This window comes from Oncorhynchus keta, chromosome 2 (assembly GCF_023373465.1).
Source record: "Oncorhynchus keta strain PuntledgeMale-10-30-2019 chromosome 2, Oket_V2, whole genome shotgun sequence".
NCBI lineage: Eukaryota > Metazoa > Chordata > Actinopteri > Salmoniformes > Salmonidae > Oncorhynchus > Oncorhynchus keta.
In genome coordinates, this window is record NC_068422.1 from 33,949,640 (window position 1) to 34,021,728 (window position 72,089).

Genomic DNA, 72,089 nt, shown 5'->3' on the forward strand with positions numbered 1-72,089 from the left:
GAGAAGGGAGAGATAGACAAGTCATATTTGGGAAAGAGCTGGTGATGTGGTAAAAAAGGATGATAGTGGTGCCGACTATGTGATGTGTGATGATTTTAAGTCGCTGTACCAGGGTTTTCCAACCCTTTTCCTGGAGAGCTACCATCCTGTAGGTTTTTTAACCACCCTCAGTTGTAACTAACCTGATTGAGCTTATAAACCAGCTAATTATTATAATCAGGTGCGCTAGACTAGGGTTTGTGCAAAAACCTACAGGACAGTACCTCTCAAGGAGACGGGGGAGCCTTGTGCTATACAAATTCGAGAGACACAAGGGGACTTCAAATAACTGTAGCCTATTGTTCATGGGTTAATTGCATTTTCTCCCTGGTCCTTAAACGTATTTTCTCTGCGAAAGAAGCAGAGATGACAAAGAAAACTTGACCTATGTCAACTAGATTGAAGCATTCATTCTATCGATTTATGACATTATTCTGGTGAGCAAGAGTTGATTTCGTCTTCAAGGGAAACATATAATGACAGAAGAGATGCTGCATGTATTTAACTATACACAGATTGACTAACAAATAGCTTAGATTACATTTCAGAAATTATAAGCAGAAACCTATCTAAATCCGTCCAAAAAAAGAATTCAGCCGTCTTTTACTTTAGCTATAATCTACAGCACATTTTCTGTATTAGCAGGTTAGTGTTGGGTGCTGGCCTCAGATTTTCAATTTATCATATATAGTCAGGAGGTTGTGGATGGGTTAGTTAGTCTATAGTGCCACTGAAGCCACACAAACTGAAGCTAAGAAAGGTTTGGAGAACACATTTGTTTTGATATAAAATATGTTATCATATATTACAACATTGCTTTAGATAAAATATCAGTATGTTTGTTGTGTTTGTCTGACATTCCTGTAATTCATTCACTGCAAACATTAGTATGCACAGCAAAACATCAAAATACAACAAAGCCTTTGTTTGCTGTACACTGTTACAAGACTGTGCAGAACTTTGTCTATCATTACTGCCCTGCAGGTCTCCTTGATCATCTTTTTCAAGAAAACCTGCAATTCACATCATCACAAGACCACCACTTTTGAATTGGAGTGTGAATTTGGATTACTTTTTGAATTGACTGGAATTGAAATGGAAGTTATATGTTGGCAAACGGAATGCGCTACTCAATCCAACATTCTCTTTCGTTTCTGGATTTCTGGCTAAACCTTGAAGAGACCTTGAACAGATACAGTAAAGAGTCTTTCTTCAACCAATAATTTGTTTCAGTGTCATTGTCTACAAGTCATGGACATGCGCTCCATGACAAGAATACTATAGGAAATACTACAGTATTATCAGCACAAAAACACTGTAGTAAATATTACAGTAATGTCCGTAAAAACACTAGTGTCTGCAAAAACACTACAATTTTTTAACTATAGTATTACTACAGTATTTAATTTGCATATGGGTGTGACGAGTGGTGGGTGTGGCATGAAGCAATGAGTGGCGTATTTTTTTTTTATTTTAAATTTTTTAATTTTATCTTTATTTTACTAGGCAAGTCAGTTAAGAACAAATTCTTATTTTCAATGACGGCCCAGGAACAGTGGGTTAACTGCCTGTTCAGGGGCAGAACGACAGATTGTGTACCTTGTCAGCTTGGGGATTTGAACTTGCCTTTTGGTTACTAGTCCAATGCTCTAACCACTAGGCTACCCTGCCGCCCCAATTTAAAGGGCAGTGGCCATGCTGACAGCATTCCCCTCTCTGTTTTTCAACTGGTCATTCAGTACAACACCATTTCCGTTTAATTGAATGTTCCAGAATGTAAAAACGTTCTGAACGCAGCCCAGGTTTTCCATCTATTCTGGCCACGCCCCTCCCTTGCTCCTCACCCCACCTGTCTCCACTCTACTCATTAACACCCTTGACTATTTAAGAAGCAGTTTTTACCAACTTCAAACAGCTGCTATCTGAGCAGCTAACCGATCGCTGCAGCTGTACATAGTCCATCGGTAAATAGCCCACCCAATTTACCTACCTCATCCCCATACTGTTTTTATTTATTTACTTTTCTGCTCTTTTGCACACCAATAAAAGTCTCCAACTTCAGCGATTTTTGCAATTCGTTCCAGTCACAGGCAGCAGAGAACTGGAACGAAAGGTGGCAAAATGAGGTGTTGGCATTAGGGATGATCAGTGAAAATACACCTGCTGGAGCGCGTGCTACGGGTGGGTGTTGCCATCGTGACCAGTGAACTGAGATAAGGCGGAGCTTTACCTAGCATGGACTTGTAGATGACCTGGAGCCAGTGGGTCTGGCAACGAATATGTAGTGAGGGCCAGCCGACTAGAGCATACAGGTCGCAGTGGTGGGTGGTATAAGGTGCTTTAGTGACAAAACGGATGGCACTGTGATAAACTGCATCCAGTTTGCTGAGTAGAGTGTTGGAAGCAATTTTGTAGATGACATCGCCGAAGTCGAGGATCGGTAGGATAGTCAGTTTTACTAGGGTAAGTTTGGCGGCTTGAGTGAAGGAGGCTCCGTAGCGGATACAGGCAATGAGGCAGTAATCGCTGAGATCCTGGTTGAAGACAGCGGAGGTGTATTTGGAGGGCCAGTTGGTCAGGATGACGTCTATGAGGGTGCCCTTGTTTACAGATTTAGGGTTGTACCTGATGGGTTCCTTGATGATTTGTGTGAGATTGAGGGCATCTAGCTTAGATTGTAGGACTTCCGGGGTGTTAAGCATATCCCAGTTTAGGTCACCTAACAGAACAAACTCTGAAGCTAGATGGGGGGCGATCAATTCACAAATGGTGTCCAGGGCACAGCTGGGAGCTGAGGGGGGTCGGTAGCAGGAGGCAACAGTGAGAGACTTATTTCTGGAGAGGGTCATTTTTAAAATTAGTAGTTTGAACTGTTTGGGTATGGACCTGGAAAGTATGAAATTACTTTGCAGGCTATCTCTGCAGTAGACTGCAACTCCTCCCCCTTTGGCAGTTCTATCTTGACGGAAAATGTTATAGTTGGGTATGGAAATCTCAACATTTTTGGTGGCCTTCCTGAGCCAGGATTCAGACACGGCAAGGACACGGCAATTAAATAATTATTAAGACCCTTTGCTATGAGACTCCTCGAAATTGAGCTCAGGTGTGTCCTGTTTCCATTGATCATCCTTGAAATGTTTCTACAACTTGATTGGAGACCACCTGTGGTAAATTCAATTGATTTAACATGATTTGGAAAGGCCCACACCTGTCTATATAAGGTCCCACAATTGGCAGTGCATATCAGACCAAAACCAAAGCCATGAGGTCTGACTTGTTGAATCTTGTTATGTTCATACAAATATTTACTATTATGTTAAGTTTGCTGAAAATAAACACAGTTGACAGTTAGAGGACATGTATTTTTTTTCTGAGTTTATTTGTGGATTTAGTGGATATATGGAGGCTTAAATATCCTGACCGAGTGAGATGGAGGAGGCTCATTCAAGCTCGTTGTCTTCTCGCTGGCACCAAAAGTAAAAATATATATATTTTTTTAAAGTGTTGATAGGGGACAGAATACGCTCGGACCATTAAAAGAAATGGCTTATATATTACTCTTACAGTATTTCTACGTGGGCGAGGATATTGGATGGTAAATTGTTTTTAACGAGGACAGAATCATTTATAAAGGACATTAACATAGGTACAGCAGATCTCCTTATTGTATGGGACACTTTTAAATGTGCCTTTAGAGGCCATGCATTTCAGAACTCATCTATAAAACAAAAGCAATTTTGGTCAAAATAGACCATATTAACAAAAGAAATGGAAGGACTAATAGTACAGATAGCAATAAAAAGGGTACCATAAAGGCATAGAATAAGTTCCAAAAATAATTTAAATGCAGGAACTTATTCAAGAAAGAGCAAGTGTATATGTTATTTTTAAAAGTATGCAAACTGGATGGAACATGGGGAAAAATGCACCAAATTATTTTTTTGTCTTAGAAATGCTACCAACAATAATTGACTGAAACTTGTGACAAATGATGGAGTCCCCCATGATTCACCAAACAATATTTTGAAAGAGGATGAAAAGTACTTTAAGCTCATGTTTTCGTTTCAGTCTCCTCCATCTCCACTAACCAAAGATAACTGTGTGGATTTTTTTCTATGAATAATGTCAAATTAACAGCTGTACAGAAAGACTCATGTGAAGGCCAAATTACACAGGAGGAACATTTAAGTCCAGGAAAACTCCAGGGTTGGATGGCATACCAGTGGAGGTATACCAAACCTTTTTTGATGTACTTAGAGGACCGTTATTAGCATGTTTTAACCACTCCTACAAAAATGGTAGATTATCAGATACTCAACAAGAATGTCTGATTTCATTATTTCTGAAACAGTATCCAAGTGGTAAATATAAAGATCCGGTCGATTAAGAAAATTGGAGGCCCCTTACACTTCAGTGTTGTGATGCAAAAATTCAAGCAAAATGCATAGCGCATAGAATTTAAAAGGTATTGATGGATATTATTCATCCTAATCAGACAGGTTTTTTACATGGACGATACATTGGAGAAGACACATACTGGAAACAATAGAACAGTATGAAAAATCTGAGAAACCAGGCCTGGAATTCATAGCTGACTTTGAAAAGGCTTTTGATAAGGTACGACTGGAATTGATAAATGCCTGGAATATTTCAATTTTGTAAAATGGGTTAGTTATGTAAAGTAACCCCAGGTGTAAAAGAGTAAATAATGGCTACTTCTCAGAAAGTATTAGACTGTCAAGAGGAGAAAACAAGGTTGTACACTATTGGCATATCTATTTAATATGGTCATCGAAATGTTAGCTATTAAAATCAGATCCAGCAATAATATCAAGGGGTTAGAAATCAAGGTCTTAAAAACAAAAGTGTTGTTGTACGCTGATGATTCATGTTTTTTTTATCCACAATTTGGATCCCTCCACAGCGTCATAGAGGATCTAGATAATTTTTTAACCTCTCTGGATTACAACCAAATTATTATACATTTACTATATTACCTATTGGATCACAAAAAAAGACAACTTTTAAATTACCGTTTAGTTTACCAATAAAATGGTCAGATGGTGATGTGGACATACTCTGTATACAGTGCCTTGCGAAAGTATTCGGCCCCCTTGAACTTTGCGACCTTTTGCCACATTTCAGGCTTCAAACATAAAAGATATAAAACTGTATTTTTTTGTGAAGAATCAACAACAAGTGGGACACAATCATGAAGTGGAACGACATTTATTGGATATTTCAAACTTTTTTAACAAATCAAAAACTGAAAAATTGGGCGTGCAAAATTATTCAGCCCCCTTAAGTTAATACTTTGTAGCGCCACCTTTTGCTACGATTACAGCTGTAAGTCGCTTGGGGTATGTCTCTATCAGTTTTGCACATCGAGAGACTGACATTCTTTCCCATTCGTCCTTGCAAAACAGCTCGAGCTCAGTGAGGTTGGATGGAGAGCATTTGTGAACAGCAGTTTTCAGTTCTTTCTACAGATTCTCGATTGGATTCAGGTCTGGACTTTGACTTGGCCATTCTAACACCTGGATATGTTTATTTTTGAACCATTCCATTGTAGATTTTGCTTTATGTTTTGGATCATTGTCTTGTTGGAAGACAAATCTCCGTCCCAGTCTCAGGTCTTTTACAGACTCCATCAGGTTTTCTTCCAGAATGGTCCTGTATTTGGCTCCATCCATCTTCCCATCAATTTTAACCATCTTCCCTGTCCCTGCTGAAGAAAAGCAGGCCCAAACCATGATGGTGCCACCACCATGTTTGACAGTGGGGATGGTGTGTTCAGGGTGATGAGCTGTGTTGCTTTTACTCCAAACATAACGTTTTGCATTGTTGCCAAAAAGTTCCATTTTGGTTTCATCTGACCAGAGCACCTTCTTCCACATGTTTGGTGTGTCTCCCAGGTGGCTTGTAGCAAACTTTAAACAACACTTTTTATGGATATCTTTAAGAAATGGCTTTCTTCTTGCCACTCTTCCATAAAGGCCAGAATTGTGCAATATAAGACTGATTGTTGTCCTATGGACAGAGTGTCCCACCTCAGCTGTAGATCTCTGCAGTTCATCCAGAGTGATCATGGGCCTCTTGGCTGCATCTCTGATCAGTCTTCTCCTTGTATGAGCTGAAAGTTTAGAGGGACGGCCAGGTCTTGGTAGATTTGCAGTGGTCTGATACTCCTTCCATTTCAATATTATCGCTTGCACAGTACTCCTTGGGATGTGTAAAGCTTGGGAAATCTTTTTGTATCCAAATCCGGCTTTAAACTTCTTCACAACAGTATCTCGGACCTGCCTGGTGTGTTCCTTGTTCTTCATGATGCTCTCTGTGCTTTTAACGGACCTCTGAGACCATCACAGTGCAGGTGCATTTATACGGAGACTTGATTACACACAGGTGGATTGTATTTATCATCATTAGTCATTTAGGTCAACATTGGATCATTCAGAGATCCTCACTGAACTTCTGGAGAGAGTTTGCTGCACTGAAAGTAAAGGGGCTGAATAATTTTGCACGCCCAATTTTTCTGTTTTTGATTTGTTAAAAAAGTTTGAAATATCCAATAAATGTCATTCCACTTCATGATTGTGTCCCACTTGTTGTTGATTCTTCACAAAAAATACAGTTTTATATCTTTATGTTTGAAGCCTGAAATGTGGCAAAAGGTGGCAAAGTTCAAGGGGGCCGAATACTTTCGCAAGGCACTGTACATGTCCCGAAAAAAGAAATGATCTTACTAAAATACATTTTAATAGAAATAACAAGATATCTACTGTAAAATAGAATTCAAGATGGATGGGAGGGGTTGATGGTAGCTGAAGGATTACAAACGGGTCAAAAACAAACAAGATAACTGTTGTTAGCAGAAAATAATAAATATACAGGCTTCTTTCCTAACTCAGTTGCTGGAGAAGAAGGAAACCACTCAGGGATTTCACCATGAGGCAAATGGTGACTTTAAAACAGTTACAGTTTAAAGGCTGTGATTGGAGAAAACTGAGGATGGATCAACATTGTAGTTACTCCGCAATACTAACTTAATTGACAGAGTGAAAAGAAGGAAACCTGTATAGAAAAAAATATTTCAAAACATACATCCTGTTCGTAACAAGACACTAAAGTAATACTGCAAAAAATGTGGCAAAGCAATTAACTTTATGTCCTGAACCGTAGTGAACGAGGGGAGACAGAGAGCTGGTTTCAAGCGCAGGGCTCGGCTTATGTTTATTGCAAGGACCACAGGAGGAGGCAGGTAGCTGGGTCCATGGGCCGGCAGAAGGTCATACACAGCGGGTCCAAAAGAGCAACAGTACAGGCAGGGAAAAGGCTAGTAACATAGTCCGGGAGATCAGGCAATAAGTACATAGGCTAAAGTACAGGCAGGGAATAGGCAAAATGCGTTGCTAGTGAGGCTTCCAAAAACTATCATACAGGGGAGGAGTACATCACAGGAACCCCAGCGCCCCGAAAGATGTGTCACAAAACAAACAATACCTCACAGTGATGGGGTGCAAAGAACTGAACTAAATAGTGTGTGATAATGACGTACATGTGTGTGAACAGGTGATTAGAATTCAGGTGATTGGGAGCTGGAAAGTGAGCTGCGTTCAGGGGATCTACGTGTTTGAGGGTGTGAGTTGAAAGCAGACATTACAAATACAAAGCGTTATGTTTGGGGAAGATCGAATACAACACATTACTGAGTACCACTCTCCATATTTTCAAGCATAGTGGTGACTGCATCATGTTTTGACTATGCATGTAATCATTAAGGACTGGGGAGTCTTTCAGGGTAAAAAAAAGAAACGGAATGGAGCTAAGCAGAGGAAAAATTCTAGAGGAAAACCTGATTCAGTCTGCTTTCCACAAGACACTGGGAGATGAATTCACCTTTCAGCAAGACAATAACTTAAAGCACAAGGCCAAATCTACACTGGAGTTGCTTACCAAGAAGACAGTGTATGTTCCTGAGTGGCCGAGTTACAGTTTTGACTTACATCTGCTTTCAAATCTAAGATGAAATAACTAATTTGACATAGTTTGAAGAATTTTGAAAATAATAAATGGGCAAATGTTGCGCTATTCAGGTGTGAAAAGCACTTAGTGTCACACCCTGACCTTAGTATTCTTTGTTTTCTTTGTTATTTTGGTTAGGTCAGGGTGTGACATGGGTGATGTATGTGTTTTTGTCTTGTCTAGGGTTTGTTGTATGTTTATGGGGGTGTTTCCCCTATCTAGGTGTTTTTGTACGGCTACGGTTGCCTGGATTGTTTCTCAATTAGAGGCAGCTGTCTATCGTTGTTTCTGATTGGGAACCATATTTAGGCAGCCATATTCTGTGGGTATTTTGTGGGTGATTGTTCCTGTTCCAGTGTTCACGTTACGGGACTGTATCGTCTTCGGTCCTTTTTTTTGTCGGTTTGTTGTTTTGTTCAGTATTTAAGTATTCCTATTAAATATGGATAATCATCACGCTGCATTTTATTTGCATTTTATTATTGGTTGTGTGAAAAGTACATATGCTAATTCTGTTTTTGTTTGATATTAATAGTCCTGTTTTTTTGCATGTTCCCTATGAACTATGGAACTTAAGATATGCACCTACTGTTACGGAAAAATATAAACTATTGGAACCAAGACTTAAAAATAACTGATATTGGCACAAGGTGGAAAGATGGAATATTTTAATAGTCTGCACAATCTTCTGAATTGTTGCATTATTTGCTTGGTTTGTTAAGTAGTTTGTGCTTACTGGCTTGTAGCTACTGTGATATTTATGAAAGCAAAGGCAAGGATTTAATGTGAACTGAAAAGTAAAACTCTATCGCCACGCCGCTCCTCAGACTCCTTCATCTCGTAGTGGGAATAGGGCCCTAGTAGTGTATACAGGTTCTTCCTTAGTTATTCTGGGGGTGGCCACACTGCTAGGGCAGAGGCATGCAAGTAATCACTGCTCTATTTGATGTATGAGGGACAATGGAGCGACTGTAGAGAGAAGAAAGACAGAATCCTGGGTTGAGAGGGGCGTATTGGCATTACTCTCCTGTGTGTGTGTGTGGTGTGTGGATATGTGTTTGTCTGTCTGTCCTAATGATATATGTACTGAAGATGTAAATGAAGGACTTAGAGAGATTGGGGGCATGCATGGCTGTGCTATCGAAGGAATATCTTCATTACTTTTTACACATCATTATATATTAGATCTGAGGAACAAACCGCTATCTCTATAGTGTGAGTTGATTGAGTTGCTGATCCAAACAATAATGCACTTTGAAATGAACATGATAGCTACTGCTTTCAGAGGTGTATAATCAGTCTGTTACTGAGAACAGATTGATAGCTATAGTTATAGAGGAAGATTTAGTGACATAGAGACACAGAGGAAAAAGATGGTACAGGCGGGAGGAGTGCCTTTGTGAGACAATTCACACCATGACTGTAAGCCCATCCTCTTTCTATTCACTAACCCACCTTCCAGTCATCATCACATACATTTCACAGAGACCACACACGGACACACACACACACGCACGCACGCACGCACGCACGCACGCACGCACGCACACACACACACACACACACACACACACACACACACACACACACACACACACACACACACACACACACACACACACACACGCACATGCAGATGCAGATTGCAGTGAGACTTAAAGGCAAGACTGTGGCTCTGGTTGGTATAATCAGTCCAAGTTTGTATTAAAAATGTTTAGTTTGTGTTAACCTGAACAAAATTGGGCACTTGAACAGCTTAGGTGGACTGCAATGATAACCCACTATAGTGCCAGGAGGTACCTCCTGCCATCTGTTGGCAGTGCAACTCACAATCGTCTATTTGTTGTTTGTGGCCACTGGCTACCAGATCACACAAAAAAGCAACACTAGAAAAGACAGACAATATTTCAATTGATAACCACACAGTTGTCTCATGAAGAGAATCTCAATCAAACTATGGATGAGAAAGAGATAGTAGAGCCACAGATACTAAATAAGATGGTACTTTTAAAACTATATATACACATCCACTTATTACTGTAGTCACAAGACTGCTTTATTTCCCAGAGAGCATGCAATCAATTGTGCAAATTTGGAGAGTCAGTGTCACCTCAAACAGATCACAACAGGTTTCCACAATATTTTGTGAGTCTTGTTTGACATAAAGTATTTTCACATATCTCATCTTAATCTTGTGACATTTTCAATTAACACTTTCTGTATGTCTATTCTAAGTGTACACAAGTTCTCACAGACGTGACCCTATCACTACATCCAAAGACGTGAAAAAAATGTGATTATCAGGGTTGGCAATTTTTAAGAACTGCATTTCCTGTGTTATGTTGACATGATTTTGGTTAAGAAAAATAACATTGTCTCAAGAGATTTTTTATTTTCTGGCAACTAATATCAAGGGATAAACTATGGGGAAAATACATAGAAGGTTCTCAATATTATCCTATTCATGCTCATTACCATTAATTTGTTATCCTCAAGTGTATACACCACAGCACAAAGATCTTGTCAATACTATTGCAATTTTGTATCAAGTATTACAGTATTTCCCCAACTTGACAATATAAATAACTATATCCTCCATATAGTCCTTCTAATTAACTGCTTCTCAAAAATAACCATATCATCTGTGATCATTTATTAAACTAATAAAACAAATGTTCAATATTTATATAGTATGGTATGTTCATTCACAGGTATAATTGTGTATGCTGTGTTAAAGTTCAAAAATAGAAATCTGATACAAGTCTAGTGACTACAAATGAACAATAGCAAATATTAGTTCACAATAAAATACACAACCCAAAACATTCCTATGAAGCCTATATTTCGTCTCTATATCGCTTCAGACAAACCATTTTTGTTTACGTGGCAAAGAAGTAAGCCCAGATATAGAGGTGGAGTTTTTCAACCAACTGAGTTCATCAGATTTGTCCTTTGTTTAACCTTAGAAACACTTAAAGACTTTAACCTTCAAAAAAGCTTACAAAGAAAGAACAGACAGAATGCCATCCCTCGGCACAGTAATTCTCCACTGGCTCCATGTCGTTTATCTCTCCATCCCAATTCCTCTCCTCCAACAGAGTCCTATCCTCTTTCTTCTCCTCCTTCTCTACCATTTCAGGAGCCAGGGGCAATGGATCCTTCTCTCCTCCACTATTCCCCTTCTCTTTGAGTTTCATGTGGGAGTCCATGGGGGCCTTGCAGGTGGGGGTCTTCAGCACTTTCTCCCCTTTACACGCGTTGTTCCTCTTCTTCAGCTTGCCCACCAGTTGTTTCCAGTGCTTGACCTGTGCCTTCCTGTCACTGTAGGCTTGGCACAAGTCTGGCTGTCCAGTGTAGCGGCACCAGTAGGTCTGCGCCCCGGAGTTACAGCTGACCAGCAGATTCACCACGCCCTCCCCAGACGTATCCCAAGTACAGTTATGGCCAACCTTTGTGCTGAACCCTCCTGAGCTTGTTACAGAGTTCTTGGGCATCTTGCCTGCCAATGGTGGTGGGAGCTGCAACGTCTTGTCGTCGGAGATCTGGTATTTGGCCTCGGTGTTGGGTAGGACACGAAGGCACAGGAGGAAGAACAGGGGCCACAGGAACCTCATGTTTGGTGGTGATTAGTGCTACTTGAAGGGTTCTTTATTCAAGTGCAGCCAAGCATCAGTAAGACGCCGAAGGGAGTCAAAACGGGATGCTCCGAGATCAAAAGACCTACAGGGAGTGAAAATGGAGAGGGAAAACAAAGTGAAACATAAATGAATTAACTACACCCCATTTCCCTTCTTTTCATAAAAACACATGAGAAGTTTTACAACATTTTATATTCCCTACTTAGAAAAATAACATAATTCATAAGATGTTGTGTATCAATTGTACAGCACATTAGAATGTGTATGATGTTGGTTTTCAGTACACCTATTTCTAAATTAATCGTAATAAAAAAAGATATACTTTGTCACATCACATTAAATCAATATGAGAGGAATGCTTCAGCTCTAAGCTTAAACACTGTAACATAGATCTCATGCCAAGTGAATCCTCTACGGAGCGAAATCAAGAAAAGGGAGAGATGGAAAGGCTGCCACGGCAGCTATTTTAAGGGGGCAGCCAAAACTGCAGCACTACCTGGTACATGGGACTAATCTGTATAAAAATCACCTCAACAAACATTTTGGAGTATGAATACACTCATGCTTTTTACACGGGAGTAATCTGAACATCCTCGGAGTATGTCCTGCCATGTGAAGGAAATCATTTTGGATTGTTCCAAAATAGTGGTACATAACAAAGACATACACCAAAACAAACAGCCCCAAGCCGGCGCAGAATTTCCTGACTTCACTTAGCAATAACAGGGAAAATATACCCATACTTTGCAAACATACAGTACACCTGGTTGCAAAAACAAAATGTACCAATGAAATGATATTCAGTTCCAATATTTGGTATTCGGTATCTATGTAAATGTTGCACTTACCATGTTGGAACCGTAGTGTCTGCTACTATTTGCAAATGCGGGGGCCCAGGACACTTGCATAAAAGGGGCTTATAGAAGAATAAAGGAGAAAGGGGAGGGGTGGAGAGGGGAGGGGTACGGGCTTAAATGGGTCTACCCAGACCTCCCTTAAGCAGTGCCCTTCGTAACAATACTCCTCGCGACCCACAGCCTAAAGACTGTGTGTGGGGGAGGTGAGGTGGTAGGTGGGGTTTGGGTCATGAAGTGTTGACTCACACACCCCTGTACCCAACACACCCCCCTTCACAGCTAAGAAGAAAATGTTCTCTAGAAATGTGATTCTATTTGCTTTTTTCTGTCCTTTCTTTAAGCTTCACTCTGCTGGTGATACTAAGAGAGTCCTTGACGAGGCGGGAGGTTTGAGAAGACCAATCTCCGTTAAATTGTTTGCAATCAATGTGCTGCTAGCTGACTGCATTTAAGATACCATTGACTGTGATTAGACACTGATTGAGGTGCGTAGTGCTGCCCCTGTCCTCACCCCTCAGACCGTAGTGACAGGGGGAATCTAATTGTGAAGCAGAGGAGAAGCACCTTGCTTTGCAGAAAAGTTAGCATAGTGTATGTAAATACAATGAAGATTGCCCTCAGCACAAGCTTCCATGGCAACACCTGGTTATTAGGGCTTAATTTATTTGCATAATGAGGACCACAGACATATTGACTGATGGCCTGGCATTGCTATCATGTCACTCTGTATGGTGTCTGTATGTAGCCTCACTACTTTTATAGCCTCGCAACTGTATATAGCCTCGCTAATGTTATTTTTCACTGTATTTTTACTGTTGTTTTTATATCTTTACTTACCTATTATTCACCTAATATTTTTTTTTGCACTATTGGTTAGAGCCTGTAAGTAAGCATTTCACTGTAAGGTCTACCTACACCTGTTGTATTCGGTGCACGTGACAAATAAACTTTGATTTGATTTGAATCTAGACAAAAGTGCGCTGTTATGGTGCCAATGTCAATCTATTTTAAGATCATAGTGTGTGTGTGTGTGTGTGTGTGTGTGTGTGTGTGTGTGTGTGTGTGTGTGTGTGTGTGTGTGTGTGTGTGTGTGTGTGTGTGTGTGTGTGTGTGTGTGTGTGTGTGTAGGTGGGGTTAGCAAATGAGAGCAACCAGTCTTCTGGCCATATACAATGTTATGAGCATGGGGTTCATCTGGTCTATCAAATACTGTCCACCTGAGTGCTCTGCAGAACAATACATGGGTGAAGGAAAACAGTTTGTTTCTAACTAAGGTCAGAGAACACTGACAGAGGAGTGCATGTTGTGGACTTAAAACTTCTAACTACTCCTCCTTTATTATATTTTTTGGTGGGTTTGTATAGAACTATTAAAAATACACCGGAACGAGGACATAGATTACTACACAATTGTCTTTGTTTTTTTCTGACCCAGCAAAATTCACATTCAGCAATGAAAAAGAGCTTCTCACCTTACTGTGAGCATACAGCCCTGGGGACATTTTTTAATCTCAGGCCCAAAAACTTGGAGAAAAATAAGATTAGAGAAACTTTGGCTTGAACTCGGAACTGGAGTCATCATAAAGATCTCATCATGGAAACTGCAGAAGATACTGTATGTCCCTCAAGTAATGTATTTTCAATTCAGTATGGTGAATTGTCTGTTTACTGTGCCATAAATTCTGATTGATACAAAAATCTAAATCTTTTCATTGTGATGGTTCATTCTGTTTTGCTATTGTGTAACTTTAAGAACTGGACCCACTTGATTCTAAGTAAGTACCAATATATCCCAGTTTGTCTTTCTCACTAGCAAGACAAACACTGTAAGATCATGCAGTACACTCAAACTGTAGGTTAACAATACTCACCCTGGATCGGATTTTTATACCATTACTCCAGATTCTAAAGGTTATTATCAGCGGCAACCCGTCAATATAAAGAAAATATTGTGCCCGTTTTGTACCCAAATCATTGAGTTAATAAAGCTGCATTCAAACATGGTCTGTTTTTTGCTTTCTTGAGCAGGCAGCTCCAAAATGCAGGTGTTTCAGCCTAGCTCAGTGCTTTCTGTGGTGGTGGGGCAGCCAGCAGAAAATAAAGAGCGTAGGGGTTGCTAATGTTCTCTAGTTTGGCCGTGATTGGCTCAGTGTTCTATTACTCATGGGGACACTACATCACCTCAAAATCTATAGGGTGAGATAGAAAATGCATTCCCCTTGGGTGCTGCCATAGATTTACATTAGAAGTGCTCATTCAAGAAGGCTGAAGTCATTGGCCACTTATAAAATTATGTAAAATCACGTTATATCTACCACAGCTTTAATTGGACTGATCATGTCAACATACTTTCAAAATCTTAGCTACCAAGCTAGACAATGAGTCATCATCATGAATCAAGTCAAATATCTACTTGCAAATCCTTTTTAATCCTTGTCATATGAAGATAAAATGTATCAGCGCTCATCAGTCATTGGACATAAAAATTACACAAGTTGTAAATCGCAAATTCAACAATGAGCGGTTTGGAAGGAATCAGTGGCTAACTGCAAGCATTGCAAACCAATCAATAGCCTGCTATTCAGTGGAGAGGGTGTGTGGTCCAAGTCTAGGTTTAAGGGTTTATTTTGGAAAGCTTAAAATGTTAAACATTCACATGCAACACCATGGGCCAGAAAAGGTTGAATACATTGACCATGCTGTCAATCCAGCATGACTTCTGCCTCATTCAAAACAACTGGAAACTCGGAACTGGGAAATATCAGACTTCAGTGAGTTCAAGAGAACTGGGAACTCCAGTCATCCAACTTGCAATTCCAAGATGGGAACTCTGGCCTCTTTCTAGAGCTCCCAGTTGTCTTGAAAGCAACATAAATTCAGAGAATGCCAAACATTGATGACAAACTTTGTTGACAAACTTTGGCACAAGAAGGACTACCTTCCTGTTGAAGTGAGCACAGCACAACAATGTGAGTCAAGCAATGTGTACACTGCATTCAGAAAGTATTCAAACCCCTAGACGTTTTCCACATGTTGTTATGTTACAGCCATATTCTAAAATGGATTAAATAGTTTTTCCCCTCATCAATATACACACAATACCCCATAATGACAAAGCAAAAGCAGGTTACAGACTCAAGTCTTCCTGGGTATGACACTACAAGCTTGGCACACCTGTATTTTGGGAGTTTCCCCTATTCTTCACTGCAAATCCTCTCAAGCTCTGTCAGGATGGATGGGGAGAGTCGCTGCACAGCTATTTTCAGGTCTCTCCAGAGATGTTCGATGAGGTTCAAATCTAAGATCTAGCTGGGCCACTCAAGTACATTCAGAGACTTGTCCCCAAGCCACTCATGCATTGTCTTGGCTGTGTGCTTTGGGTCGTTGTCCTGTCGGAAGATTAACCTTCGCCCCAGTCTGAGGTCCTGAGCGCTCTGGAGCAGGTTTTCGTCAAGGATCTCTCTCTACTTTGCTCCGTACATCTTTCCCTGAATCCTGACTAGTATCTCAGTCCCTGCCTCTGAAAAACATCCCCACAGCATGATTCTGCCAGCAGCATGCTTCACTGTAGGGATGCTGCCATTTTCAAGTTTTGCCATAGATTTTCATGATTTTCATAGATTTTCAAAACTATAACTAGGCCACTAAGGAACATTCAATGTAATCTTGGTAAGCAACTCCAGTGCATATTTGGCCTTGAGTTTTAGGTTATTGTCCTGCTGGAAGGTGAATTTGTCTCCGTGTCTGTAGGAAAGAAGACTGACCCAGGTTTCCTTTAAGGATTTTGCTTGTGCTCAGCTCCATTCTTTTTTTTTATCCCCCAAAAATAACTCCCTTGTCTTTGCTCATAACGAGCATATTAATAACATGATGCAGACAGCATTGTGCTTGAAAATATGAAGAGTGGTGTTCAGTAATGTGCTGGATTTGCCCAAAACGTAATGCATTGTATTCAGGGAAAAATGTGAATTTCTTTGCCCCATTTTTTTTACTTTAGTGCCTTATAGCGAACAGGATGCATGTCTTGGAATATTTGTATTTTGTACAGACTTCTTTCTTTTCAATCTGTCATTTGGGTTAGTATTGTGGAGTAACTACAATGTTGTTGATCAATCCTCAGTTTTCTCCAATCACAACCATTAAACTCTGTAACCGTTTTAAAGTCAACATTAGCCTCATGGAGAAATCCCTCAGTGGTTTCCTTCCTGTCTGGCAACAGAGTTACCTGTTGCCAGTATCTTTGTAGTGACTGGGTGTATTGATACACTATCCAAAGCATAATTAATAACTTCACCATGCTTAAATAAATATTCAGTGTTTTCTTTTTAAAAAATGTACCCATCTATCAATAGATGCCCTTCTTTGTGAGGCAATGGAAAACCTCCCTGGTCTTTGTGGTTGAATCTGGGGTAGAAATTCACTACTCAACTGAGGGAGTTTACAGCCAATTGTATGTGTGGGGTCCACTTTTACATTGTGGGGTAATGTATGTAGATCAGTGTCACACAACCTCAATTTAATTCATTAGTAACACAATAAAATGTGGAAAAAGTCCTCTCAAGAGAATTAACAATGCAGTTACTAATGAAAACTAATGAAAAATTACTTTTTGAAATCTGACACAGTGGTTGCATTAAGGATAAGTTTATCTTTAAATGTATGTTAAACACTTGTATCTTTCATCAATGTTTATGATGAGTATTTCTGTAATTTGATGTGGCTCTATGCACTTTCACCGGATGTTTGTTTGAGACCATGCATTTCTGAACATAACGCACCAATTTAAAATGATGTTTTTGGACATAAAGATTAACTTTATCGAGCAAAATACGCATTTATTGTGTAACATGAAGTCCTTTGAGTGCCATCTGATGAAGATCATCAAAGGTTAGTGACTAATTTAATTGCTATGATGCACAGGGGTGGCAGCATCATGTTGTGGGGGTGCTTTGCTGCAGGAGGGACTGGTGCACTTCACAAAATAGATGGCATCATGAGGCAGGAAAATTATGAAAATGATGTGGATATATTGAAGCAACATCTCAAGACATCAGTCAGAAAGTTAAAGCTTGGTCGCAAATTGGTCATCCAAATGGACAATGACCCCAAGCATACTTCCAAAGTTGTGGCAAAATGGCTTAAGGATAACAACGCCAATGTATTGGAGTGGCCATCACAAAGCCCTGACCTCAATCCTCCAGAACATTTGGGGGCAGAATTGAAAAAGCGTGTGCGAGCAAGGAGGCCTACAAACCTGACTCAGTTACACCAGCTCTGTCAGGAGGAATGGGCCAAAATTCACCCAACTTACTGTGGGAAGCTTGTGAAAGGCTACCTGAAACATTTGACCCAAGTTAAACAATTTAAAGGCAATGCTAACAAATACTAATTGATTGTATGTAAACTTATGACCCACTGGGAATGTGATGGAAGAAATAAAAGCTGAAATAAATCACTCTACTATAATTCTGACATTTCACATTCTTAAAATAAAGTGGTGATCCTAACTGACCTAAAACATGGGATTGTTACTAGGATTAAATGTCAGGAATTGTGAAAAACTGACTTTAACTGTATTTGGTTAAGGTATATGTAAACTTCTGACTTCAACTGTATATCTGTACCTGGGGCAAAGACTTTGTGTTTTCCTGGAGAAAAAGATCAGGATATCACCAGGTTGCTTCCCGAGGCTGTGAGTCAGTCACCGGGGGCTGATACTGTCATGGTTCATGTGTGGTCAAAGGACATTATGAAGGGCAGCTCAGAAGAGCTGAAGATGGATTTAAAATAACTAATTGGGTCATTACTCGACAACAACAAACGCCCTATAATATCTGGTTCTCTGCCCTCCCTACATCATGGCATTGAACAGTTCAGCAGACGTTTAGCCCTCAAGAAACTGGTTACGAGACTTTTTTAAATGTATTTTTATTTCACCTTTATTTAACCAGCTAGGCTAGTTGAGAACAAGTTTTCCTTTACAACTGCGACCTGGCCAAGATAAAGCATAGCAGTGTGAACAGATAACAACACAGAGTTACACATGGAGTAAACAATAAACAAGTCAATAACACATAAAAAGAAAGAGTCTATATACATTGTGTGCAAAATGCATGAGGAGGTAGCGAATCATTACAATTTAGCAGATTAACACTGGAGTGATAAATGATCAGATGGTCATGTGCGGGTAGAGATACTGGTGTGCAAAAGAGCAGAAAAGTAAATAAATAAAAACAGTATGGGGATGAGGTAGGTGAATTGGGTGGGCTATTTACCGATGGACTATGTACAGCTGCAGCGATCGGTTAGCTGCTCAGATAGCAGATGTTTAAAGTTGGTGAGGGAGATAAAAGTCTCCAACTTCAGCGATTTTTGCAATTCGTTCCAGTCATAGGCAGCAGAGAACTGGAAGGAAAGGCGGCCAAATGAGGTGTTGGCTTTAGGGATGATCAGTGAGATACACCTGCTGGAGTGCGTGCTACGGGTGGGTGTTGCCATCGTGACCAGTGAACTGAGATAAGGCGGAGCTTTACCTAGCATGGACTTGTAGATGACCTGGAGCCAGTGGGTCTGGCGATGAATATGTAGCGAGGGCCAGCCAACTAGAGCATACAGGTCGTAGTGGTGGGTGGTATAAGGTGCTTTAGTAACAAAACGGATGGCACTGTGATAAACTACATCCAGTTTGCTGAGTAGAGTATTGGAAGCTATTTTGTAGATGACATTGCCGAAGTCGAGGATCGGTAGGATAGTCAGTTTTACTAGGGTAAGTTTGGCGGCGTAGGTGAAGGATGCTTTGTTGCGGAATAGAAAGCCGACTCTAGATTTGATTTTAGATTGGAGATGTTTGATATGGGTCTGGAAGGAGAGTTTACAGTCTAGTCAGACACCTAGGTACTTATAGATGTCCACGTATTCTAGGTCGGAACCATCCAGGGTGGTGATGCTAGTCGGGCATGCGGGTGCAGGCAGCGAACGGTTGAAAAGATTGCATTTGGTTTTACTAGAGTTTAAGAGCAGTTGGAGGCCACGGAAGTAGTGTTGTATGGCATTGAAGCTCGTTTGGAAGTTAGATAGCACAGTGTCCAAGGAAGGGCCAGAAGTATACAGAATGGTGTTGTCTACGTAGAGGTGGATCAGGGAGTCGCCCGCAGCAAGAGCAACATCATTGATATATACAGAGAAAAGAGTTGGCCCAAGAATTGAACCCTGTGGCACCCCCATAGAGACTGCCAGAGGACCAGACAACATGCCCTCTGATTTGACACACTGAACTCTGTCTGCAAAGTAGTTGGTGAACCAGGCAAGGCAATCATTAGAAAAACCGAGGCTATTGAGTCTGCCGATAAGAATATGATGATTGACAGAGTCGAAAGCTTTGGCCAGGTCGATGAAGATGGCTGCACAGTATTGTCTCTTATCGATGGCAGTTATGCTATCGTTTAGGACCTTGAGCATGGCTGAGGTGCACTCATGACCAGCTCGGAAACCAGATTGCATAGCGAAGAAAGTATGGTGGGATTCGAGATGGTCAGTGATCTGCTCGTAAACTTGGCTTTTGAAAACCTTAGAAAGGCAGGGTAGGATAGATATACTTTCAACAATTTTCCGCTGATAATTTTAGAAAGAGAGGGTCCAGATTGTCTAGCACAGCTGATTTGTAGGGGTCCAGATTTTGCAGCTCTTTCGGAACATCAGCTATCTGGATTTGGGTGAAGGAGAAATGGGAGAGGCTTGGGCAAATTGCTGTAGGGGGTGCAGAGCTGTTGAACGGGGCAGGGGTAGCCAGGTGGAAAGCATGGCTAGCCATAGAAAAATGCTTATTGAAATTCTCAATTATCGCAGATTTATCTGTGGTGACAGTGTTTCCTAGCCTCAGTGCAGTGAGCCTCAGTGCAGTGGGCAGCTGGAAGGAGGTGCTCTTATTATCCATGGACTTTACAGTGTCCCAGAACTTTTTGGAGTTTGTGCTACAGGATGCAAATTTCTATTTTAAAAAGCTAGCCTTTGCTTACTTAACTGCCTGTGTATATTGGTTCCTAACTTCCCTGAGAAGTTGCGTATCGCTGGGGCTATTCGATGCTAGTGCAGTACGCCACAGGATGTTTTGTGCCGGTCAAGGGCAGTCAGGTTTGGAGTGAACCAAGGACTATATCTGTTCCTGGTTCTAAATTTGTTTAATTGGGCATGCTTATTTAAGATGGTGAAGAAAGCACTTTTAAAGAATAACCAGGCATCCTCTACTGACGGAATAAGGTCAATATCCTTCCATGATACCCGTGCCAGGTCGATTAGAAAGGCCTGCTCACTGAAGTGTTTTAGGGAGCAGTTGTTACGGATGCAGGCAAAGTGATCGCTGAGATCCTTGTTGAAGACAGCAGAGGTGTATTTGGAGGACAGGTTTGTTAGGATGATATCTATCAGGGTGCCCGTGTTTACGGATTTGGGGTTGTACCTGGTGGGTTCATTAATAATTTGTGTGAGATTGAGGGCATCAAGCTTAGGTTGTAGGACGGCCGGGGTGTTAAGCATGTCCCAGTTTAGGTCACCTAACAGCACAAGCTCTGAAGATAGATGGGGGAAAATCAATTCACACATGGTGTCCAGGGCACAGCTGTGGGCAGAAGGTGGTCTACAGCAAGCGGCAATGGTGGGAGACTTGTTTCTGGAAAGGTGGATTTTTAAAAATAGTAGCTCAAATTGTTTGGGCACAGACCAGGATAGTAAGACAGAACTCTGAAATCAGAGTAGATAGCCAGAGCGAATTTACAAAAGCACCCGAATATCCATTGAGAACGCACAACGACCATACCATTTAGCTAAGCTAAGAATGACGAGAATAATCAAGTCAATAGACATTGAGTAGTTAGTTAGATAGCCTATAGTTAATATACTGGCAAGTTTGATGTATAAGTAGCCAACTAACATTATGGTAATGATATGCTATGTGGTTCGTAATTGTCAGACAACATTGTCAGCCAACGTGTAAGGTAACTTATTTCAAAAGTCATTACTTTATTATATAGCTCAACATTATCTTAATATTTGTCATAATTAGTTAAAACAATGCATTTGTATCCGCTCTCGTTGTACTTCGGCTGCATATTTTCTGCCATTTTCTTCAAATCTGAAAACGATGAGAAGCCGCGCTATTTCCTGAATAATTAATCATGGGCCCAAAAGAACAGAAATAGCATCCTCTGTGTGCATACTTCATATTTTGGCGAATTTAGTACGACATCTGGGAACTTTTGACATACTAACTTTATCCATACTATGACCAATACTATGTACTATATACTATCTACTCAATTCACGTCACACATTATACTGTGGGTGTGGTTAGTATGAGTATTTGAACACAGCTCTAGGTTCTTGAAATGGGTCACATTTAGCAGCAAATCCGCTGATAGAAACACTTTTTATTTATTTTTTATTTCACCTTTATTTAACCAGGTAGGCTAGTTGAGAACAAGTTCTCATTTGCAACTGCGACCTGGCCAAGATAAAGCATAGCAGTGTGAACAGACAACACAGAGTTACACATGGAGTAAACAATTAGCAAGTCAATAACACAGTAGAAAAAATGGGCAGTCTATATACAATGTGTGCAAAAGGCATGAGGAGGTAGGCGAATAATACAATTTTGCAGATTAACACTGGAGTGATAAATGATCAGATGGGCATGTACAGGTAGAGATATTGGTGTGCAAAAGAGCAGAAAAGTAGATAAATAAAAACAGTATAAAAACAGTATGGGAATGAGGTAGGTGAAAAGGGTGAGCTATTTACCTATAGACTATGTACAGCTGCAGCGATCGGTTAGCTGCTCGGATAGCTGATGTTTGAAGTTGGAGAGGGAGATAAAAGTCTCCAACTTCAGCGATTTTTGCAATTCGTTCCAGTCACAGGCAGCAGAGTACTGGAACGAAAGGCGGCCAAATGAGGTGTTGGCTTTAGGGATGATCAGTGAGATACACCTGCTGGAGCGCGTGCTACGGATGGGTGTTGCCATCGTGACCAGTGAACTGAGATAAGGCGGAGCTTTACCTAGCATGGACTTGTAGATGACCTGGAGCCAGTGGGTCTGGCGACGAATATGTAGTGAGGGCCAGCCGACTAGAGCATACAAGTCGCAGTGGTGGGTGGTATAAGGTGCTTTAGTGACAAAACGGATGGCACTGTGGTAGACTGCATCCAGTTTGCTGAGTAGAGTGTTGGAAGCCATTTTGTAGATGACATCGCCGAAGTCGAGGATCGGTAGGATAGTCAGTTTTACTAGGGTAAGCTTGGCAGCGTGAGTGAAGGAGGCTTTGTTGCGGAATAGAAAGCCGACTCTGGATTTGATTTTTGATTGGAGATGTTTGATGTGAGTCTGGAAGGAGAGTTTGCAGTCTAGCCAGACACCTAGGTACTTATAGATGTCCACATATTCAAGGTTGGAACCATCCAGGGTGGTGATGCTAGTCGGGCATGCGGGTGCAGGCAGCGATCGGTTGAAAAGCATGCATTTGGTTTTACTCGCGTTTAAGAGCAGTTGGAGGCCACGGAAGGAGTGCTGTATGGCATTGAAGCTCGTTTGGAGGTTGGATAGCACAGTGTCCAATGACGGGCCGAAAGTATATAGAATGGTGTCGTCTGCGTAGAGGTGGATCAGGGAATCGCCCGCAGCAAGAGCAACATCATTGATATATACAGAGAAAAGAGTCGGCCCGAGAATTGAACCCTGTGGCACCCCCATAGAGACTGCCAGAGGACCGGACAGCATGCCCTCTGATTTGACACACTGAACTCTGTCTGCAAAGTAATTGGTGAACCAGGCAAGGCAGTCATCCGAAAAACCGAGGCTGTTGAGTCTGCCGATAAGAATTTGGTGATTGACAGAGTCGAAAGCCTTGGCGAGGTCGATGAAGACGGCTGCACAGTACTGTCATATATCGATGGCGGTTATGATATCATTTAGTACCTTGAGTGTGGCTGAGGTGCACCCGTGACCGGCTCGGAAACCAGATTGCACAGCGGAGAAGGTACGGTGGGATTCGAGATGGTCAGTGACCTGTTTGTTGACTTGGCTTTCGAAGACCTTAGATAGGCAGGGCAGGATGGATATAGGTCTATAGCAGTTTGGGTCCAGGGTGTCTCCCCTTTGAAGAGGGGGATGACTGCGGCAGCTTTCAATCCTTGGGGATCTCAGACGATATGAAAGAGAGGTTGAACAGGCTGGTAATAGGGGTTGCGACAATGGCGGCAGATAGTTTCAGAAATAGCGGGTCCAGATTGTCAAGCCCAGCTGATTTGTACGGGTCCAGGTTTTGCAGCTCTTTCAGAACATCTGCTATCTGGATCTGGGTAAAGGAGAACCTGGAGAGGCTTGGGTGAGGAACTACGGGGGGGGCGGAGCTGTTGGCCGAGGTTGGAGTAGCCAGGCGGAAGGCATGGCCAGCCGTTGAGAAGTGCTTATTGAAGTTTTCGATAATCATGGATTTATCGGTGGAGACCGTGTTTCCTAGCCTCAGTGCAGTGGGCAGCTGGGAGGAGGTGCTCTTGTTCTCCATAGACTTCACAGTGTCCCAGAACTTTTTGGAGTTGGAGCTACAGGATGCAAACTTCTGCCTGAAGAAGCTGGCCTTAGCTTTCCTGACTGACTGCGTGTATTGGTTCCTGACTTCCCTGAACAGTTGCATATCACGGGGCTATTCGATGCTATTGCAGTCCGCCACAGGATGTTTTTGTGCTGGTCGAGGGCAGTCAGGTCTGGAGTGAACCAAGGGCTGTATCTGTTCTTGGTTCTGCATTTTTGAACGGAGCATGCTTATCTAAAATGGTGAGGAAGTTACTTTTAAAGAATGACCAGGCATCCTCAACTGACGGGATGAGGTCAATGTCCTTCCAGGATACACGGGCCAGGTCGATTAGAAAGGCCTGCTCACAGAAGTGTTTTAGGGAGCGTTTGACAGTGATGAGGGGTGGTCGTTTGACTGCGGCTCCGTGGCGGATACAGGCGATGAGGCAGTGATCGCTGAGATCCTGGTTGAAGACAGCGGAGGTATATTTGGAGGGCCAGTTGGTCAGGATGACGTCTATGAGGGTGCCCTTGTTTACAGAGTTAGGGTTGTACCTGGTGGGTTCCTTGATGATTTGAGTGAGATTGAGGGCATCTAGCTTAGATTGTAGGACTGCCGGGGTGTTAAGCATATCCCAGTTTAGGTCACCTAACAGAACAAACTCTGAAGCTAGATGGGGGCGATCAATTCACAAATGGTGTCCAGGGCGCAGCTGGGAGCTGACGGGGTCGGTAGGATAGTCAGTTTTACTAGGGTAAGCTTGGCAGCGTGAGTGAAGGAGGCTTTGTTGCGGAATAGAAAGCCGACTCTGGATTTGATTTTTGATTGGAGATGTTTGATGTGAGTCTGGAAGGAGAGTTTGCAGTCTAGCCAGACACCTAGGTACTTATAGATGTCCACATATTCAAGGTTGGAACCATCCAACGGCTCTATCGAACAAGGACAACCATATCTACACGCACAAAAATGTATAGTGTGATCAATAACACATATAGCCTTTGTAAAATGCCACAAAGCAGGACTACATTTACTTTTGAAAGTACCATGCTCAGATTCCTAATGACATCTCAGATTTTATTATTTGCAGAGACAGTTTCGTTGCAAACAAGACACACAATTGGCATAGGGCAATTATGACAAGATGAACACATAGGCCTCTCTCTGTCCATTCTTATCCTGTAATTTGGGTTATTTGTAGGATATTAAAAAAATATTCTGTTAATATGTCAAATTATGCATAATTGCTTTATTCGTTCAAAGGATATTTTTTTCACCCTTACCCTTGTCTACAGTGAGATGCGAACCCACAACCTTCTGGCCCACAGTCCTGTGCGCTATCAAAATTCCTGCCTTTACATGTAATGCTTACAGAACAAAGAACAGTTTCTAAAACTGCATATCGGAAGGCTCTGGTCTGTCCAAGAAGTGATGGTAAACAGCAGACACGTTTTCTGAAATTCACTTTGTTTGAATTATTATGTTGGGTACACGGGAGGGTCAGTTGTTTTTTCAAGCATTCAGGGAGGGTTTAGGTGAAATATAATTTTCTTATTGGAGGGCCATCCATTTTCATTTCAGAAAGGTCCGATTTTCTCCATGTAACCTTTATTATAAATAACGTTCAGTCTATAAGGTAGTTTGCACTCTGAAATAGGTTCTCTTCAAGGATTTGCCTATATTTGGCTCCAATTATTATTCCCTCTATCTTTACCATTCCCTGACACTGAAAAGCATACCCATAGCATGACACTGCCACCAACATGCTTCATGGTAGGGATGATGTTAGACAGGTGATGAGCTGTACCGGGTTTTCTCCAGACATAGCGCTTTGCATTCAGGCCAAATAGTAAAATGTTTGTCTCATCAGACCACAGAATCTTTTGCCATATGCTATCAAAGTCTTTCACGTGCCTTTTTGGAAACTTCAGGCATGCTGTCAAGTCCCTTTTTCTCCGGGGTGGCTTCCACTCTCCCATAAAGCTCAGATTGCTGAAGTTCTGTAGTTCTTCTGGCAGGTTCTCCCATCTCAGCCAAGGAACTCTGTCAAAAGATGTTATCGACCACAGGTGGACTCCAATCAAGTTGTAGTGACATCTTAAGGACGAATTTGGAGTGGCATAGCAAAAGAGTGTGAATACTTATTTTACTGAGATATTTCTGTACTTCATTTTCAATAAATGTTCTAACATTTTTAGAAGCACGTTTTCACTTTGTCATTATGTGGCACTGTCATTATATGGCACACAAAATATGGAATAAGTCAAGTGGTATGAATATTTTCTGAAGGCAGTGTGTGTGTGTGTGTGTGTGTGTGTGTGTGTGTGTGTGTGTGTGTGTGTGTGTGTGTGTGTGTGTGTGTGTGTGTGTGTGTGTGTGTGTGTGTGTGTGTGTGTGTGTGTGTGTGTGTGTGTGTGTGTGTGTGTGTGTGTACACGTTTATTTGTGCTCATGCGTGTGGGTATACAGTGTATGCTCAAGTATACTTGTTTGACCTATGTATTTTCAATATAACTAATTTCCTTTTATGCAGACATTTATCAGAAGCTGGTTCTCTTTTGCCTAAAAGTTCATTTCCCCCATTTTTCAATAGTATTTCAAACAAAAACATTGTATTATTTAAAATGCTATGTTTTGATCAAGTCACTGCATGTATGAGTCCAAGCTCAAATGTTAAACTGCAAAATTGTAAAAAATAATTAAGGTCTTTGAAATGTCTCTTTAAATATCTGCAGCCATTTGAAAAACTAAATGACGGGGAGGTGATGAGGATAATGTCATATCAATATAATGAAATATCATCACTAATAACACAAGATGATAGCATGACATTACATCAGCTGGCTTGTGTATGAAACACACCTGTGTGTCCACTCCACTCCACACACCTGCCATGCGGTTCACCAGGTCACATCTCTCAGTGTCCAGAGACTCCTACTCTGTTTTTCAACCCTCTGTCCATTTGAAGATGAAAGAGGCACTTGAAAAATATGGCTTGGTTGTAGATCCAAAAGGACCATTCAAATAGGCGAAAGCTTAGGTGTTGATATTAGGCCAGTAATAACCACTACAAAATGTCTGTCCAGAACAATGAGGAGTCAGAATGTCCAGGTAAGGGGGTTTAATTGACAGGAAGAATCCCCCCCCCCCACACACACACACAAACATGACATCAATATACTGTAGATAGTGGTTCTAAAAGGGTGGAAGATAAAAGGACATATTATAGTACACAATAATACATAAAAGGGGTAAGGCTATATACAGATACACCTTGACTTAACTGAATGATAATGCAGCACATGAATATGAATGACAATAGCAGGATAAAGCTGCAGTCTTTACTGCTACATAATAAGATCCAAAATGCTCTGACTGTGAAGTATAATGTGGCCCGAGAGTACACATGACCACCGCATGGTGAGAAAACTGTCATTAAACCAAGTAATGGCGAACAGAGTAAGAGGCTCACCAAAACGACTCAACATGCGACACTTGGCTAGTAATCTGCTGCAATAGTGAGCAGGCTGTACAGTACAACAAACTCTGCATAGAATGTACCTACTATAACAAAGCTATTACTATTGTACGTATAAGCATAATGTAACTGAAAGGCTCTGTGTTAATGACACTGTGAAAAGGTAACCAGTGAGCCTGGCTAACTGGCTACTTAGCTAGCAATGACAGTGCACACACATATTTTACAAAATTCTATACAAACACCCAAACTTTATCCCCCGCAAATCAATACCTGGAGGCGGGACTTACAACAAGCAAGTGATAGAGAATGTCTCTGATTGGTAAGAAACATACAAGTGATTGACTGAGGTGCTGTTGGGAATTCTAACTAAAGGGACAAACTAGGAGTGCATAGAATGAGTAACTGCGTGGCCAATTTTACAGCACTGGTGTAATTTGGTGAATTTTTTTAACAGATGTGAAATGTATTTTATTTTGGAATAGTAGACTATATTTTGTATTTAACCTGGAAAGTCAGTTAAGAACAAATTCTTATTTACAATGACCGCCTACCCCGGCCAAACTCAGACGATGCTGGGCCAATTGTGCGCTGTCCTTTGGGACTCCCAATCATGGCCGGATGTGATACAGCCTGGAATTGAAACAGGGACTGTAGTGACACCTCTTGCACTGAGATGCAGTGCCTTAGACCGCTGCGGGACTCGGGAGCCCAATAACAAAATGCCTATAATATATAGCCCTATATCTTAGACACCCTTCCCATTTATTCAAATTTGATTCATGGGGGGAAATGGCTTTGATGGGAGATATTTTAGATGTTGAATATTTAATCATGTTCTAAAGCTGATTCTGAAAACATTTTGGGCTTAGGGATTTTGGGCCAGGGCTAATTTTACTATTTTATATCTGCCAACACCGCAGAGCAGCTTTGGAGAATATAATAATCCTAAAATAAAAATAGATGCAATTATCAGAGGGGAAGATGTGGTTCTGTTACCATGGGTTACATGGTGTTGTCAGGGACTATGCAGAAGACAGTTGCAAACGATTATAGTGAAGCTTTGGCAAGAATCAGTTGTACATATTTTTCTAGCTATATTCATTCACAAATGGTTGAGTATATTTTACATGTTTTAATTTAAATGTTCTTTGTAAAGTGTGTTGAGACATTGTGAAATGCACTTTAAATAAATGATGACTTAACTTGAGTAAGAGGTGGCAAAAGATTACAAGATTTCGACAGCTATTTTCACAAAACAATGCAAAGTTATGGTTCCATTATTATATACTGTATCTGATTAAACATATCAACTTATACCAAAATAATTACATTTTCATTAAGTATTATTTTACCATTATTACTAATAAATGTGAATTGATTTGAAACAGATTACTCCCATGGTGTTTGAGAGCTACTTTGCTACAGAAACACTACCACCATCCTCATTGAATTAGAACAAGTATTTTGGCAAGAGTAAAAAAAAAACACTAACAAAATGTAATGATATCCTCTCATTATGCAATACACATCACATAGCTTATTCGTTCAATTGTGTCTTTTTATGTATATATTTTTTATTCAACCTTTATTTAACTAGTCTCAATTATTTGAAATGTGTGTAGTAGCAAGACTAAAACTAGGCTAACATTTCTACGTGATTTCCTTCCATTTATCAAGACACATGCCTACTTTTCAAAAGAAGCACTGTGTAAATGTATTGATCATGATCAGTGAGATAATAAATAAATTATAACATTGCGCACGGCATTATGCAAAACAACATAAGTGAATGATTTCACAATAAAATATAACTTAAATAAATACAAATAAATCAATACTCCATGAATAAATCATAGCCTACAATTGTGCAAGATTCTAATCGTGGATTTGACCATGGATTGCATCGCACCCCATGGCTCCAGCTGTGGTAAATTACATTTCCCCGTCACACTGGAATTGGACATTGGCTGGCAGAAACATGTTCTTGTGATTGTGGGATGCGATTGAGATAAGAGAAACTTTGTCGAACAGTGGGGTTGTGTCCTCCCCCAAGTTAGGGATTGCGTTTGGATGGTGTGTAGCCATTAAGACTTGTGCGTCTTTTTGGAGCGTTGTGTCGTGGTGATAGGACACCAATTCATTGCTGAAATTAACAGCCTCCAATGTATTGGTTGAACACATTTTATTGCAGCCTAGAATAGTTGTAAAGGCTTTTCTGAAATCTGCGTTAAATGCGTAAATGACGGGGTTTAGCGAAGAGTTGGCCCAACCAAACCAAACGAAAATTGTGAACGTGGTGTCGCTTACACACGGAGGGTCATAGAAAGGTACCATGCAGTTTAGGACAAAAAAGGGCAGCCAGCAAAAAACAAAAACCCCCATGATAATGGAGAGGGTCTTTAAGACCTTTGTTTCCTTTTTAAAAGCAGTTTTCAATGCGTTTTCGTGTGCGCAAACGTTTGGGTGTTGGTTATTTTGCGCTTGCTCCACAGCTCTCTCCAATGAGGATATCCTCCGTATCTGTGTTTGCGCAATACGGAAAATCCTCGTGTAGGTGGCAACCATGATGACAACTGGGATGTAGAAACTGATCAGTGATGTGAAAATAGCATAGGTCTTGTTCAAGTTCGCTATGCAGTTCTCGGAGTGGTTGCTAACGTTTCCCGCTGATGTCTCCTCCTCGGCCACGTGCCAGTTCAGTTGGACAGGTATGAAGGATATGAGAATTGACAGCGTCCACGCCACTGCAATCATGATAAATGCAACTCTGTGGGTCATTTTTCGTTCATATCTAAAAGGACTTGCTATAGCCCAGTATCTGTCCACGCTTATGATACACAGATTAAGAATTGATGCCGTTGAGCACATTATGTCAAAAGCTATCCATATGCCACAAAATCTACCAAACAGCCAGGTCCCAGTCACTTCAGATATTGCCTCCCATGGCATCACGAGGACGGCAACGAAGAGGTCTGACACAGCCAGAGAAATCACGAAAAAGTTGGTTACCTTGGACCGGAGGTGTCTGAATTTAACGACTGCGGCGCACACGAGCGTGTTCCCCAGTAGTGTCGACACAATGAGAACAAACAAAATGCATCCAATTAGCGTCCGCACACCATTCCCACCGGTCTTGGCTTCTGTGGCGTAAGATTCCGACATAACTTGCGTTTCATTTCCAGTGTAGTTTTCCATTTGCACTTTTCTGTCTTTGCGTAAAAACGCCTCAATTTCACATTTAACCAAGTATTTATTCACTGTCTTTATTCTCATGTAGGTTTCTCTGACTGCTTCCAACCCGTAGCAATTCAACTGGTCTCAGTACTCAGTAGGCTACAAAAAAACGTTGCAAACTGTCCGATGATTCTCTCTCGTGACAGGCTATGACTCATAGCAGGTGAGATAATTATGTCTATAGTCTGTCTGGATAGTGAGGGGTTTCATTTCTTAGTGAGAGGTCTAGCCCAATGTCAGCAGCAGTGGTCCACTCATCCAGTTTGTCATAGGCTAGATTATAATCTTCCAAAAAGAGCTTCAGTGATGGGGATGAATAAATAATATAGTAATTAGCCTATTTCTATATGCATGTTGAAATAATAGGCTACCATAAACTATATTTTGAAATTAGTATGCTTGTGACTACAGTATTTTAGCCTATGCTAGACATATGTAAGGATTATGCAAGAAATATAAGTATTTTATGTTTGTAATCAATATTTTAAATAGGGTTACTACACATATGTTTGTGCATGGCCATTCGGTTCCTGTCAAAACATCTTTAATAATCTGGTTTCCAGATTATATCTGTTTACAACTTCTTTGGAACTCTACATGACCCCAAGGCCTAAAGTTAGTATCTGTGTAATTCATACCATCTCAAATTTAAAATCACATTGTTTTCATTAACTGGCTGCTTGGCTCAGGGTCATTTTAACACTGTGTTGCAATTGTCCACAACCCTAGAAACCATGACAATATCTCACGTGCCTAGCAAGAGACAACAACAGTGAAGTCAATAATGTCAATGTTTACCCAAAACATAGGCCTAGTGATGAAATTGATGCTAGTTTAAATTATTGTAGAGTAAGGCTCAGGACAGTAGGCTAGCCTATAAGAGCAATACAGCCAGTGGAAAAAAGTTACTTTCACAAAAAAAAACAAATACAGTATTTACCCATAAAAGGTGTGAATAGTGTAAATTTCAGAAATGCAAAGTTGATCAAATATTGTTTACCCAGTAAACACGCACACCTTTGGCCGACATATCAAAATGCATAGGGTGTATGTAGTTTGGAGAGTGTTTGCAAATTGGGAAAATGTTACTGAGACATCAGAATAGAATGTTTTTGGCTGCCGACATATAAACGATGTACAACTAAATAATTTATTCTAAATAGCCTACAAGACATAATGAGCAAATGACATCTAAACTGCATTTTACCGATTTATCCTGTATACTTTGTGCCTACTTGCGAAGACAAAGCTGTGCTATACTAGCCCATGTTAGCTAGATAGGTAAATTAGGCTAACCAGCTATCTATATCTTGTAGTTACTGTATGTAGCCAGATTACATGCCTGAGGGCTTGACCCCCAGGGGGCTCCCATTCATTTTGTTGAGTCACCAGGGGTCGGACTGGGAACATAAATCGTCCCTGGCTTTTCTAAAGCGAGAAACAGACCTTACGCAAACAGAGCGCAATGGAGTATGTGAATGCAGTTTCACTTCACAAAATGTGTGGCTCCTTGTAGAACATACGCCTGCCTATACTGCGGGGGCAGCGTTGAGTAGTATGAAGTTCTATATTTTACCACCAAACTTGATTTGGTTGAAAATGGAGCAAAGTTAACGCAAAGTTGCTTCACAAAAGAACAAACTCTGCATATACAGTGGGGAGAACAAATATTTGATACACTGCCGATTTTGCAGGTTTTCCTACTTACAAAGCATGTAGAGGTCTGTAATTGTTATCATAGGTACACTTCGACTGTGAGAGACGGAATCTAAAATCTAATCACATTGTATGATTTTTAAGTAATTACTTTGCATTTTATTGTATGATATAAGTATTTGATCACCTACCAACCAGTAAGAATTTTTCTTTAACCTCTTGAACCTATGGGGGCGCTGTGTCATTATTGGATAAAAAGACGTGCCCGTTTTAAGCGCAATATTTTGTCACGAAAAGATGCTCGACTATGCATGGAATTGACAGCCTTGGAAAGACACAACTCTGACGTCTCCAAAACTGCAGAGATATTATCTGTGCGTGCCCCAGAACTAATGCAACAGGCGAAACCAAGATGATGTTTCATACAGGAAATGCCCCGGATTCTGAAGGCGCTGTGTTCCAATGTCTCCTTATATGGCTGTGAATGCGCCAGGAATGAGCCTGCGCTTTCTGTATATTCCCCGAGGTGTCTGCAGCATTGTGACGTGTTTGTAGGCATATCATTGGAAGATTTACCATAAGAGACTACATTTACCTGGTGTCCCACCCGGTGTCCTGTGTGCGTAATCAGTAAGTCCATGCGCGTTCCATTTCTTCAGAATTGAAAGTAAACTGCCACGATGGATTTTATCGTCGATAGATATGTGAAAAACACCTTGAGGATTGATTCTAAACATCGTTTGCCATGTTTCTGTCGATATTATAGAGTTCATTTGGAAAAAAGTTCGCTTTTTAATGACTTATTATTATTTTTTTCCTTACCCAAACGCGATGAACAAAACGGAGCGATTAGTCGACACAAATCATATTTTTTGTAAAAACGGAACATTTGCTATCTAACAGAGTCTCCTCATTGAAAACATCTGAAGTTCTTCAAAGGTAAATTATTTTATTTTAATGCTTTTATAGTTTTTGTGGAAAATGTTACATGCTGAATGCTAACGCTAAATGCTACGCTAAATGCTACGTTAGCCATCAATACTGTTACACAAATGCTTGTTTTGCAATGGTTGAGAAGCATATTTTGAAAATCTGAGATGACAGTGTTGTTAACAAAAGGCGAAGCTTGAGAGCAAATAGATTAATTTCATTTCATTTGCGATTTTCATGAATAGTTAAAGTTGTGTTATGCTAATGAGCTTGCTGATAGATTTACACAATCCTGGATACAGGGTTTTTTTCGTAGCTAAACGTGACGCAGAAAACGGAGCGATTTGTCCTAAACAAATAATCTTTCAGGAAAAACTGAACATTTGCTATCTGAGAGTCTCCTCATTGAAAACATCTGAAGTTCTTCAAAGGTAAATTATTTTATTTGAATGTTATGGTTTTTGTGGAAAATGTTGCATGCTGAATTCTAATGCTAAATGGTACGTTAGCCATCAATACTGTTACACAAATGCTTGTTTTGCAATGGGTGAGAAGCATATTTTGAAAATCTGAGATGACAGTGTTGTTAACAAAAGGCTAAGCTTGAGAGCAAATAGATTAATTTAATTTCATTTGCGATTTTCATGAATAGTTAACGTTGTGTTATGCTAATGAGCTTGCTGATAGATTTACACAATCCTGGATACAGGGTTTTTTTCGTAGCTAAACGTGACGCAGAAAACGGAGCGATTTGTCCTAAAAAAATAATCTTTCAGGAAAAACTGAACATTTGCTATCTGAGTCTCCTCATTGAAAACATCTGAAGTTCTTCAAAGGTAAATGATTGTATTTGAATGCTTTTATGGTTTTTGTGGAAAATGTTGCATGCTGAATGCTAATGCTAAATGCTACGTTAGCCATCAATACTGTTACACAAATGCTTGTTTTGCAATGGTTGAGAAGCATATTTTGAAAATCTGAGATGACAGTGTTGTTAACAAAAGGCTAAGCTTGAGAGCAAATAGATTAATTTCATTTAATTTGCGATTTTCATGAATAGTTAAAGTTGCGTTATGGTAATGAGCTTGAGGCTGTAGTCACGATACCGGATCCGGGATGGCTCGACGCAAGAAGTTAAGAATCCCTCCTGTTCTCCACTCATTACCTGTATTAACTGCACCTGTTTGAACTCGTTACCTCGTCATGTGGTCTGATGAGACAAAAATAGAGCTTTTTGGTCTAAATTCCACTCGCCGTGTTTGGAGGAAGAAGAAGGATGAGTACAACCCCAAGAACACCATCCCAACCGTGAAGCATAGAGATGGAAACATCATTATTTGGGGACGATTTTCTGCAAAGGGGACAGGATGACTGGACCGTATTGAGGGGAGGATGGATGGGGCCATGTATCGCGAGATCTTGGCCAACAATCTCCTTCCCTCAGTAAGAGCATTGAAGATGGGTCGTGGCTGGTTCTTCCAGCATGACAACGACCCGAAACACACAGCCAGGGCAACTAAGGAGTGGCTCCGTAAGAAGCATCTCAAGGTCCTGGAGTGGCCTAGCCAGTCTCCAGACCTGAACCCAATAGAAAATCTTTGGAGGGAGCTGAAAATCCCTATTGCCCAGCGACAGCCCCGAAACCTGAAGGATCTGGAGAAGGTCTGTATGGAGGAGTGGGCCAAAATCCCTGCTGCAGTGTGTGCAAACCTGGTCAAGAACTACAGGAAATGTATGATCTCTGTAATTGCAAACAAAGATTTCTGTACCAAATATTAAGTTTTGCTTTTCTGATGTATCGAATACTTATGTCATGCAATAAAATGCAAATTAATTACTTAAAAATCATACAATGTGATTTTCTGGATTTTTGTTTTAGATTCCGTCTCTCACAGTTGAAGTGTACCTATGCTAAAAATTACAGACCTCTACATGCTTTGTAAGTGGGAAAACCTGCAAAATCGTCAGTGTATCAAATACTTGTTCTCCCCACTGTATCAATTGGGTCATTGTCACCAATCAACTTCAAAATCACTTCAACTTCAAGAATGCTCTGTCTTGGATTAGATTGGCATTAAATAAGTAGCACTATTTTGCATTGATAACCAAATATAATCTCAGCGACTGTTAAAACAATAAACCAAACAACATTGTAGCCTTTTTAACCCCCCAGAGTCGATTGACACGACTTAACATTTAAAAAATCCCCATCAAAATCCATCTGTTTCAGATAGGAGGATATCTCTATGTTGACTTTCCGCATCTGCAATGGAAAGTGGCAAATCTACAGTGCTGTTTGTCAGACCAGGAGACATCCCAAAAATTGGTCTTGTCAAGAATATATCTGAAGCTTCTGAAAAGTTTAGCGTAGAAACTACACTGAACAAAAATATAAATGCAACATGCAACAAGTTCAAAGATGTTACTGAGTTCCAGTTCAGTCAGTCAATTTAAAAATAATTCATTAGTCCCTAATTCATGGATTTCACATGACTGGGATTAATGAGCAGGCAGCATACCGCCCTGCATACCACTGCTGGCTTGCTTCTGAAGCTAAGCAGAGTTGGTCCTGGTCAGTCCCTGGATGGGAGACCAGATGTTGCTGGAAGTGGTGTTAGAGGGTCAGTAGGAGGCACTCTTTCATTTGGTCTAATAAAAAATATCCCGATGCCCCAAGACAGGGTGCCGTCTTTCGGATGGGACGTTAAAATAGGTGTCCTGACTCTCTGAGGTCATTAAAGATCCCATGGCACTTATCGTAGGGGTGTTAACCCCGGTGTCCTGGCTAAATTCCCAATCTGGCCCTCAAACCATCACAGTCACCTAATAATCACCAGATTACAATTGGCTGATTCAACCCCCTCTCCCCTGTAACTATTCCACAGGTCATTGCTGTAAATGAGAATGTGTTCTCAGTCAATTTACCTGGTAAAAGTCACAGAAACCTTTTTAAAAAGTAGGGGTGTGGTTTACATGCAGCAAAACACATCTTCTTTGCATGCTGTTGATTGTGGCCTGTGGAATGTTGTCCCACTTCTCTTTAATAGCTGTGCGAAGTTGCTGGATATTGGCGGGAACTGGAACACATGGTTCAACTGTAGTCTCTTTCATATTGCTAATTATCTTTATGGAGTCAGATAAACATTTTAATAGGCTAATTGCTTAGTTTTATTACGAGTTGCACGTAAGGTATTTATAATATCATACAGTGCCTTGCGAAAGTATTCGGCCCCCTTGAACTTTGCGACCTTTTGCCACATTTCAGGCTTCAAACATAAAGATATAAAACTGTATTTTTTTGTGAAGAATCAACAACAAGTGGGACACAATCATGAAGTGGAACGACATTTATTGAATATTTAAAACCTTTTTAACAATCAAAAACTGAAAAATTGGGCGTGCAAAATGATTCATCCCCTTTACTTTCAGTGCAGCAAACTCTCTCCAGAAGTTCAGTGAGGATCTCTGAATGATCCAATGTTGACCTAAATGACTAATGATGATAAATACAATCCACCTGTGTGTAATCAAGTCTCCGTATAAATGCACCTGCACTGTGATAGTCTCATGAAGAACAAGGAACACACCAGGCAGGTCCGACATACTGTTGTGAAGAAGTTTAAAGCCGGATTTGGATACAAAAAGATTTCCCCGGCTTTAAACATCCCAAGGAGCACAGTGCAAGCGATAATATTGAAATGGAAGGAGTATCAGACCACTGCAAATCTACCAAGACCTGGCCGTCCCTCTAAACTTTCAGCTCATACAAGGAGAAGACTGATCAGAGATGCAGCCAAGAGGCCCATGATCACTCTGGATGAACTGCAGAGATCTACAGCTGAGGTGGGAGACTCTGTCCATAGGACAACAATCAGTCGTATATTGCACAAATCTGGCCTTTATGGAAGAGTGGCAAGAAGAAAGCCATTTCTTAAAGATATCCATAAAAAGTGTTGTTTAAAGTTTGCCACAAGCCACCTGGGAGACACACCAAACATGTGGAAGAAGGTGCTCTGGTCAAATGAAACCAAAATGGAACTTTTTGGCAACAATGCAAAACGTTATGTTTGGAGTAAAAGCAACACAGCTCATCACCCTGAACACACCATCCCCACTGTCAAACATGGTGGTGGCAGCATCATGGTTTGGGCCTGCTTTTCTTCAGCAGGGATGGTTAAAATTGATGGGAAGATGGATTGAGCCAAATACAGGACCATTCTGGAAGAAAACCTGATGGAGTCTGCAAAAGACCTGAGACTGGGACGGAGATTTGTCTTCCAACAAGACAATGATCCAAAACATAAAGCAAAATCTACAATGGAATGGTTAAAAAAATAAACATATCCAGGTGTTAGAATGGCCAAGTCAAAGTCCAGACCTGAATCCACACGAGAATCTGTGGAAAGAACTGAAAACTGCTGTTCACAAATGCTCTCCATCCAACCTCACTGAGCTCGAGCTATTTTGCAAGGAGGAATGGGAAAAAATGTCAGTCTCTCGATGTGCAAAACTGATAGAGACATACCCCAAGCGACTTACAGCTGTAATCGCAGCAAAAGGTGGCGCTACAAAGTATTAACTTAAGGGGGCTGAATAATTTTGCACGCCCAATTTTTCAGTTTTTGATTTGTTAAAAAAGTTTGAAATATCCAATAAATGTCGTTCCACTTCATGATTGTGTCCCACTTGTTGTTGATTCTTCACAAAATGTTTGTGAATGTTTGAAGCCCGAAATGTGGCAAAAGGTCGCAAAGTTCAAGGGGGCCGAATACTTTCGCAAGGCACTGTATATACTGTATATTCACATATTGAATATTTACTACACTACAATGTCACTTTGTATCCAATATCTGACTTTTGGTTTTAGCAGAGGAAGAGGAAGAGAGAGGCCCAACTCTGCGGAAAATATGTCTCCGTCCAGCAGGTGGTGGTGTTTCGCCCAGCAACCAAGGAGTTTTTGTATGTTGGTTAATAAGAGAGTGTAGAATTTGGTTATCAAAAAAACGTATGGCTTATTTGCTACGTGTGGTTTATTTGATTGAATATACGTTTTGTAATGCTTAAGTTGTTACGATATAAGTAGGACACATTACATCCCTGCATCTATGAGGGAAAAAAAACGTAATATCGGGGTTGTCTCGAGATGGCAATGCATATTCATGAAAATAGGCTAGTAGCATAACATCTCTCTCCCTTGAATACAGGCGGTTGATGTTAACAACCTTCATTGAATATTTAAAAAAAGGATTAGAATAATGAGATGTATCCACCAATCCAAAGAAAGTATATGTGGGACCTAGACAGCCTGCGCTGCCGCTTTTTTAAAATTTTAACTTTACCTTTATTTAACCAGGCAAGTCAGTTAAGAACATATTCTTATTTTCAATGACAGCCTGGGAACAGTGGATTAACTGCCTGTCCAGGGGCAGAACGACAGATTTTGACCTTGTCAGCTCGGGGGTTTGAACTCGCAACCTTCCGGTTACTAGTCCAACACTCTAACCACTAGGCTACGCTGCCACCCCACTCAGTGGTGTGTATTCATTAAAAAATGGACCAATAAAACATTTCATAGAATAATTTGTATGTTTCATCTCTCTGTGTTTCATAATTGTCCTCAAATTCGCAAGAGGCTGAATGTAATTCACAGGAGAAAGTATCAGAGCGAGCGAAATAGCGCAACTCTGTCTCTCTACATGTAGGTCATTAATCTGATGCTGTCTGGTCCAAATGTGTATGACATTGTTTCCGCCAGTAGCATTGAAGGCAAGGGAACCCAGCGAGCATTTGGCCTCCCTTGATTAAAAAAATGTATAAAAAATGTACCAATCGGTGTTGAGCTAAACTAAGCGAGCTCAACTGTGAATGGTCCTTGCGCAACAACAAAAGTGTCAAGGGAAGCTAGTTTGGATTTTGGCGTCACTCCTATCAAATCCCATTGAGAGAAAAACTTGAATTGTTGCATCTCATTGTGTTGTCCTCTGGTGATGCAAGCTTGCTAGCTAAAATTTGACCTTTCCTAAATTAGCCATGGCTGGAGATAGGGATTTGGACTTGCGGTTTTACTTAATTATCCGTACTGGCCAATGATTATAAGTGCGACTCTGATCCAACCATTAATTAATTCATTGTTTTGCCCCTGACCTGAGAGGATGGAAGTTCAGTGTGTAGCTAGATGTAGAAGGCTAATGTTATCTAGCTAACATCTAGCGAAAGCATTTTAGCCAGGCAACCTGGCCAAGGACTTGATTGCTCTATCAAGGAAGTAAATGTCACTACAGACTCCCTGGTTCGAATCCAAGCTGTATCATAACCGGCCGTGATTGGGAGTCCCATAGGGCAGTGCACAATTGGCCCGGCGTCGTCCGGATTTGGCTGGTGTAGGCCGTCATTGTAAATAAGAATTTTTTCTTAACTGACTTGCCTAGTTAAATAAAGTTTCAATAAAAAAAAAATTTTTTATAAACACCGAAGCAAAATGCGATTTTTATGCCGTTTCCTCAGAAAGAACCACAAACGGGCCTTTCATCGTGGTGCACGCTTCTAATCCACAGCCCCAAATCATCCAACCATCGCCTGCATCATTTAAGTGCAACAGCTTGTGGTTGAAGCATGCCAGCCCAGTGGAAGCTGTCCCAGTGAACAGTGTAATGGACCCCGATGGTGTCCCCTCAGAATCTAATGCCAAACTCCTGTCTCTCTACCCGCCAATACTTTCTGAAAACATCAGCGACAGTCCAAACACAGAGCCCAGCACGAGAGAAGACTTAAGTGAGTGCAGTCTCCCAGCTAGGCCGCTCAGCCTCAGGACTAACCCAAACATCACAGTCTCGCTCAGCTGCGATGCCACCCCTCTCAGCCAGAAGAATGGGGACATGTTTTTTGGGGATGAGGGGGGCACTGACTCTAGAAACACTTATGAGATCTGTCGTCGTCAAAGTGCCCCAGAGAAACTCCCCGATGGTTCGATAGCTCTGTTCTACTCTTCTAAGAAGTTTGGAATGTCATATTTTTTACCAGGTAATATGAAACGCATAACCATCACTGCACTTGCACACACACACTCTATCACCACCACTACAACCAACCCATTCATGCACGTGTTGGAAACGCTCCTGTGTTGATGCTCCATGCTGAACGTGTGTTGTGGGTTGTAATGGATATTAGTCATGCCCCAGTTATTGCGGGAGGGATATGGTAGGCCTCACTGAACAATTAGGCCTACTTAGTCTATCTCCTCAGCAGTTAGCCTAGACTTCCGAAGGCATCAACAGTGTAATTTATTGTTCATCTTTAAACTGACAGACTACCTCAGTATCAACCAACTACTCTATTCCAGCAGCTGGTTATCTGTAATGACCATCATGTTTTGTAGTGAGTAGGTCCATCATACATGATTACTGAGAGCATCCATTCAAGCACATGCAGGCCTGGTGAATGTCATTATTTATCTGGTGCATCTTTAGTTAGTTACAGTGCACGGCAGCAGACTGGAGAAAGCACTCACGAAGACTACTTATCATCATACTGCTAATGTTGGTTTGACAGGTGGCTGGATGTGTAACTTGTGAAATAAATTAGCCAATGTCATCCAACTTCTACAGATTAGCAGGTTGAAGGACAAGGCAGCTGGTTCATTGTTTTTTTTCCCTTCAGGTCCATTAAAAGAAAAGGCTTAAAAAACAAAGACGCTTTAAACTCAGGAAGCGTTTTAATATCAGCTGGAATAAATCTAATCTGAAACCTAATTGCTGGATAAAAAATCCTGTATTACACAAAGTCTACTTGTAACACTATTCGCCTGTCCCTCCCTGTGTTGAATGAGATTTACTGGCCTCCAGTTTCTCCCACAACCCAGGGTAATGTGGAGAGAATTGCAGGGTTCTCTCAGTTCTTGTCGGGACAAGCCCTGAGACTGCCAAAGAAATGTCCTCGATCTGTCGCTCTCTCTCCCTCTGCTACGCCCCTACCTACCCCACTCTTGCTCCCCTGAAAGTACTGTACAATTGGAGCTGAATCAATTCTCTGCTCATTTCAGAAGTATTGCTGCTTTTGAGTTGCGTGCAATGCCGGTGACACGCACATAGACTTATTCTACAAAGTCAATATTCGGCTAGGCCTATCCCTATAGGATAGGGGCGATTACAACGTTATGGACCTCATATTTGCACGCAAAACACAACTTCAATGTCTCACAGAATCGACTAACAAAATATAAATGAAACTTTTGACGTGCAGTCTATGTCTATAGTTACCGCTTGGGGAGAGAGTTTCCTCAAGAAAGCGGATGTCTAAGTACAGGCATGTTGGAGAAATACAACAAACAAGAAGTGTTATGGATGTTGCTGTTAATGGACAAGCTTTTTGGGGAGACAAACATGTTCGTTTGTAAGTCTTAAGTCTTAGGTCAAAGCATGTATAGCAATTTCAAAGGAAAGGCTTGGCTGAACACAAAAAAATGTAATTATGAAAAGATTGTCATTTTCATTAGGCTTATTACTTTAGAGCAGTAGTTCCCAAACTTTTAATAGTCCCATACCCCTTCAAACATTCAACCTCCAGCTGTGTACCCCCTCTAGTACCAGGGTCAGCGCACTCTCAATTTTTATTTTTTTGCCATCATTGTAAGCCTGCCACACTATATGATACATTTATTAAACATAAGAATGAGTGTGAGTTTTTGTCACAACCCGGCTCGTCGGAAGTGACAAAGAGCTCTTATAGGACCAGGGCACAAATAACACGCACAATTCTTCAGTTTTTGATTTGTTAAAAAAGTTTGAAATATCCAATAAATGTCGTTCAACTTCATGATTGTGTCCCACTTGTTGTTGATTCTTCACAAAAAAATACAGTTTTATATCTTTATGTTTGAAGCCTGCAATGTGGCAAAAGGTCGCAAAGTTCAATGGGGCCCGAATACTTTCGCAAGGCACTGTACACGATCCATATGTCAAGGCTTTAAAATCTTTCTTTAACCTGTCTCCTCCCCCTTCATCTACACTGAAGTGTAATTAACAGGTGACATCAATAATGCCAGGTTGTAGTTGTAAATTATAACTTGTTCTCAACTTGCCTACATGGTTAAATAAAGGTGAAATAAAAAAGGGATCATAGCGTTCACCTGGATTCCCTAGTCATTCGGTCATGAAAACAGCAGGTTTTGTTTTGTACACTCAGTGTAGATGTGCCTATACTGCCAATTCACTTTTATGGACACTAGATGAAGTCGGTATATTTTGGGGGCTTTCATTTGAAGGAAAAAAACAGTACAAGACTATTCACAGATTGTTCTTGCCATAATATGGTATTTTATCAAATAGGGCTATCTTCTGTATACCTACCCTACTTTGTCACAACACAACTGATTGGCTCAAATGCATGAAGAAGGAAGGAAATTGAAGAAGGTACACCTGTTAATCGAAATGCATTCCAGGTGACTACCTCATGAAGCTGGTTGAGAGAATGCCAGGAGTGTGCAAAGCTGTCATCAAGGCAAAGGGTGGCTACTTTGAAGAATCTCAAATATATTTTGATTTTTTTTAACCCTTTTTTGTTTACTAAATGATTCCATCTGTGTTATTTCACAGTTTTGATGTCCACTATTATTCTGCGATGTAGAAAACAGTCAAAGTTAAGAAAAGTCCTGGAATGAGTAGGTGTGTCCAAACTTTTGACTGGTACTGTATATATATCATTTTTACTCACATATTTTAAAAGATAAATTGTTTGGCGTTGGCAGGACCATAAGTAAATATGCAAACTGGGATATAACTAAATAATTAATCAGGGTGATTTTTCTAGGAATAGACAAGAATTTACCTTACCATCTATTTTTGCTAACTTCCTATAAAAATGTGTAGTAAGTTTGTTTATTTCTTTAGGGATATGAAAACTGAGTATGTCCACTTCACCATCAGACCATTGTATTGGTAAACTACACAGTAATGTAAGAGTTGTATTTTTTAGCTTCCCAATACGTAATATGGTAAACCTATCATACTTTGGTTGTAATCCAGAGAGGTTAGAAAAACTATCTAGATCCCCTGAGGGGATCTAGATTGCGGATTTAAGAGGAAACTTGAGTCAACAGCGTACAATGACACCTTTGTTTTTAAGCCCTGGATGTCCAGACCATATACATTGGGTTGGGTCTGATTTTAATAGCAAACATATCCATTGCCATAAGAAATAGATATGCAGACATTGGACAACCTTGTTTTACTCCTCTTGACAGTTTAATGTATTCTGAAAAGTAGCCATTATTTATTATTTTACACATGGGGTTACTATACATAACTTTAACCCATTGCATAAGACATTATCAAAAAAATAAAATAGCCCAGATATTTATATATAAATTCTAGTCGAGATTTTTTGTGGTGTTCTATTGTTTGAAGTCTTATATTATCTCCAATGTATCATCCATGTAAAAAAGACTGACTGATCAATATGAATAATATCTGACAACATCTTCTTAATTCTATTCGCTATGCATTTTGCTAGGATTTTTGCATCACAGCACTGAAGTGTAAGGGGCCTCCAGTTTTTTAGATAGACTGGATCTTTATACTTAACACATATTTCCTGTTTCAGTAATAATGAAATCAGACCTTCTTGCTGAGTACCTGAAAGTTTACTATTTTTATAGGAGTGGTTAAAAATGCTAATAATGTTTCTTTGAGTAAATTATAAAAGGTTTCAAATACCTCAATTGGTGGGTGATTCTTCAACTTCGGGCACTTTGGCCCTGCAAGCTTTCAGAAATTAAAACTTTTTGAAACATAATTTTAACAGTATTATAATTGTCTTTGATTTGTCTAGAAACAATATCTGATAATGGCTGAGATCATATTATTCAGTAATTTAAATATTTGTGTAATTTTTCTCAGACAGTCATAGACAAATATAATTTCCATCAGGTCCATTAAATATCCATTTTAGTTGATAATTAAATATCATACAATTAATTTATAAAACATTTCTTATTAATTTGTATATGAACTTGTATTGAATACTATTTTAAGTGATTTTTAAGGTTTTCCTAATATTAATAATTCAACACAATGTCTGAATGTATAAACTTGCCATTGTGACAGCTGAAAACATTTATTTATCATGATAAATAAGATTTCCAGCCAACCTTTTTGTGGGATTATGATAACAACCATATGATTTCCCTATCTAAAACCAATCAATCGATGTAAATTCTACATAATATACTAATTTACCTCAAACATATGTGTGTGATGGAAATTACAATGTGTTGGAAATTACATCTATCTAAAAAAAAAAAAAGAATGAAAACAATATTTTATTGCCAAAATGTTGAACTACAACCTTTTTTAAACATTTAATTAATATAAGACAAAGTAAGATTCCAAAAGTAGCCGATGGGCAGAGCTAGAAGTAGAACAGTGTTTTTGAGAGACGGACCCAGATTGCTCAAGGAAATAGGACAGTGTTTTTGAGAGATGGACCCAGATTGCAGAGTGGTCATCCGCATAGAAGAGCTCAGTGAGTATCATTTGTGATATATCCAACACAGGTGTGGAGGGTCACCTGCTTGTGAGAATCACCAAAGTGAAGTGCCTGAATTTCACTGGTGTATTTACAAAGGTAGTTCTCTGCAAAGTCAATATGCACAATGTTCCCCTCTTTCCGCAGATTCTCTTTTAACTCTCTCAGTTTGGAGCATTGGTATCGAATGCTGTACACGTGTATCCCCAACTTCTCTTTCAACCCTTTGGAGAAGTCCTCCAGTACAGTGAACTCTGAAAACTTGTGCAGTCCATGAGGAGGAGATGTACTGCAGTACTTAATGCAGCTGGTGGCCACACAAGATACTGACTGTTGCATTTGACTTTGACACCCCCTTTGTTCAGGGACACATTATTCAATTTCTGTTAGTCACATGTCTGTGGAACTTGTTCAGTTTATGTCTCAGTTGTTGAATCTTGTTATGTTCATACAAATATTTACACATGTTAAGTTTGCTGAAACTAAACACAGTTGACAGTGAGAGGACGTTTATTTTTTTGCTGAGTTTATATAGCCTTGCCATAACAAAAGGGTTGTATACTTATTGACTCAAGACATTTCAGCTTTTAATTTTTAATTAATTTCTAAAAATGTCGAAAAACATAATTACACTTTGACATTATGGGTATTGTGTGTAGGCTAGTGACACAATCTCAATTTAATACATTTTAAATGCAAAGGGCGTGAATACTTTCTGAAGGCACTGTAATTTCCTGCAATTCTACCCATTTTGCCATGGGGTGGAGAGAAATGTTTGCAGTTTTAACACAAGAATCGCTGGTTGTTGATGGACCTCCCTTCAAGCTAATGAGCAGTCATTCTGACAGCAACATTATATCAGTGTAATATATTTCATATATGCTATAGCAAAAATAATCATTTGGGTGTGTTTATGAAGGCTTTGGGTAACATTTGTAGTTTATTTGAAATAACATAATAGCATTTTCATTCGTTTTGTTACTGTAGGCTATATGTAAAAACAAAAAAACGCCCAATATTCACCTGCAGTTTTCATTACGTCCACCAACAGCAGTTAGGGACCATCAACATAGGACCATCAACATAGTGACAAATTTCACATTTCAATAGCTCTTTAACCATTGCTCCTAAAACTGGTTGTAGCTAACCCGATAGCATAGATAAACATTGCATATACCTTTTTTTGTAGATTTACACTATTTTAAATGATTTATTTACATTTTTGAATTTCAATAGCTTTTTGGTCATCTGTGCTATTGACTTCAAACAAGGTTTAGAATGTACACTGACTACCCTTCTATATTGCACACCCTTTCGTTTGTCCATTTTCATCTCACTTGATTTTACATAAATTTTTCAAATTTCAATAGCTCCTTGGTAATGTGACCTACTGACATTCTGAAGGTGCAGAATGTCCACTCAAGTGGGCCTACACATTGCACACCCTTTGGTTTGTCCATTTTCATCTCACATGTTTTCACATGAAGTTTTCACAATTTAACATTTCAATAGCTCGTTGGTCATGTGACATACTGACTTCAAACAAGGTGCAGAATGTCCACTCAGTGGGCACTCCTTTTAGTTTGTCTACTTTCATCTCATGCTATTAAATCTCTATGCCTGAGACCCAGTAGGTGTGGACATTGCTGTACAGTGGACACCCACACTCGGAAGTCATTTGGAGAAAAATACATTATCTGACTGACAGAGTAGTTCACAGTGATTACTATTATCTGTCTGACCCCCTTGTACCCTCAATCCCTTCCAGGACATTCTAACAATCCACTATTCTCTGAAATGTCTATGTATTTTAGTTTACGCTTAATTATTTATATAGTATTCTTCACATTCAAAGCATTTGTGGTTTTACTTCCTCTCCTTATACAGACAATCAAATAGTACTTTCAAGCAACCACAAAAAGCTGCGGTCACGGGACAGATTTAAATCATTACTCAGCCCAAGCCATTCTAAATGGAGAAAGAAGTTTAGTGCGAAAGCAAAGTCTGCCCAAGGTACTAATACAATCTGTTATTGGAATTGTAAAGGGTTAACTATTGATTTAAAAAATTGGCTTAGTGGCAAGCATGTGAAATTATTTATTTTAGGTGATCTTCTGGACTACAATGCTGTCATGAGTTTCTTAAATGTGAACCAGAACCACTGGAAGTTCATTGTGAGTCAAATCCTTTTTCCAAAATTGATGTAGGTACATTTTTGTGAAGGGGTATGGGGGTTGTGATATGGGTCATTTAATAGTAAAATTATTTAAGGGATCAATACATTTCTATATTGCTTATCTGCATGAATCATCAGGCCAAGTGTTTTTGGTTGATCCTGCTGGACAGAAAGAGAAGGAGGAATCGGGACACACTGAATTAAAATTCAGGACTTAGTTATTCCATTGTACTAGATATAATACATATGAGCATTTTACATACATTCATAAGTGTAATAATTTTTTATGACATACTGTGAAAAACACTCTTGGCTGCTGGCTCTGTCCCTTTCAGACATGCACAGAGCAGACTGTGAGGGGAAGGGTAGCTCTTGACTTGAACCACAGGGGTTCTCTGTGAAGAGATAGTAATCCAGAAAGCACAGACACACCCCTTGACTTTCAATTGGCAACCTTGACCTGTATGTATTCTCTCCTGATTGGCTCCTAAACACTTTGGATCCTATTCTTGGACAGTTAGAAGACACAACGCGTCAATGCAAAAAAAACATATACTAATTACTCTCCATGAGTAACCTCAACCTTGTGGGTGTTTGGGCTAATAAAGTGCCAACTCAATTCTACCACTGACTAGTCTCTCATGCCCCTATGGACGGGGACACAGGGCAATAGTTTTTTTAATCTAAACCAGGCCTTTTTTACTGACACACAGAAGCAGTTTACCAGATAAGAAGTCAAGAAGATCAAAAAGTAGATTGTTGTAAGGGTGTATTACGTCATGTGCTGCCACATCGTCATATCCATTCTGGATTCTGAGTGGTAAAATCACAGTTGAAAAATGCCTCTATGTATGTGTATACTGTATGTGGGAATGTCATGTCCGTCCTACATTTCATGTTGGTACATGAAATATTCCTCATCTGTATATATCATGAATTGTTATTGCAAATAGAAGTATTATGTTCAAAAACAGACATTTTCAGATATTATTTTGACAAACACCCTTTAACACACTTTGGTGCTTACAATTCATTCTTTATTTAGACTTGATAGGCACTGTCATCTGTGATCTTTGTGATGTTACTTTTTTTAAGCATGTACTGATGAAACTGTCACTTAATATTTTTTTCTTAAAGTCTACAAACGCTCTACATATATTCACTCTGTGATAGGATTGGATCCTATATGCAACTTTTATTATTGTACTGTATTGTCCTGTAAATGGTTCAGTGCCTATAATTTAGGCTGTGTGTAGAATGGGCCAATAAAGTAAATTACCTGCCTCCTGCGCCTGACTCCGCAACCACTTCGCTTAAGTGCATCACAGAAGCCCGCACCCACCAAGAATGGAGTCAGCAGGAGCCGCGGCCACCCCCCTTCCATCGGTGGGGGAACACGTCCTCCACCATACCACCATCCTCCATCGGGTCTGCAATGGACCAGATGATGGAGCGAATGAACCGATGGGAGAGGAGTGGTCTCCCCACCTCATCTCCGGCTCCTCCAATGAGTCAACCTACTCCTCCAGCGGCGTCCGGCTCCAGCGCACTTCGTCTTGCACCCCCGAGTGAGTACTATGGAGCGGCGGCTGGGTGCCAGGGTTTTTTACTCCAGCTCGAGTTGTATCGGGCTACCGTGAGGCAGACTCCCTCAGGGGAGGAGAGTGTGAGCGTCCTCGTCTCCTGCCTGATGGGCCGAGCTCTGGAGTGGGCCAACGCTGTCTGGAATGGCCCAGACTCGGCGAGGGATCACTATCCCGAGTTCACCCGCCGTTTCCGGGCAGTGTTTGAGTGTTTTCTATCCTAATCTGACAATTATATACATATTCTAGTTTCTGGGGCTGAGAAATAGACCGTTTCAAATGGGTATGTTTTTTTAGCCAAAAACTAAAATACTGCCCCCTACATGCAAAAGGTTAAGCTGGGCGGCTCGCATGCTCTTTGTGCGGGCTTATTTTTCCCACTGTGTTTATGTGTGTGGTAGTGTATTGGTAGCGTGTTTCGTTTTGGGGTTTTCCCTCTGGACTGGTTAGGTCCTGGTTATGGGTATCGTGTTTGTTGCGCCAGTGAGTTTTGGTGAATTTCCCCATGCCTAATAAAGCACTACTCAGTACTTTCTGCCTCCTGCGCCTGACTCCGCACCCACTACGCTTAAGTGCGTCACACCAGCAAACCCACTGCAGCCTACCTTACTAGCTCACTCTCCATCCCTGCTTTGGACAATTAATAACATGACTCTCGTACTTTGCCCTTTTCCTTTATGTTTGATATTAACGATGAAAGGAGATATTATCTTGTCTCTCTCCTACTTTGTACCGCTGTTAAATACTGTGGCAAAATAAAAAACAGGGGGAAAATAAAATAATCATGCAAAATCTTGTGAGATGAAAATGGACAAACTAAAGGGTGTGCACTGTGTAGGCCCACTGAGTGGGCATTCTGAACCTTGTTTGAAGTCAGTAGGTCACATGACCAAGGAGCTATTGAAATTCGAAGGTAAAAAAAAGTTTGTACTTTGTTCACGCTCCCTAACTAATTCAACTAGGAATGCTGCTCACATTTCCACGTTTATTAGCTTTGGAAAGCTAATGTCGAAATCGTGAAAATAAGACCTGTGCAATGTTGTGAGCAATTTTTCCAACATCATGACACTTATTTTGAGTCTGTGACTCAAGTGGTTTGAAAGCTAGAACATCTGTTGAATATCCAACTTGAAACTGGCTTTACCTAGGTCAAATTATTGTCAGCTCATGCTTGTGTGCATCTTCAGGCAATGGCATCAATTGGATTTCATTAGCGGTCATCCCTTGTCCTAACAGCTGACACCATTTTTGTAACTTTCACTTGCTTGACACACATTGTCAAACCTTTGTTTTGTTGTAGTGCGTAATAGTGTATATGGTTTTCTCTTGATTGTGTCTGGTTATCTAGTCATACTTCAGCACCGCTATACAACGGCTGTGCAGGTGCCTTATTTTGCGCAGAGGGAAGAACCCCCCTTGTAATTTCCTTAATTTTGTGCCCGGACTTGTTTTCTTGGCAAGCAACTTGTTCGCCAATGACAGTGAAGTGAAACAAATTGTCCATGGTGACATTGCTTCCCTTACCAACATAAGGTTCCACAAGCCTCATCACAACATTCTCCAACACTCGCGCCTGCTGCCCGATGCGGGTGTTTTCCCAGAGTTTGAAAGCCATTCAGCATGTACAATTACACACACGCTCTCTGTGTAGCCTATTCAAAGTAGGCCAGAGTGGACTGATAAGACTGCTTTGATTCAGTAAACTGATATAGGGTACATATCATTTTAAGATTAGGCCTTCCATTGCTCATCAACTCACCCATTCTCCTCGTCATATTTTTCGGTTCAGTTGCGAGGCAATTGTCTGTGGGGATTATCAACTGGGCACTGCACCTTCATATTTTGGAAGAAGGGGCGGAATAGACCCTGCCGTTTGGAGAAGGAGGTGCAAAGGGAGAAAACCATTCAAAAAAAGTACATGCCCTCCTAAAACTGGTTATATCTCCAGTTCTGTTTTTGATATTAAGATTCTAACATCGGCAGTGTGTTATATAGACTTATTTAGGAAAAGTCAATGATGGCGGGGGGCATGGGGAAGTAAATGACAGAGTAATAAAAAAAAGAATAATCATGAGCAATCAAAATGACTGTTTTAGCTGTTCTAGTGTTATTAGCAAATGTCCTGCAATTGTACACTTTTTGTCACGACTTATGCCATGTTAATGACATGAGTGAGACTGAATAACAAAATCAATTGGGGCCCCGGGGAGTTCAGGGCCCCTGTGCACATGCCCTTCGTGGCCGGTCAGTATTCAGACATGATAGCTGGCTAGACTAATTTACCAATATAAAAATGATTTGCTGGCATGGCTAATTGAATGACTGTCAGTGACTGACATAGCAAGAGAGAAACTGCTGATGCACAACCAAATTTAGAAATGGCACCTTGCGTATTGTAGCTCTCAGCAGTATGTTGAGACCCCTACTGAGTTCCTTGTCTCGCTTTTGCCTGGAGCCAGCCATGTATGGATGTAACATTCATTGTCTGTCCAAGTCATGCCCCTGTCTTTACAAGACCGTAGAACACACAAACAAAATTCAAGACAATTCAATTTGTTTGTATTACTTCATTAGCATCTAATCACCACAACTAATATTGGGGGAGAGCTGTGAGTGGAAAAACAAGCTCCGTGAACCCTTTCTAAAAGCCATGAAATATGATTGACTGATAAGCCTGTTTTGAGACTTGGCCAACTACTCTCTAATGGTCAAAATCCATGCAATTTACTACTTAAATGTTTCAAATAAAGCCTGGACTCCAACATATACACTCAGTGTACAAAACGTTGGGAAAACCTTCAAAATATTGAGTTTCAACCCTTTTGCCCTCAGAACATCCTGAATTCGTCTAGGCATGGACTCGACAAGGTGTCGAAAGCGTTCCACAGGAATGTTGGCCCATGTTACGCCAATGCTTCCCACAGTTGTGTCAAGGTGGCTGGATGTCCTTTGGGTGATGGACCATTCTTGATACACACGGGAAATAGGCTTGGGTGGTATACCGTATATATGTACCATATACAGGGGCATTTGGAAAAAGTCACAGGATGGTTTTTCAATACCGTCCAAAAAAATATTTTACGTTTTTCAATACATTTGAATATATTTCTACATACTTATTATGTTATTACCTGCAGTCAACTTGTGGAGATAAAGCAGATTGTGTTCATAATTTCACCTGTCACATTATTTGAAATTATGAAGTTTACCGTGGTTCCCCAGAACAGTTGAGTCAGTCACGTGTTTGTTTGTAAATGGCACAACGGGAAAAAGCGAGCAGGTGAGTCCATAGCGTTCTATATCTATCGGTGAGTCTCTGTTGTGCAGCGAACATGAGGTGATGAAGTTACACTTGTATGCAATTCACTACTAAATGTTTGCCATCAGATATCTTATAATGGCTTCTGCCAGAAGTCAAAGAGCTCTAGATGAGTTATCTTTACAGCTGCCATTTGTTCCCCATGCGTTTTCTTTTCTTATCTGCTCTTCTCCCATATGCTCCCTGTGCACATGCTGCTCTTCCTTCAGAAAAGCATGCATCACAACTCTGTTCATTTGCACAATTTTCTCATTCGCTTTAGCTTGTAAATGTCCACACTTACCGAAAATGACATTCGGTAGCTACTAAATCAAAGTGTATTTGTCACGTGAGCCGAATACAACAGGTGTACACCATACAGGGAAATGCTTACTTACAGGCTCTAACCAATAGTGAGGAGAAAAAAAGTATGTGTGTGTGTGTAGGTAAGTAAAGTAATAAAACAACAGTAAAAAGATATTTGAAAATAAGAGTAGCAAGGCTATATACAGACACCGGTTAGTCGGGCTTATTGAGGTAGTATGTACATGTGGGTATGGTTAAAGTGACTATGCATATATGATGAATAGAGAGTAGCAGTAGCGTAAAAAGAGGGGTTGGCAAGTGGTGGGACACAGTGCAGATAGACCGGTTAGCCAATGTGCTGGAGCACTGGTTGGTGGGCCAATTGAGGTAGTATGTCCATGAATGTATAGTTAATGTGACTATGCATATAAGATAAACAGGGAGTAGCAGCAGCGAAAAGAGGGGTTGTGGGGGGGACACAATGCAAATAAGCCGGGTCTGAGAAGCCTTTTTGTCCTAGACTTGGCACTCCGGTACCGCTTGCCATGCAGTAGTAGAGAGAACAGTCTATGACTGGGGTGGCTGGGGTCTTTGACAATTTTCAGGGCCTTCCTCTGACACCGCCTGGTGTAGAGGTCCTGGATGGCAGGCAGCTTAGCCCCAGTGATGTACTGGGCCATACGCACTACCCTCTGAAGTGCCTTGCGGTTGGAGGCCGAGCAATTGCAGTGATGCAACCTGTCAGGATGCTCTCGATGTTGCCTGTCTTTGCGATTAGTTTATGTTCATTTTCACTCGTTAGCATTAGCTAACAGCATCTGTGATTTCGCTATTAGTTTGGTAATTTTGTTAGCATTCTGGTCATAGATGCCCAATGGGCTTTTCTTGCATTTTTAGCGCCCCTTCTGTGCTATGCCACTAACGCTGTAAATCCCGGTATGAGAGAAGGACAGTAATGACAATATGAAAATCTGGATACTGTCCAAGCCTAACAGGAAACTGTTGAACGTGAAAAATCCAGCAGCGTTGTAGCTCTTGACACACATAAATCGGTGTGCCTGGCATCAACTACCATACCCTGTACAAAGGCCCTTAAATATTATTTCTTGACCATTCACCCTCTGAATGGCACACATACAGTGGTGACCCGGCATTCTGGGCAGGTGGGACAGAGCTCCAACTGTCTGAGCCCCACTTTTTTTAGCTAAATACGTGTCACATTGTTTGCAAACAATGTAAAAATGTAAAAAATCATTGCGTTAATAAAGCTGTTAATAAAGCTGCATCTCTTTTTTGCTTTCTTCAGTAAGGCAGCTCCAAAAATGCAGGTATTTCAGCCTAGCTCAGTGCTTTCTGTGGTAGTCGGGCAGCCAGCGGAAAATACAGAGTTTAGGGGTTGGTAATGTTCTCTAATTGCGCTGTGATTTGCTCAGTGTTCTGTTACTCATGGGGACACTACGTCACTGCCACATTTATAGAGTTACATTAGAAGTGCCCATCCAAGAAGGCTCAAGGTCATTGGCCACAGATACTTTCTAAATCTTAACTAGCAGACATCACGAATCAAGTCAACAATCTACTTGCAAATCCTTTTTAATCCTTGTCATATGAAGAGAAATAATGAAAATAAAATAAATTATAGATAAAACGTATCGTACTCATCAGCCATTAAACATAACCTTTACACAACAAGTTGGAAATCGCAAATTCAACAATGAGTGGTTTGGAAGGAATCAGTGGCTAACTGCAAGCATTAAAAATCAATCACTCGCCTGCTATTCAGTGGAGTGGGTGTGTGGTCCCAATTCTGGGATTAAGGGTCTCTTTTTCAAACTTTAAATTATAAACATTCAACATTGGCCATGCTGTCCAGCATGATTCATATCGCGCTCAAAACAACTGTTAACTTGGAACTGGGAAATCTGACTGAGTTCAAGACAACTGCGAACTTGGGACATCTATGGCTGTGTTGTGTGACAAAACTGCATCTTTTAAAGTGGCCTTTTATTGTCCCCAGCACAATGTGCACCTACTGTATGTAATGATCATGCTGTTTAATCAGCTTCTTGATATGTCACACCTGTCCGGTGGATGGATTATCTTGCAAAGGAGAAATGCTCACTAACAGGGTTGTAAACACATTTGTGCTCAAAATTGGAGAGAAATACATTTTGTGTGTGTGTATGGAAAAGTTCAGGGATATTTTATTTCATCTCATGAAACATGGGACCAACACTTTACATGTTTAGTTTATTTATTTGTTCAGAATAGTACAATAGTCTATCTCACGCTGAGCTAGCAACAAGCACTGTCAATGTCAATATCATCATCCAACCAGAATCCATCTTTTCAGATGGAATTATTTTTTTGTACCACACTGTTTCTTTGACAGTATTAATAACAAGTGATTGATGGCTCACTGTGTCCTGCTGTCCGTGTGCACAACATGAACGGAAAAACTGGTTTGTGGCGCTGCCATCTTATGTTTCATACTGAAGTGATTATGATGGCATGGTTGGGTTCACAATGAACATTGTAATAATCTCTCAAATGATTATGAGGAGGCTAGATGATTGACAGTTTGTATTAAATTAGTCACATGTACTGTATCTGGCCATCCATAGTAACACTGAGCTTGGGGAGGGTGAGAAGAAGTGTCTGCCTTTCTGAATTTCTTCACAATAAGGGAAGAACAAACATGTCTGGTCTGGCCCCAACTGTACCACACACTCACTCACCCCAGCAGACACTAGAGAAAATATTGTCTCTCATATCTCTGCAGCTTCACTGATGGTCCAATTCTTCACACACCTACGGTACACAGGGCAGGATAAAAGCCTGGGAACCTCAGGGGACTGTGTGTGTGCATGAGTGTGTGTACATGTTATCATTTCATTGCTCAACACTCTTCTTTTCATCTTCTCTACTTCCCTCAGATTTGTACCACCCTCTTTCACAATGTACAGTACCAGTCAAAAGTTTGGACACACCTGCCAAGAGTGTGCAAAGCTGGCATCAAGACAAAGGGTGGCTACTTTGAAGAATCTAAAATAGATTATATATTTTGATTTGTTTAACACTTTTTTGGTTACTACATGATTTCATATATGTTATTTAATAGTGTTGATTTCTTCACTAGTATTATACAATGTACAAAATATATAAATAAATAAAGAAAAACCCTGGAATGAGAAGATGTGTCCAAACTTTTGACTGGTACTGTACATTTTCCCTGCAGACCCCCCTTTTTGGAAAGTTTCCTCTGAGGGAGAGCACTCCTAAATATACTAAAGACTCCTTCACCATTCTGTAGGTTAGTTACACTCCTCTATATCGGACTCAAATGTATTAAAAATAAAATACATAAATACCTTATTTAAATAATTATTCAGACCCTTTGCTATGAGACTCGAAATTGAGCTCAGGTGCATCCTGTTTCTGTTGATCATCCTTGATGTTTCTACAGCTTGATTGGAGTCCACCTGTGATACATTCAATTGATTGGACATTATTTGGAAGTGCACACACCTGTCTATATAAGGTCCCACAGTTGACAATGCATGTCAGAGAAAAAAAACAAGCGATGGGGTCGAAGGAATTACCCGTAGAGCTCCGAGACAGGATTGTATCAAGGCACAGATCTGGGGAAGGGTACCAAAACATTTCTGCAGCATTGAAGGTCCCCAAGAACACAGTGGCCTCCTTCATTCTTAATTGGAAGAAGTTTGGAACCATCAAGACTCTTCCTAGAGCTGGCTGCCCAGCCAAACTGTGCAATCAGGAAAATAGGGCCTTGGTTAGGGAGGTGACCAAGAAATCGATGGTCACTCTGACTAAGCTCCAGAGTTCCTCTGTGGAGATGTTAGAACCTTGCAGAAGGACAGCCATCTTTGCACCACTCCACCAATCAAAAAGGCACCTAAAGGACTCTCAGACCATGGGAAACAAGATTCTCTGGTCTGATGAAAACAAGATGGAACTCAAAGGCCGGAATGCCAAGCATCACGTCTGGAGGAAACCAGGCATCGCTCATCACCTGGCCAATACCATCCCTACGGTGAAGCATGGAGGTGGGGGCATCATGATGCGAGGACGTTTTTCTGTGGCAGGGACTGGGAGACTAGTCAGGATCGAGAGAAAGATGAACGGAGCATAGTACAGAGAGATCCTTAATGAAAACCTTCTCCAGAGCACTCAAGACCTCAGACTGGGGCGAAGGTTCACCTTCCAACAAGACAACCACCCTCGGCACACAGCCAAGAAAACACAGGAGTGGCTTCAGGACAAGTCTCTAAAAGTCCTTGAGTGGCCCAGCCTGACAGAGAGGATCTGCAGAGAAGAATGGAAGAAACTCCCCAAATGCAGGTGTGCCAAGCTTGTAGTGTCATACTCAAGAAGACTAGAGGTTGTAATCGCTGCCAAATGTCCTTCACCAAAGTACTGAGCAAAGGGTCTGAATACTTATGTAAATGTAATATTTCAGTTGTTCTTTTTTTATACATCTGCAAAAATCTCTAAAAACTGTTTTTGCTTTGTCATTATGGGCTATTGTGTGTAGATTGATGTGGGAGAGTATCACAGTCAAAATATAAATAAAGCCTATAGCGGTCAAACAAGTAAATGGTTCCGTTTTTACACTAATAATTTTTCTCATAGGGATTTTAGAAGCACTTAAAATAAGGGCTGTGTTTCGTGTAGACTTATTCTGGCATGACGTTTTGATAACTGTGTAAATCTCTGTTAAACCAGGTGACTTTTGTCAATATGTATATTTGCCTGTATTTACCCCCAAAAAAGGAAATACTAATTAGCTTCTAATGTGGCTATCATAAAGAACTTGCCATGACGATCTGGACAAGACTGCCAAATCGAGGCAAAGGTAAGAATCTCTGGATTAACTATCTAAATGTACTAATTAATAAATTACATTTCTTTAAATTGACAATTCTGTGAACTGTCTTGTGCAAGTTTTTAATTGACACAATACCTGTTAGCAAAGGTGTCAGCTAGAGATGACGTGCAGTAGCTTGCAGGGAATTGTAGTCTTGCATTATGTCTACTTTGATTCTAACCAGCATTTTTGAATCTGAGAGTAAATCGAGCCGAATATATTAATAAAAGTCACCTTCAAAAAACTATTGGAACCATTTCCCTGTTTGATCGCTAGTGAGGAGTGGTGGGTGAGCTGGCCGAGACACAGCCACACAGCATGCAGAAGTGGGGTTAGGGGGCGAGGGAAGGGGGGGTTGGCTGTCCCTCTGCTCTGCTGTTAAAGTTTGCAGCTGAGGCCCCAGCTGGCTACTCTGCCCCCTTCCCTGCTATTGAAGAGGAGCACTGCGACACTGCGTTAATTGGGTTAGCATTCCTGCCATGCTCTCCTCAGGTGGGACTCTGAGTTGCTCTGTCTATGCTCCTTTATTAAAGGATATGGAGACAGACACACTCTGCACTTTTTTACAGCAGCAGTCAACTGAGACTGAAGCTCAATTAATAATGATAAGGGCAAGCAGTAGGATTTTACACTTAGCCTATTCCCAGTCAACAGCAAAGTAATAAACTACAACATACTGACCAAAAAGAGATCTTGTTTTTGTTTCATCAGGATCATAATCCAGTCTTGAGCATGAATTGACACGTAATCCCAATCTCTTAAATCCGGGGGTATGGAATGCCTTTTTTATAAATCACATTATTCTCTCCCTCTGTTTGCATGGAACTATGAAAATGTTTCACCCCTTAGGCCACCGGCTGTACTTCTACCTGTCTGTCACACCTTAATCTGTTTCACCTGTTTTTGTGATTGTCTCCACCCCCCTCCAGGTGTTGCCCATCTTCCCCATTATCCCCTGTGTATCCCCTTATACCTGTGTTCTCTGTTTGTCTGTTGCCAGTTCGTCTTGTTTGTCCAAGTTAACCAGCATTTTTGCCTCAGCTCCCGCTTTTCCCAGTCTTTCATTTTCTCGCCCTTCTAGTTTTGACCCTTGCCTGTCCTGACTCTGAGCCCACCTTCCTGACCACTCTGCCTGCCCCTGAGCCTGCCTGCCGACCTGTACCTTTGCCCCACTTCTAGATTAGTGACCTCTGCCTACCCTGAGCCTGCCTGCCGGCCGGTACCGTTGCCCCACCTCTGGTTTACTGACTCCTGCCTGCCTTGACCTGTCTATTGCCTGCCCCTGTTGTTAATTTGACGTTGTCTGTATCTGGGTCTTACCTTCATACCTGACACTGTCGGCCTGCTTTACATGACCATAGAAAGATGATCCATGACTACACTAACTAATTGGCAGGTTGGCATTTATTGGGATGACTCATGTACTGGAGGCAGACATTTTCGATTCTTTCTCTCTACCGCACCTGCTGTCTTGAACTCTGAATGCTCGGCAATGAAAAAGCTACCTGACATTGACTCCTGAGGTGCTGAACTGTTGCACCCTTTACAACCACTGTGATTATTATTATTTGACCCTGTTGGTCATCTATGAACGTTTGAACATCTCGGCCATGTACTGTTATAATCTCCACCCGGAACAGCCAAAAGATCAGCAGCGATCACAAGTGGGTCCAGGTCAGATGTGTTGAGTTGATCTGTCCTGAGACAGGGGGTATCAGTGTTCTTCAATGGCTTCCTTTGCCCTTTGTCTTCCCCTCATGAACCTATAGGGGAGAGGACTGCTGGGTAGTTATTTACCATGTGGCTTCATTTTTGAAGTCTTTAAAGATCACTGTTTTTGAGGAAAGGAGATGAGGAGAGGGGAGCTTTTATGCTTGAGTTTTTTGGTGTGTTTTTGTAACAACATTGCCTTCTGCTGGACATGTGTAGATCTACCATATGCTTATTTTATTTTACGTATACATCTTTTCTTGAGGTCTTCTCTGCATTGATGAAGGATGGCAATAAGGAAATTGCCAACCACAGTTCAGAAGCTAACAGTTTACAGGCACACTAACCCAGTACCCGATGTGTTTCTGAATCTGTGACATGGCCACTTCGATTTCCTCCGGGAACTGTTGCTAAGGCAACAGGAATGCCTTGCTTGGTTATGAAATGGACACCAAATGGATGTAGTACAAGGAATAATGAGGAGACGGCAATGCTTAAAGACGTAAATAGCAGTAACTGAAGTGAATGTCGGTGTATCAGAGAAACATCAGCAACTGTGGATGGATGATGAATTCTAGTGTGTCTCTTGGTAGAAAATACTTTAGGCCTGGAGAGTTCTGCCATTTTTAATGAGCATAGTGGCTATAAAGAGTTCCCAAAACGCCTATCAACACCCCATTGGTTTACATACACTACACACATATGTATGAACTATATGTCGATTTTCATCCATACCTATCTCTCCACACACACACACACACGTACACACACAATACCAGCATTATGAACAGATCTTAGGTGGAACATGAAGCCACTGACTCACCCATACAGTCAGGTCAGAATTATGTTATACTATCAGACTATCTGTTATATACATGTCTTTTATTTGTTTATAGATCATTCCAAATTTCTCCACGATGAAGTGCTTGTAAATATGAACTTAAACCTATGTACCTAAATACTGTAGTATATATTTGCACTACCAGTCAAAAGTTTGGCAACACCTACTCATTCAAGGGTTTTACTTTATTTTACTGTTTTCTACACTCTACAGTCCAACTCATCCCAAACCATCTTAATTGGGTTGAGGTCAGGTGATTGTGGAGGCCAGGTCATCTGATGCAGCACTCCATCACTCTCCTTCTTGGTCAAATAGCCCTTACACAGCCTGGAGGTCTTTGTCATGTTGAGAAACAAACGATAGTCCCACTAAGCGCAAACCAGATGGGATTGCTTATTGCTGCAGAATGCTGTGGTTGCCATGCTGGTTAAGTATACCTTGAATTCTAAATAAATCACTGACAGTTTCACCAGCAAAGCACCATCACACCTCCTCTTTCATGCTTTACTGTGGGAACCATACACACGGAGATCATCCGTTCACCTACTCTGCGTCTCACAAAGACATGGGTGTTGGAACCAAAAATCTCCAATGGACTCATCAGACCAAAGGACAGATTTCCACCGTCTAATGTCCACTGCTCGTGTTTCTTGGCCCAAGCAAGTCTCTTCTTATTATTGGTGTCCTTTAGTAGTGGTTTCTTTGCAGCTATTCGATCATGAAGGCCTGATTCACACAGTTGCCTCTGAACAGTTGATGTTGAGATGTGTCTGTTACTTGAACTCTGGGAAGCATTTATTTGGGCTGCAATTTCTGAGGCTGGTAACTATAATGAATTTATCCTCTGCAGCAGAGGTAACTCTGGGTCTTCCTTTCCTGTGGCGGTCATTATGAGAGCCAGTTTCGTCATAGCGCCAATGGTTTTTGCGACTGCACTTGAAGAAACTTTCAAAGTTTTTGAAATGTTGCGTATCGACTGATGAGTAATGATCAACTGTCATTTCTCTTTGCTTTTTTGAGCTGTTCTTGTCATAATATGGACTTGGTCTTTTAGCAAATATTAAATCAAAGTTTATTTGTCACGTGCTTACTTACAGGCTCTAACCAATAGTGCAAAAAAGGTATTAGGTGAACAATAGGTAAGTAAAGAAATAAAACAACAGTAAAAAGACAGGCTATATACAGTAGTGAGGCTACATACAGATACCGGTTAGTCAGACTGATTGAGGTGGTATGTACATGTAGGTATGGTTAAAGTGACTATGCATATATGATAAACAGAGAGTAGCAGTAGCGTAAAAGAGGGGTTGGTGGGTGGCGGGACACAATGCAAATAGTCCGGGTAGCCATTTGAATACCTGTTCAGGAGTCTTATGGCTTGGGGGTAAAAACTGTTGAGAAGCCTTTTTGTCCTAGACTTGGCACTCCGGTATCGCTTGCCACGCGGTAGTAGAGAGAACAGTCTATGACTGGGGTGGCTGGGGTCTTTGACCATTTTTAGGGCCTTCCTCTGACAAGGCCTGGTGTAGAGGTCCTGGATGGCAGGCAGCTTAGCCCCAGTGATGTACTGGGCCATACGCACTAACCTCTGTAGTGCCTTGCTGTCAGAGGCCTAGCAATTGCTGTACCGGGCAGTGATGCAACCAGTCAGGATGCTCTCGATGTTGCAGCTGTAGAACCTTTTGAGGTTCTCAGGACCCATGCCAAAAAATGTTAGTTTCCTGAGGGGGAATAGGCTTTGTCGTGCCCTCTTCAAGACTGTCTTGGTGTGTTTAGACCGTTCTAGTTTGTTGTTGATGTGGACACCAAGGAACTTGAAGCTTTCAACCTGCTCCACTACAGCCCCGATGACGAGAATGGGGTCATGCTGTCATCAAGGCAAAGGGTGGTTACTTAAACAAATCTAAATATATTTGAGATTTTTCAAACACTTTTTTGGCTACTAAACGGCCCTCTTCCGGGGGGCGGAACTGATTGAATCGGCCTGGAATCGGGTGTCGGAACCAATTTTAGTCATTTTAAATATTACTATTATACATTTTATACATACAAATTATACCCATCCACAAAAAAAAAACATTTTGTGTCAGAGGAAACACCAAACACCATGTGACTGTATCAGTGTGCATGCGCCGAGCCCGCCACAGGAGTCGCTACAGTGCGATGGGACAAGGACATGCCGGCCGGCCAAACCCTCCCCTAACTTGGACAATTGTGCGTCGCCTCATGGGTCTCGCGGTCACAGCTGGCACGGGTCTCAAACCAGCATCTCTATCAATGCAGTTATGTACTGCGATGCAGTGTCTTAGACCGCTACACCGCTTGGGAGGTTCCAGCCACAAAGTTTTTAATGCTTATCAATTGCCTTGCACAAAGTTTCAAAATACTCAAATACTACAGAACTCTTAATTGTGTTTTTTGATCACGGAAACAATGAGGAAAATATGGAAAAATAAGTCATACATTTGGGCCAGATAACTCACACCGGAATCGGCACAAGCTCAATCCCCGCATCCTAGCCATAAGTAATACTGCCGAAGGCATCCCAGACTCGGGCCACATGATGTCGGCTGAGTCTGACTCTCAGCCGGAATCGGCCCAGATCCACTGTGCTTGCTGGGATGTTATTTCATAGTTCTGATGTCCTCACTATTATTTTTCAATGTTGAAAATAGTCCAAATAAAGAAAAACCCTGGAATGAGTAACTTTTGAATGGTACTGTATATGTATTGATGTATGCACATATAGGTATTTTCCTCAGATACGCTAATTCAAATGGACCTTTGGCATACAGTGATTCTGGAATTAGACATACCAATGGTAAATCAAGGAGATTAGACATTTTGTGAAATCTTTAGAATTTCTGAGTGTTTTTCCATCTGTTTACGTAGGTATAAATAAAGCCCCCACACACACACACACACACACACTTAGTAACAATACAGTGCATCAACTAAATATTTTGAAAGTAATAGAGGAGAACAAAATTCTTGCTGTTTGATTTATTTTACATGCATGTACTATATGTCTAATGATTTACTTTATTTTAAGATTGACGTTGGTCTGTGCATACTATTTAAGTTGTGTCATAATAATTGAGCTTGTTTTTGTCCAATTTACAATTGTACAGTTTGCATATGCCTTACTGGTATTGTATATAAAATGTAATGTAAAAAAATATTATCTTTTGTAAATGGCCAAGAGGTAAATGTGTAAAAAGAATTCTGTCAGGTTTGTTTTTAATGTGTTTTTCTAAAGAAAATATTTTTTTCTTAAGTAACTACACTAGCTGATATAATTTATTGGACAAATTCCAATAACAGGAAATTGCATTTTCTAATACTCATGCCGATGTTTTGACTCCGGTCTGGTTACCATTGCCAAGGAAAGTGAAAAGCCATGACACCCTATTAAGGCAATTTCATGTATGGTTTGCATACTCTAGGGGGAGTATAACCACCAGGGGGAGTATAACATAAGAGCAAGCTACTGTCACTGAACATCCCCAACTTTGATTCGCAAACACTGTTTAGTAGTGTTGTATATGTAGCGTGCCATATGTTTCCGGTCTACGTAGTAGTAGCTTGCGGAATGTGATAGAATACGTTATTAGGTGTCTTTGTCTGCATGCGTCTCTTTCTGAGTTGCTGACACGCTAGATGTGTGCTTAATCATTTGTCTTTTAGAGTTGGATTTTGAATGTGTACATGTGACAGACAATCGGTTTCCGTGCGATTTTGCTTCTATGCGATTTTGTCTTCAGTTCAGTCTGTGTGTTTGTAGTGTCTATTTTCATTGGCATATGGCTGTCTTTTAATTGTGTAATTTGAGCATGCAGTGCATTTATGTGCATATCTGCGCTTATCGCTCTTATCTTCCTCTTACCCTCTATGTGGTAGGTTTTTGCTTGAGTAAACATAATTGGTGAAACTGTAAACTCGAAATAAAGTGATACAACGTAGTGGTATCTTTGCCAGGTTGCAGTTGTAAATGAGAACTTGTTCTCAACTAGCCTACCTGGTTAAATAAAGGTGAAATAAAAAATAATATAAAGTGTAATTTCTGCCACATGCAGGCTTAATTTCTTTTCTCTTTTTTTTCTCACAGTAACAGTCATATTCTCACCTGGAGCTGTGAGGGGAGATGTCTCTCCAGTGAGGGCTTCCAGTGAGATGGGGGCCAACTAGGGTAGGGAGAAAAGGCCAGAGTCGCCTGCCCTGCCCAGGGGAGAGCCTGGAGATGAGTGATCCACTCAGCCTAGGCATCCCACCCCCTGAGGACAGGAAGGAGAATGTTGACCATTAGTCTGGTACAGCCCTCTCTCTTCTCTCTCTATCGCTTGCTCGTTCACTGCTGCTGCTCTCTTTTCTACCTCTGTCTTTTGTTGATATACATATGTTTTTGTTTTGTATTTGGTGTGTAGATGTCCTTATAGTTGGTATTTCCAGGCAGTAACTGCCAAAATAAAGAAACACAAACATAAAGTGTCTTAATAGAGCATTGGGGCACCACGAGCCAGAACAGCTTCAATGTGCCTTGGCATAGATTCTACAAGTGTCTGGAACTCGACTAGTGTTTTGTTGATGGTGGTGAAAAACGCTGTCTCAGGCAGCGCTCCAGAATCTCCCATAAGTGTTCAATTGGGTTGAGATCTGGTTACTGAGACACGCACACACACCCTTTAACCCCCCTTATGCTCATTTGAGACCCCTCTTTCAAAGTCACTGAGATCTCTTCTTCTACCCATATTAGCCAAAATATGGGCAACTTGGCATTTTTATACATGACCCTAAGCATGATGGGATTTCCCCCCTTTACACTTTTTTTTATTGTTTTTTATTAACAACAAATCAATACATAAAGCACATGAGGGAACACAAGCATACATAGATTACAAACAATGGACAATCGAGCTAGGGGGTACAATATCACATTACAATTACACAAGGACCTTAAGGGACATACATATACTTACAATTCTAACAGCTTTTTTGTTAGTAGAGCATTTAACCGTCTTAAAATACAGTTCAATTTCTTTTTGTAGGGTACGAAAATGTGGTTTTCTGTTTGTAAATTTACATTTGTGTATATGAAATTTGGCCAAAAGAATAATGAAATTAATTACATAAAAATGATTCCGCTTATTTCTATTGTATGTAAAGAATCCAAACAGTACATCTCTCCACAATAGTGTAAAATCTTCATAAATGTGTTCAATTATAAACCTACTGATGTCTTGCCACAGTTTTCGTACATGCATACAATGCCAAAAAAGATGCACAACTGTTTCTGGGTGGTCATTACAAAAGGAGCAATTTGAGTTGATGTTTTCCTTAAACTTCTTCATATAGTGGTTGGCAGGATAATATTTATGAATAATTTTAAAGGAAACTTCCTTAATTTTGTTAACAAGTAGGTATGTTTGTGGCAACATCCAAACTTTTTTCCAACAGATATTATCAATAAATCCATTCCAATAAGGCATGACATAAGGTATAGATAGATACAACATCCTGCTGAAACAAGGATCGTATCGCTCTGTTGTTGAATGGACCAAAAGAGAAACAAATCCTTCCTACTGATGAGTCAACAGGGTCAATAGAAGGTATTTCCCCCCTTTACACAAGTGTTTACTTTATTTTGAAAGTTACCTGTATTTTGGCTGAGGCCCCCATAATGACATTAATGACTTTTCCTCTTTCTCAGGCTTTAGATAGCTGTGTGTGGTCTGACTTGTTCAGCAAGCAGCTTCATTGTTATCTCACTTGATTGAGAGGTTTGGCCTTTCAGCGTATTACTTTGAAGTCAAACTTAATCTCAGAGAGTGGAGATGATCCCCGGCCTGTGAGTTGACATCGAGGTGTTTGTTAAATACATTTGGACCAGACAAGTTGGCATCCATGACTGAAAAATACTGACTTGCAACCACCACTGGGCAAAAACTGGTTGAATCAACATTTCCATGTCATTTCTACAAAACAAAAAAGCAATGTGATGACGTTGAATGGACGTGGAAAACTGATTGGATTCGCAAAAAGTCATCAACATAAGGGAATTCCAATTGTTTTCCAACTAACTTTTAACCTAAATGCAATGACATGGTGAAATGTTTTGTTGATTTCATGTTGAACTGACGTCTGTGCCCAATAGGATGTGCCTAATGTGAAATTGTTTGATAATCTGATTCTTAATTTCCTGTATAATCAAACATTATTGCACTACTATAATTGTTTTTCTATTATGTCACAATTTGGGCTGTAGACATCACATTGAGTAGGCTATAACTTAACTGTGTCGCTTGTTATGACAAGGGCTTTGCATGTGTAATTCGTTCGGTGACTCCTATTACGTGAATCATTCATGGGTATCGCTTTCCTGTTTTATGACGTGACATCTTTTCCAATAGAAACACAACATTTAATTGAGATGCATACGATACCAATCCACAATGTGACGCACAAATGGAGGAAATGTGCCACTGCCATCAAAATGATTGTTGACACCATCGCATAGCACTTTCCCCTGCTATGGGAATAATAGGTAGATGATTCAGAGTCCACGTCTTCCCTCTGTCCACGGGAGTGTGAGGCTGAGAGAGAGGCAGAGTCTTAAGAGGAGCCGTCGGCCGAGCAGCACTCAGACCTGCCGCTTTAAAGGCTTTAATCAGCTCACCTTTACTCTCTGTCATGCCAACCAGTCGCAAACACACACACACACACACACACACACACACACACACACACACACACACACACACACCTTCTCATGTTTGAACACAAGAGTTGGTGCAACCACGCATTTTCTCAACGTAAATTAATTAATAGTTGGGGAGTTCCATGTGTGTGTGTGTCCTTCTCTGTTATATCCGGGTATGGCATTATGTGTCCCGTCATTCTTCTCTGTGCCCTGTCAGACAGACAGCTCGCTGGGCTGGCTCTGGGCTTCAAGGGACTGACTGGTGTGAATCAGAGAGCAGAATGATGAGGTGATTGTTGAGGGCCCAGAGGTCAGTGCAGCCTCCCGTCCTTCCCCTCCACTCTCCTCTCCACCTCCCCATCCTCTCTTTCAGGAGTCTTTCCCCAATCTGAATGGTAACCATGTGAGACTTGAGAGCTCAGCATACCTCTCACGCTGAGGGTGGGGTGGGGGGCACATTGTGCCCCTGTCTTTCTTCAGACTAACTCCTTAATCCTCCTGCTTTAATACCCCGAGCACAGAGTTCCCCACTACAGAGGTGCTATCAGATTCCTCCCCATCCCCGGGTCCACTTGCCCCCTCGGTTCCCCCTGACCCCCTGTTCAAGGATAAGGTCGGCCAGCCAAGGCCTCTGCGGGATTAGCATTCATATTACCGGGGGAGAGAGAGGGGGTCCTCCCGAAACCATGCTGACATGCACAGCGGCAGACTGCTAACAGAGAACAGGGGTGATGGTGGGGCATGGTTGGGTGGAAGTGTGGACGATTAAAACAAAAACAGTTGCAACCCCTTTAAATTGATTAATTTAGAAATAAGAATTCCCTTGTTAAAATTGGAATTCAGATACAGATTTGATTGTGGAATACACAATTGAGCTGAGAAAGATGTCGTAATTTGTGTGTCACACACACACGTCATGATGGAAAAAAGTGAGTGAGGTCCAAGCCAATTCCCTTTAGCTCCCCTTACACTTGCGCGGGTAAAATCTGTGCACAGGATGGCGCTGAAGCAGTTAGCTCGAAGTTGCAATTAGACAGGCATTATATAAAGGATATTCACATAACAAGGGAGCAGCTACGGCATCAATTAGGTCACTGGGCGTCTTTGTTGAAGAAATAATGAGATTTTTTGATAAAACAAAATGTGCTTCCTTATTACGATGACCTAATGAGTTGTCCAGTATGTGGGAAAGTCTGGGGTCGTGCGGTCCCCCCTGCACCTGCGGCTCTGCTCCGCACTGATACTGTGCAGCGGAGGTCCCCATATGAATAATTAATAACCAGTAAATGCTATCAGCATTTTTCCCCACACAATGAATGGCACATAGAGCTCATTGAGGTTATCAACAAGGGACCCACTGGTCAATTGGGTCATTGATTTGGATTGTTTGACAGACCCGGAGGAGCAAGTAAAGTTCAAAAATCCCAAGTAAAATTGAGAAGTTTGTCACAGAATCTGTTGGAAAGGGCTGTCAGGAGTGATTAAAGTGCATGAAAGGGCCCAGCGATCAAACGGCCAAGTCTCCCGCTGCAGATTTAATTTGAATTTGCATCCCTTTGTTCCTGACTCCTCATGAAGCATGATCTGATTACAAGGGTGAACAGTTACAACGGGGAATTGTGTGCTTATTTGTCTAACAAAACTGATCTTATTTTTTTATGTCCATGTTACAGATACCAATCATATTTTTCAAAAACCAATGCACACAAAAGCAGAGGGCATGGTTAGATACACTTTACATTGGTTTACATTCAGGTTTCCTTCGGTGACATTAACTTTTAGTGAGGTTAATGGAGTTTGTTACGTAGCAGAGACAGTGCTGCCTCATTAACTGCGAGGCGCCTAGCCCTCTGACCTTGCTGATGAAGGGTGACAGGCCAAACGGGAGGAGGTGATTGGCCAGCAGGTTCAGCAGTTGAACGTGCCACCACCGATGTTTTCCGAGGAGAAAAATCTACAGCCCTCCTCTCCGTTTGATCCACTCATTCCACGGTCCTCTGTGCTCCTCACACCGAAAAATAGCTTTAACGTTAATGGTTAAACTACAGCAAATGTAACTGTGTTCAATCAGTAAAGCATTTAAATGGTGGCTTAAATATGAGAAATATAACTAAAACAAGAAATACATTTTAGTAAATAGAATTTTTCAAAATGGTTTCAAGATGACAGAAATTATTGACCAGGGTTAAATGGGTGTAGCAGTTGTACAGATCAAGCCTGTCATTTTTGTAGGGCCTTTTAGTCTTTGGAAACATTTGCAGTCTGAACAAACACATCTTCTTTTACATGGCTGTCATTTGCCTTTCTCAAAACTTTAAGACAATTCAATCAACCTCAATTACTTCCTCGTTTTACTACATAGGATGGCTAAGAGAGAAACGACACATGTCATATTTGTGTTTTTCTTTAAAAAAGTAAAACATTTCTGTAGCATTAGAGGTGAAGTATATTTTGTGTTTTTTATGTGTAAACATTTCTTGGTGTACAATAATTTGTTTTTTAAAGGAAACATTATTATTCCATTTGTTTAGTTTGGCAGTATTTTTGTTTGATCATAAACACGTAAACTCTTGTACTTTGCTGCATGTTGCTTGTTCATAGCCATTTCATGTGTATAGAAGATTGGCAACATTTCATAAGTCATTTTACAATTGAAAAAGTGTGACGTTAAGATTACAGAAGATGAAATGATATGATTTCATAAATTGAAATGGTTCATTAAGGGAGAAAGAGCCTTCTGTTGTGAGGTACACTCTGAACTATATAAAAAAATTGACCCTTCCTTGTTCATTAGTGTCTTCTTAGTCAATCATAACACATCAGAAATGAGTTTAATATTCAAACACAAGAAAATTGACCTTGTGTGTGCCCTTCTTCACCATGGAGATGTCACAAGGCTTCATCCAAATTGAGGCAATTAGCAGTGATGTGTCTCTCCATTAAGCTGAGTGTCTCCACTGTGTGCTAATGACGGCACTGGGACATGGCCTAATCAGTCTCGGATTCCCCCAGAGTTCACAACCATCTTTGGCTGGCTGAGAGAGGGGCCAAAGATGGTTGTGAACTCTGGTGGAATCCGAGACCATTCAGGCCAGCATCCAGCCCATTCAGGCCAGAGCAGCAGGTACTGTATATCAGTGGCATGGCCTGCCTGCCATGTACAAGTGTTGTGAGCTTGTGAAAGAGCTCCTAATGGACTTTTGACATTTTAAGTTGTATTTAGTTTAGTTTCTGAGCTAGTAGCCCACATGCCTTTTCAAGTCTTGTCATTCACAGTTTACTGTAAATTGTTTGAGAACAGTGGTTTCCTGGCTATTTTTCTCAGAGCCTTCTATGAGCAAAAGTGTAGAGAATGAATTAACTTGAATGGATGAACCAAGAATGAACCAAACAAGGCAATATATCATTTAAACCCCAGCTAAAAAACACCGCTTTGACAGTAGGCCTCATACTCCTGTGATCTGGTAGGGTGGTGTACTTTTGAACCTGGCACACGCCCTCTTTCTTTATGTGTGTAATCTTTTGGGATTTGTCTGTCTGGGCCATGAGGACGGAACAAAGTAGGGTGCAAGGTGAGATTCTACTTTGCCTGCTGGGTAAGATTGCCACTGTCTCCTGCATGTCTGAAGGAGTAGGGGTTAACAACAACCATAACACAACTCCATATCCGACTCCACCCTTTAGAGATAAACACTGGTAAACCTGGCTGGGAGAATAAGGGACTGACCTCATTGAATCAAGTCATGTCCCTCTTACTAGAATTATTAGTTGCCATAGTCTAAATCTGTGTAGTGGGGAAACGGAAAACTATTATGATACATTTTGATTCACATTGCTTCATGATAGGACTCTCATCCTTAAATATCACAATGTGATATTTTGATGTATTCTGAATACAGGTATTGTGCATTCCTCACTTGCTGTAAATATTGTAATATTGCATATTCAGTGTTGTGATTCAAGGAAGCTACATTTTGTTTCTCAGAGTTATAAAACTCCTTCAAGATTCTCCTTTAAGCAAAATAATTATTTTAGCCACGCAAGATCAACCTCAAAGGAATGAACAGCTGTAATGTTTTCAGACACTTTTTTGTCTTTAATTGCATTTATTAATTCATAGTTTATATTTTCACAACATATTAATAGTCTACTTTAATTGAATAATCCGATTTACTAAGAATTCAAATTCCTAGACAAGAAAGCATTTTGCAAAATTTAGACTTTAAATCCTGACCTGTCGCTGACCTTGAACAAGGCCCCATATTGTGGGTGAGGGCAAGTACCCGGCCTTCAGATAGATATAATTACTGTGAGTCTGAGCTGGATTATAGTAATACTGATCAGCCTACTCGACACAACTCACACAGATAAGCCCATCCGTATCATTCAAATTAAAACCTTTGATATTGATATTATTTTTGATGCCTTCTTACGGATTTAGAGTTCCTCTTGTGGTACTCATTGGGCTGTGTGCCTTTGTGAGAAGCGATAAGGGCGCAACCTATCTGCAGAGCCATATGCCCGTGGTATTACTGAAACAAATCTGTGGGGGCGTCTGGGTCGGGGGCTAAGGGCGGTGGGCGTGTGGGAGAGGGGGGTGTATTACATCCTACATTGGTGAGGGATGAAAGAGTCTTTCAGTTCAACCAGAATCAAATCCTCCTCTAGTTCAGAGGGAACATTCATTTTCCTTTTTTTTCTAAGTGGGTTTAAGGTTTAGGCCCTGTATGGGAAAGCACTGACAAGCTTTCAAGAGAAAGTGGTACATTTTTGTCTCCTGTTTCCAATTTTCCCCTTTTCTTTGTTGTCAGGTATGTCAGCAGCAAAAATTAGAATGTAAATGTCATATACATTTCCAATCTAAAGACATTGTAAGCGCAATGCAGTGTTTTTCATTGCCCATATTTTCTATACAGTTTTACCTGGCTTAAAGTAGCTATAACATCTTCAGAGGTGTTGCTCGGCATGGAGAGAATAGTTTCTGTAGCTGTTTAAATAAATCATATAGGTAAAACATGTTTTTAATACCTTTGATAACAAGGACAGTATTCAATACCATTTATGGCAATCAAGACCTTTCACGGCAAGCTAGTTCCTTGTTCTACCAAAAGTAATAAAACACTCTCACACTCTCAAATAGGAATGGAACATTTTCTAAATCCATTGACCCCTTACTCTACCCGTTGAATATAAACACCAGCCGTGCAGTCATCGTTTAGAAGACCCCTTTTTGTTTGCACATTGTGTAAGGTCATTAGGTTACATAAACTGTGGCTTTACACTGTTTTGACAGAAGTCTCAGCATCCTTATTGTGCTGTAATACTGAATTAAAACAATGATTCAGTGGTGGACTTCGCTCTTTTTTTCATGCCATCCTCTAAGCCCAGTATCTGGTGTGAATTAAATCCTGTGTGTTTTAAGACTACAAACAGTTCAGAGTCTAATAGGTTTGACCAGTCAGTAACCTCTGGCAGTAAAAATAAAGCATGAAAAAAAAACTAAGCTTCTGTATTCATCTTGTGCACGAACTGCACTGTGCGGCAGATGAGTCAGTGTTGTGCTTCAGTGAAAAAGGGGGTAATAGGGGGAGGGGGGGCGCTCCCCTCAATAGAGCCATTAATGAGAATACAGAGCGAGAGAGGGAAAG

The 72,089-nt window shown here is 40.7% G+C and overlaps 2 protein-coding genes across 3 annotated transcripts; both read right to left on the reverse strand.

Moving 5' to 3' along the window:
* Positions 1-10,436: 10,436 nt before the first annotated feature.
* LOC118361675 (fibroblast growth factor-binding protein 2-like) lies at positions 10,437-50,528 on the reverse strand. 2 transcript variants are annotated; one of them, XM_052475782.1, is made up of 2 exons: positions 50,458-50,528; positions 10,437-11,784 (listed from the first exon to the last, which is right to left on the reverse strand). In XM_052475782.1, the coding sequence occupies exon 2, from the start codon at positions 11,676-11,678 to the stop codon at positions 11,046-11,048; it is 633 nt and encodes a 210-aa protein (XP_052331742.1). In that variant the 5' UTR covers positions 11,679-11,784; positions 50,458-50,528; the 3' UTR covers positions 10,437-11,045. The 2 variants fall into 2 exon arrangements, with proteins under 2 accessions (XP_052331742.1, XP_035597693.1); XM_035741800.1 differs by lacking the exon at positions 50,458-50,528 and adding an exon at positions 12,551-12,618.
* LOC118361680 (D(1C) dopamine receptor-like) lies at positions 28,686-30,813 on the reverse strand. The gene has a single exon (XM_035741814.1). It carries the CDS (start codon positions 30,792-30,794, stop codon positions 29,532-29,534), a length of 1,263 nt encoding a protein of 420 aa, XP_035597707.1. The 5' UTR covers positions 30,795-30,813; the 3' UTR covers positions 28,686-29,531.
* Positions 50,529-72,089: the final 21,561 nt, after the last annotated feature.

What these genes read in the sequence shown, in the direction of transcription:
- LOC118361675 (XM_052475782.1), bottom strand. Translation starts at nt 11,678, where the DNA reads ATGAGGTTCCTGTGGCCCCTGTTCTTCCTCCTGTGCCTTCGTGTCCTA.
- LOC118361680 (XM_035741814.1), bottom strand. Translation starts at nt 30,794, where the DNA reads ATGGAAAACTACACTGGAAATGAAACGCAAGTTATGTCGGAATCTTAC.